We start from the raw sequence: 72,089 nt of genomic DNA, 5'->3' as shown, positions 1-72,089 counted from the left end.
CATCTCCTTGCTCTTATCTCAGGGAGTGCATTTTATCACACTGAGAAGGGCCTTCCACCCTGTTAAGACTGTCATAATGCCTCAAATTATCACAGGGTAAAGACACTGGAGTCCCCCAGCTTAAAACCAAACATTACCCTCTAATCCTCAGAAGGATGACATGAGCTCCAAACTGGATAGAATTTCATTATTAAGATGAAAGAGTTACAGTCTAGGAGATGTGTCAGAACCTTGGAGAACACTTCATTTTTGAGAGCACTGTCCACATGAAATTATATGGACCTTGGAATGAGGCAGAACTGAGCCAAGTTCTGACAGTCTCACTTCCTGTGTGATCCTGAGCTGGCTATTTAACCCCTCTAAGCCTGTTTTCTCATTTGGGTAATAGAAATACAGATATGCAACCATGCAACCCAAAGAGACATTTTTAAAGATAAAATTAAGTAATATAATAGATGTAACATGCCCAGAAAAATAAATATATATTTTACATAGTACCTCTTTTTCCTTTTTTTTTAATTTTTTTTTTTTGAGATGGAGTCTCACTCTGTCTCCCAGGATGGAGTGCAGTGGTGCTATCTTGGCTCATTGCAACCTCCGCCTCCCGGGTCCAAGCAATTCTCCTGCCTCAGCTGGGACTACAGGTGCACACCATCACACCTAGCTGATTTTTGTATTTTTAGTGGAGACAGGGTTTCACCATGTCGGCCAGGCTGTCTCGAACTCCCGGCCTCAGGTTATCCACCTGCCTTAGCCTCCCAAAGTGCTGGGATTACAGGCATGAGCCACCATGCCCAGCCCCAGTCTCTCTTATTTTTAGATTATCTTCTGCTCTTCGGAAGGCTCTGAAGAAATCAGATTTACGGTTCATGTTTGCTTAGAAGAAAAGGAGAGCCACACACTGGGACAGGGACTACTAAGAAGAACACTTAGGCAAGGCAGGGATTGGCTATTGTACAAAAGCGGTGGTGAATGAAAGGCAAATAGAGAAGATAATGCACAACCTGAATATTACAAAGAAAATTGATTTGAACACTTGGGTTTGAATCTTGGTGTGGCTGCTTTTTACTTGGGTGGCCTAGGGCAAGTTATCTTAGTCCTAGAAAACTGACCTCATTTATTCATTCACAAAAGGGAAATAAAAAGAATACTTGCCTCATAGGGTGCTTAAATAACTTTATCCTTCAAACAAGGACACTTCTAAGAGTAAAAAGGGGTACTATTGATGATATGCTGGAACAATAAGAGGAAATCAAGACTCTCTTGGGCAAACTCAAATACCCTATTAGTGGGGTGAATACATTAAGCGACCTAATACTTGCAATGTACTCTGATGGATGTCTGCTATGTTCTAAGTACTCAGTAAACATTGCCATTACTTTCACTAGTGACTGACTACCTTGGACAAGTGACTAACTCTGTCTCAGTCAGTTTCCTCATTGTAAAATGGAGGTAATAATAGTATCTACTACATGGAATTGTTGTAAGAATAAAAAGAAATAATGCTTAGATGCATTTGCCATGGTGTCTGGCACATAGTAGATGCTCAGTTAAGTTAAATATTATTACTGGGTCCATGGTTAGGAGTGATATGAGAAGAACAGGAGAATTTTTAAACTTCTGAAATTTATTTCTGGGTCAGTGTTGACATGATAATTCACACATTTTTGAAGTATTTGTCCTAGCCATTAAAAAAAAAATGTGAAGGCAAATTTAGGTAAGTAAGCTTTTACTTTTATTACTAGTGGTGAGTATAATGTAATAATGAAAGGAGCAATGATTTTGAAGTCAAAACTCTTTATCATAGCCACAGAGTCATATTTACTAGCTGCATGACTCCGAGGAGGTCTTTTTATCCTTATAAGCCACAGTTTTCTTATCTGAAAAGTAAGGACTGCCAGTCTCTCAGAATTGCCATGTGGATCATGAGAAGGTTTGGCTGTAGGTAAACTATAAAATGTATGAGAATTCAAGAGACAACATTTGATAATGATATCTCCTACTCTAGCCCTACCCTGGCTAATGAAGCACTCCCCCGTCTTTGCTGTTGTGCCTTAGGGGAAAAAATGAGGAATAAAGTAACATATTATTAATACCTTCGCCATCCACAGTCCCTGAAGGATGCTTCCTACTTTCCATTCTCTTCTCTTGATACTCTTGGCGAGTTAATATATTCCTAACAGATCAGGCAGCACTCTAGGCCACAGAAAACCATCCCACTGTCATGTACAGTTATTCAAAATGCTTCCTGTTCTCTTCATCCCTATTTCGTTCAGCCTATGCTTCTGAACTGCCACTCTCATGTTCTAGATTATTTCTATCAACAGAAGGCCAATTAAGCTACTTCCTCTCAACACAAATATTAGCATACCTGAAATTCACATTTTGATTATGATTAATACTGGGTTAAGCTTACTGTATGTACTGTAAAGACTGTTTCCCAGTTTATACCATTAATCAGGCCATTTCTCATATACTTCCAAGCATGTAAATCTTGGACACACACAGACACACACACACACATATTCAGAGGCCTTGGCCAGCAAAAATGGCCAGATGGTTTCTATACATAGCTTTCTATAGAAGGGTTTCTATACATAGCTTTTATTATTAATAGAGTTTTTGGTTAAGAGAAGGCTCTAAGCGTGCTCTGAACCATATATTGACCCCTATTCTACCTTACTCTCTTTCCTTATGTTATCTCCTTTCTTTATTTCCATAAGTCAGTGTCAGGACAACAAGAAAAAGCCCATTGATGGGATCCCAGACTTTCTTCTGTGCTCTCTATGGAAGGTTAGAACATTCCTGACACTCTCTCTGATGAAGAGGTGGAGCTTGATCTTCATAAATAAACTGAACTTGGTTTGGGGGTTACAATTCTTAGTAGCTCAACCAGATGGGACTGGAGGTAAACTATTGCACAAGCATGATTTGAAGGAATTTACGTCTTTCTTGAAAATGTGTCAGTTGCCTTTTACTTTATTCTATTAGAATTTAAGAGCTTAGATTTAGTGACTTGGGTACCAAGGTATCCAGCAAGAGAACCATGAAGTTTTTTAAAAGCTCAGCAAGTCTGGGTCTTAACTCTCACATATCAAATTAGCTCATCTATCACCTGGATAGCAGGAAATGCAATGGACTTTCTACAGCACAGGTAGAAGTGTAGAGTCACAACTGTGTAACTGGCAATAGAACAACCTGCCCCAGCAGGCCACCTTCCAAAGTGCACATTGGTACAGAAAACATCCAAAGACAGAGAATTAGCCTGTCAACTCTTTCAGCACCACTGACAGCTCATCTGTGAGGGTGGAAAATCCAGCCCTTTAAACCCAAGTCTGTATAATACCTTTCTGATGAGAAACCTCTGCAAAACTAACAGGGACAGGCATAAACCAACATCTGTAGAGTTCACAGAAAACAGGAATTCGAAAGGTCCATAGGGTTTGCTTTGTCACTTAGTAAAATCGCAAAGGATTCAAAATCAGTCTGGGAGGAAAACTAGCAGCCAAACTTAGGCAGAGCCTCAGTTAGAAGACGATAGCTTTCTATTATAAGAATATAGAGAGTATGAATATATGATTAAAAGCTTTTATTCATGAATAAAAAGGTATTTTAAATGTTTTCATAATAATTTACTGAGAAAATTCCTAGTTGGGGAATAAATTATATATATATTATCTTCATCTCTCTCAGACACATATATACACACATGTGCATACACAAACACATAAACTCACACAGGCATGAGGTCACACACTCACTTCAAAAGTCATTTCCTAGTGTCTTTTGCAGAGATCCTTCCTATTCTTCTCTTTGTGCTCTCTCTCCCATCCCTCTTTGGTCCTAGTTTAGTATGCTAACTCAAAGAATATCTACATTGTACAGGCAAAATCATGAAGTCAGCTTATAGCACATCAACTTTCAGAACAACTTCAAGGCAACATATTGATGTGGGATGACCGAGAGGTCATCTGTGGTGGTTAATATGGCAGAAGTACAGTGAACTAATACTAAAAATACTTATTCAAACAACTGAACGTTGACTCTGTGTCAGGCCTAGTTCCCTAGAACTAGGGAACTATCAGTGGCCAAGACACAGAAGAATCCTGCCACCACGGAGCTTTCATTCTTATGGAAGAGACAGATAACAAACAAGTCAGCAAAAATATGGTACATTCCAGGAACTGATAGATTCCATTAAAAATATTGCTGGGGCCAGGTATAGTGGCTCAGTTCTGTAATCTCAGGTCTGTAGCCCTTTGGAAGGCTGAGGCAGGTGGATCACTTGAGGTCAGAAGTTTGAGACCAGCCTGTCCATAATGGTGAAACCCCATTTCTACTAAAAATGCACAAGTAGCTGATGTGGTGGCACATGCCTGTAATCCCAGCTACACAGGAGGCTGAGTAAGGAGAATTTCTTGAACCCTGGATATTTAAAATATTATCCACTGATATGGTTTGGCTGTGTCCCCACCCTTGAATTCCCATGTGCTGTGGGAGGGACCTGGTGGGAGATAATTGAATCATGGGGGCAGGTCTTTCTCATGTTATTCTCATAATAGTAAATCACTTTTAGGAGATCTAATGGTTTTTTAACAAAAGGGAGTTTCCTTGCACAAGCTCTCTGCTTGCTGCCATCCATGTAATATGTGACTTGCTCCTCCTTGCCTTCCACCATGATTATGAGGCGTCCCAAGCCATGTGGTACTGTAAGTCCATTAAACCTCTTTTTTCTTCCCATTCTTGGATATGTCTTTATCAGCAGCATGAAAATGGACTAATACATCCACTAAAATTATTAATGGGATAAAGTTACCTGGAGTGGAAGCTGCAGTATACTTTGAATAGAGAGGCCAAGAAGGCCTTTGTAAGGAGCTAACATTTGAACTGAGACAGATAGCTTCACCCCAATAATAACCATTAGTAATTGAAGGCAGATGTATATTATCCATAGTTCTGAGAACTACTGTCATCTGGTCACCATCTAGGCAAGGAAAGAAATTATTTCATCATGCAAATGAGCACAAATATTCTCTATGTCTAAGGGGATAGCAAGTATGTTTCTTAAGGTAAAACTGACTAGTGTAATAGACAAATCCCATTATTTCAGTGACTTAATAAAAATTTATTTATTGTTCACTAAAAGTGCAATCCAAAGCCAGCAGCAACCAGGGGTGGGGTGGTCTATGGTTATTCGAGGCACCGTCATTCATCTCTAAGGAAAGGGGAAAGAGGAAGCATGGAAAATTTAATGAAAGGTATTTTGGAGGCCAAGCATTTATCACATCCCAATAACTGGAATTCAATCACACAGCCACCCCTAACAGCAAGGCAAGCTGGGAGATTTGGAGAATAAATGGGTTTCATGAACATGTGCCTAGTCTCTGCCATGATGAAGCAGAAGGAAAACTCATCTTACACTTTGAAAAGAGCATCTAGATTGCTGGAGGACCGAATAGTCCAGAAGCCACTAAAAATGTGGTTTGTATCATTCACTCTAAGGGATGAAAAGCAACAAAATTTCATTGCAGCAGCCCTGTGTACAATAGCAAAGACCTGGAACCAACCCAAATGCCCATCAATGATAGACTGTACAAAGAAAATGTGGTACATATACACCATGAAATAGTACACAGCCATAAAAAACGATGAGTTTGTGTCCTTTGTAGGGACTTGGATGAATCTGGAAGCCATCATTCTCAGCAAACTGACACAAGAACAGAAAACCAAACGCTGCATGTTCTCACTCATAGGTGGGTGTTGAACAATGAGAACACGTAGACTCAGGGAGAGGAGCATTACACACCAGGGGCAGTTGGGGGGTTAGGGGAGGGATAACATGGGGAGAAATGCTGGATATAGTATACACCTAAAGTAAAATAAATTTTTTTTAAAAAATTGTAGCAATAACATAATAAAGCTTCAGTGAACATTAACTCATTTGACCTTCATGTATCCTATGATTATCACATAAGCAGAACAAAGGTATTACTCCCATTTTAGGAAAAAAAATGAACTAAGAATCTTTTAGCACTGGAAGAATCTAGCACAGGTTAACTACATTCATCATTTCATAGTTGGGAAAATAATCCTCTAAGCAGTGATGCAGTTTGCCCCATGTGTATAGAGGTAGCCAATGGCCAAACTGGGACTTCTCTTTGTTTATTTTCCCTTTAGGAGGGCAGGTTTCAATGTTTAGGATAAATATGAATCACTGGGTTGGAAGAGGGTAAGAATAAGGACTTGAAAAAGATGCAGACTCCGTGGCTCCATCCCCAGAAACTTTGATCTCACAGTCTGGAGTCAGACCCATGGATGTGCACATAGACAGAGGGGAGCCTCTTCGGGAAACACTACTTCAGACATTGTTCCTCATAGTCCATCCCTGGAGCCCCTGACTCTGCTGCTGGAGACTGAATGTGTACAATACAGACAAAAATACAGTTAGAATAAAATATAAAACTATTAGAAATTAAATTATTAAAACCCAGAAAAATTGGGATATTATCTGATTTCCAGATAGAAAATAACTTCCTAAACTTAAAGATATGGAATATATTACCAAGTAAAATATGGCTGTGACAATTATGCAAATTATGTAATTATAAAAAATAAAATTATGCAACAATATTATCAGCAAATTTTAAGTTCTTTTTTATTTTATGACTATTACTGGTTGAAATAATTGCTGGCACTTTGTTTAGAAAATAAAAATTATAAGGATGCAGAAAGAAAACTAAAAACCTCCTGCAATACACATAGCTTGGGATAATATTAATATTTAACATACTGTTTTCTGGTGTTTTGAATACATATATATAAATATATATGTGAATACATAAATGTACATATACATATGTATCACAAAATTGGGTCTGTTAATATAACTGTTACACTGATTGAAACTATCAAAGATAATTTCAACAGCATTTATAAAATGCCAAAATACAGATTTAACAATAATACAGGAATAAAATATCAAAGTATAATTTAAAAATAGGGAAACTGAAAATAGAAAAAGGAAGAAAAACATGCTAATTTCTAAAGCAGGAGTCAAAAGACACAGTTACACTTTTCACGCTCACAACTAGTGAGAGAAAACTAAATATGTTGGTTTCTTTTACCTTATAGATTACCATTTGAAAAATGTTTTTTAACTGCAAGATGTGACCAGTCAGTGACTGAAAAAATTAATTTAGTAGATTATACATCAGCATTTTTATCAGAATAGAATAGCAAATATCAGAGTGCATCATATATAATATAGTAAGGGTGAATTTTATTTCATGGAACTTTTTTATTACATGCCTCTAGAAACACACACACACACACACACACACACAGACACACACACTCATGTGTCCTGGGTCACAATCTGAAAGCTGATCACCAGCAGTAGTAACAGGAAACACAGACACAAGTTCACTGCAGGTAATAAAGAAACAGAAAAGAGCATGGCTCCGTTACTGCCTGCCAGTCTTCCACTCAGTGTATAAGGCTCACATTCCTCCAAGTTCATCCTGAGACTTCTCTGTTTTTCTCACTCCATGATTTCTTCTTCACCATCTCATGGTTTCAACTGTCATTTAGTCAGGTTTGGTGGCAACACCCAAAGCTCTCTCCCAGCTGCAGACCTGAAGGTATCCAGCTGCTTCCTGGATATTACATCTGCTTCTCCAGTAAACAAAACTGAGCTTCTCTGCTCCCACAGACCTCATCCTCTTCTAAGCCTCCTCTACTCAGTCCTCAGCATCTCCAGCTACCCACTTTCCCAAAGGGAAAGCCAGAACTCATACTGCCTTTTCACTGCTTTCTTACCCAATCCTGTCTGAAGTTGAGCTCCCTAAAAGTGGAACCTGAGATGAGGGATCTTCTGCAGGTGGGTGATTAAGAAAATGCTCTCAGGAGAAAGGGATTAAGGGAAGAAGGATGGAGCAGGTGAGGAGATGAACAAGGAGGTGGCCTCAGCTGGAGACCAGCATCACCTTGAGGCCAGGGTGCCACCTTTTTGTACTCCTATGTCAATCAGCCATTGGCTATGAACTCCAGTGAGGGAGGGTTGCACCATCTCAAAGATGAGTCCAGTCTATTCAGAGAGAGTCTGTGTCCCAGAAAAGGGGTTACTGTGAGGACTTAGCAATCACCACTCACAGCAGCTGGGGATGGATGCACCTGCCAGAAGAGGATCTGGTTGAGGTGCCAACAGCAAACACAATGCCTTTCTTATCCAATTAATCTTCAAGGACTATCAATTAATCTCCTAAATATGAGATAAATATGAGAAATATGAGTTTTTTATATCCCCTTCACTCCATCTCCAATGTCCTTCTCCTTACCCAGACACTCACTGCCTTTCTTTCTTTTTTTTTTTTTTGAGACAGAATTTTGCTCTTGTCATCCATACTGGAGTGCAATGGCGTGATCTCGGCTCACCACAACCTCTGCCTCTTCAGTTCAGGCAATTCTCCAGCCTCACCTCCTGAGTAGCTGGGATTACAGGCAGCCACCACCATGCCCAGCTAATTTTTGTATTTTTAGTAGAGACAGAATTTCACAATGTTGACCAGGCTGGTCTTGAACTCCTGACCTCAGGTGTTCCACCTGCCTTAGCCTCCCAAAGTGCTGGGATTACAGTTATGAGCCACTGTGCCCAGCCCTCACTCACTGCCTTTCATCTTCTCTCACCTAGATAACCCCAACTCTTTTAATCCTAGACAGACTTCTGTATGTTTCATTTATGATTTGCAGCCTTGTGTCTAGCCAGTACCTTCCACCCTCCCCTGAATCCTGTCTACCCAAAGCTCTTCCTGTTTCCTAATCCTACCAAGTGCTTCCACACCCCTGCTCTTTTGCTGGGTTGGGTTCCTCTGCTAGGAATGCTTTATTCCACCCATGAATGCTTATATATCTTTCAAGTCCAGGTCCAAATGTCAACTTCTCCCTGTAGTTTCTGCTGACTTGTCTCTCCTTCTCCCCAGAAATGGTCACTCATTTGTGTTCCCATTGTACTTAACATATTCACCAATTATAGAACTTGGACTCAGGTAACTATAGCACAATGAATGATTTCCCCTTTAGATAGTGATACAGCAGTCTCCTTAGATCAGGGAGTCTGACTTATTCATTTTCGTGTCTGTGATGCAAAACACAGTGCCTGGCATGCAGTAGGTACTCCATAAATGACTGAATAGACCTTTACTATATATGTAATAAGAAGTGGGCAGTGAAGCTGTATTTGACTGATTTATCAGTGGAAATCCTAAATTGGGTAGAGAAGAAATCTAGGCATGGATATATTCCTCTTCCCACACTCTCCTCAAATATTATCCATCTGTTAAATGCAAGCTCAGCTGGTCTGCCCTCTAGTCCAACCCTCACTGATCTATCCCTTTTGCTTTATAGTAAGTTCTAATTATTTCATGGTGACTCCTTGCAAGCTAGGGCCTTGTCTTGTAATTCCATGTATTGCACAGGGTGCAGTGACAATACTAAGTGGGAGCTCAAGAAATTCTTTCTGAATTGATGATGGCAGGAGTTCTGGGTATGGAGTCTTTGGCATTTGGAGAGAGAAAAAAAAAACATTCAAACCAGATGAGTGTACACAAAAGGTAGTTCATCAGTATCAACTATGCACCCCTGCCCTGTGACATGACTGCATTCCATCTGGTTAACTATGAGCTCCCTAAGCTATCCGGTCTAGGAAAGGAGTCACACCTGACATCCTTGTTGAATATCTTAGCTACCTACCCCAGGAAGTGCTGCTATAGCCACATGGCCCTTGTTCAGAGTTAGGACACAGGTTAGTTATTCTACAGTTTAAAGGAAAGAGAGAAAGAAAGAGACAATCCAGTAAACCTGGAAACAGCTCTGCACTCCAGGATCCAAATTGATTTCTTCTTTCTCTCATCTGAGGCTGCATGCTGTAGGCCCAGAATGCAGGCTGGGATCAATAAGACATGAGTCCTCTATTAAAGACAACATAAAACATAGTTTTGAGGCAGGGTGGGTAACTGGAAGTCTGACACTCATAGTACTGAGAGATTGATGAAGTATGTAGCAGGAAGACAGGTCCTTTTCTGGTGTCTCATTCAACCCTTCCTCCATGCCTATTGCTCACGGAAATGCAGTATCTGCCTAATGGTCCAAGGGCTAAACCCGAACTGGCCTATTGATTAAGAAAAGGGTATGTTCAGGTTTGCTTTTTCCAGCACCCACATCCCTGCTTAGTTCTGGTTCCCTCATTTATAAAATGGGGATAACAATACCAAATTCCAGAACACACATGCAGAGTTAAGACACATGAGCATAGTCGGTGTTTAATAAACGTTAACATCTCTTTTCCTTTCTCCTGTTGCCATGGAAAATCCCAGCTCTTGTTTGAGTGGATTAGCATAGGACTCTGCTTTCTTCATCCTGAGTTCAGCCTAGATTTGAATTGTTTCAGCCTGTGAGTTTTGCCTTCACTGGAATCACTAGCATCTGGAGTTACAAGCGCCACTCAGCATGGATGGTGGATCTCGGTTTGTTTTTGTTTGTTTTTTTCACTCTTGTTGCTTCATGGATGCAACTTTGGCCTACTGGGGTAAATTCCAGGAATACCCTCCACTGGCAGATATGGAGAACTAGGAAACAAAAGTTCCATCAAAAAACGGACCAGGCCCATTCAGTAATGCCAGCCCTGAGGGGTGTGCCCAAGAATTATTTGTTGAATGTGTGAATGAATAGCAAAGTAATTCAGTTCTATTTCTAGATTTGAGAGACACTAGAAGGGATATAGTTTAAGTAACAGAATTTAGGATCATTCAATAGCTTTTGTGGAACCAAATATCGGTAATGAGTTTTGTTGCATAAAACCCAATTTTATAGCTATGATAACGAGTATGGTTCTGGGCATCTTGGAAATCTTAAAGCTCCCTGTACATGTAAAGTAACATTGCTATTTCTAATTATTCAGGTATTCAGTCATTATGAATTGAACTTAATCTGATTTTGCTGTAAACAACCATAACTACAACAAAGTATACACTCAACTGGGGAGTCTCCAGGTTTGAGACCCATCTTGGCTCCTCCCTAGCCCTGTGACTGTGACTGTGTCCATGGATGTGGACATGTGTGCATCCAGTAGGCCTCTCAGATATATTTCCTTATCTGTAAAATACTGATATCTCATATTTACTCCAGTTTGGGGGCTAAATTCAATTTGACAACACAGCTCAGACTGCAACTTTCCATTCTTTTCCTTCTCCTTTCCACCTTTCTCATTTTTAATTATTGTTATACACAATAAAAATATTATATTTTTATATGCAAGAGTGATGGCTTAATTGCCATGAGAATTTTGTCACCAGATCAGGATGTAAGATCAGGATGTAAAGCATGGCACACTAACATTAAGTAGGACTCAAAGCACTGAATTTGCAACAAGTCTGACCAGCTACATTCTACTGTGGATATTGGTCTCAAATCTCTACACATTTAGTTTCCACATCACAAAAAGTTAGAGAGCTCCTGGGAACCATAGAGGTTTCGAGTGCAACCCCTTTGTTTTATAGACAGGACACAGCAGGCCAGAGATGAAAAATGACTTGGCTGCTGTTACAGCGGTCATCGTAAAATCAGGACTGGGGCCCATCTCCTTACTCCCAAGTCAGTGGTCTTTCCATAATGTCACTCCATTTTCTCATATAAATGCAATTGTTTACCTAAATATATACTACAAAAAGTCTCTGCTTACTATGAGCCTATACAGATTTATCACCACGCTGACCAAAAAGTACATGAATACTGTGTTTTTCCTTTGTGTTTGTGGGTTGATTTTCAATTTAAAGTAGTCATCCTCATTTAAAAGCTTTAGGAAAAAGAAACCATAAAAATAGAAAGGAGAAAAAATATAGAAATGATTTCATTATACAACTATCTAAACCCAATCATCATCAACAAGGTGGCTTGGTTCCTTCCTATTTTTTTGTAATATGCATATTTGTAAGTAATTGTATGCATAATAGATATGTAATTGTGTATTTTGCTTTTGTCATGTAAATTATGAGACGTGGTTTTCATGTTTTTATGTTGTAGTTTTCCATTTTGAATATGATTTTGATTGCTATAGAACATTCTGTCAAATGGATTTATCAATTTATATAAACATCCTGTACTTGAACATTTAAGCTGTTTACAGTTTATATATATATATATATATATAATATGCATATGTCTATGCACGTATATGAAACAATGTGGTGAACATCGTCGTTATATATATTTTTGATGTTTAGATTGTTTCTTTAGCACAGATGCTAAGGAGTGAAATTGTTAAAGGGTACTGATGAACATTTAAAGGCTCTTGACACAGTCAGTTACACTGATTTCCAAGAGGTTTCATGTCAGTTTTCACTGCCACCTACAACCTATTAGAAAGATACTCTTTACCTTCAAAAAAATTACTTATATCCAACATAGGACAAAGAAATTTCTGTATATAATGAAAAACATCTACAAGACCTTTTCTATTAAGGAGAGTGTAAAATGCTCAAACCCAGGAAACAATTGCTGACACATTCCTGAGACCCCAAAGTGGAATGGATAAGCAACAAAGCAGAGAAGATATATTACAAGCACAATTTGAAAGGCTTTTCATATATTGCTTTCTCTACAGATGAAAATTTATGAAGTTATTGAACTTTTCTAAAGTTTTTTTTTTCTTTTCAGTCACAAAGCAAATGGATTGAAGAGGCACTTAAATAAAACATCAGTGGGAATAAACAGTCACAATTTGTCAGGCAGTATGCAATTTGGGGGGGATGGATGTGAAGAAACCCTGTATTTCCAATCATATGTGATGACCACTAAGGAGAAGATGCCTATTTTATGTTAGGAACACTCTGCAGGAAACAGTGGGAAACATCAGTAACCCTTCCCTGGACTCCCCTCCCCACCAACATCTGTGCTATTCATTCAGCTTCCCTGCAGCTCTGCACTCTTCTCAACCTTCCTGACTTCCACTGCCCACGTTTTCCTGGTGCTCATTAACAGCACCGAGTCCTGCGAAATGAGGCTCTGGAGAACCAGCCCAATCTGCTCACACATGGGGCATGGACAGCCCATGTACATCTTTAATTGGGGCTCAGCCCAACTTTCCTTTTTCTTTTTTCTTTTTTTTGAAACAGATTCTCACTCTGTCCCCCAGGCAGGAGTGCAGTGGCATGATCTTGGCTGACTGCGGCCTCTACCTCCTGGGTTCAAGTGATTCTCCTGCTTCAGCCTCCCAAGTCATTGGGATTACAGGCACACACCACCATGCCCGGCTAATTCTTGTATTTTTAGTAGAGACGTGGTTTCGCCATATTGGTTGGGCTGGTCTCAAATTCCTGACCTCAGGTGATCCGCCTACCTCAGTCTCCCAAAGTGCTGAGATTACAGGTGTAAGCCACTTTGACTGGCCCCAATTTTTCACACATGGTAGTAGCAGAGGAAGAGAAGGAAGAGGGGTGCTTTTACTTCTTTGCATATGGATTGATAATAGAGGAGTATAGATTTTTACCCAAACAGTATCATGGACAGACACATTCCTAATTTAGTACCTCTACTATATAATTTATGTAGACATAACACACTGATACAGCTTACTCATAGCATGTATACTTATTTCTTGATCTGTATTATGAGACATTTTTACACACAGGTTGGTGAGAGGCACTGGTACTTCCAAAGGATAAGGAAAAAGAAACTGCAGAATAATATATTTTATCTGGTATGCATAAGTCAAAAAAATAAAGCTGTCACCTCAAGATCAAGGTCAGAATCTATGCAGCAGAGTTGTGCCAGACCCTAAAGGCTAAAGGAATCCCATAGAGAGCCCAGCTCTTCAGAAAACCTGCTTTGAAAGGAGTGCAAAATGCTGACCCTCGGTCATGTAGAATCCTCCTATGTCTATCATGTGTGGGAGGGAATGATATGCAGGCTCCCAAAGAAGCAGAAGCCCTTTTCTCTCTGTGTTTTACTCTAAGATGCCAGAGCTGACCCTGCAGCCAACTGAAAATACCCAGCAAGCTCTAATATGCACTGCCACTTCTAGCACACATTGGAGGCAGAAGGACAATGCTGCCTAAGGGCTGAAACAAGACAGGGGACCTTGGCATTGTTACCTGGGGTCACCAGGTGCTGGTGACAGCTTCTGACTTCTTCCAAGAGGCCATTTCACCTCAGTCCACATCACTAAGAAGTTTCCTGAGCAGCCCTCTCTTCCATCAGCTTGTAGATCTCCAGCTTGCAGGAGATTCCCCAGGTCTCCACACAGAATTTGGTCTTCAGGTCAGCCTGCGTTCTAATAGGCCCTGGCTTTTACTTGCTTCTGTGTTTTCTGCTAGCCACAGAGCTGCATTCAAAAGGAAGTGGAAATCTTCCTGATCTTTGGAAACATTAAAGGAAAGAGGAAATCAAAGGGCTCACATCTGAGCTACTGCTCAGGGCCAGATTCTCTACTGATCTGTGCAACTGAAGAGGGGAAGGAACACAGTGTTGCTGAAGAAAGAAGTCTCTGGGGAGAGGCTCCATAGACCCCAGAGCTGAAATGTGCCCTCAAAAGGAGAAAGAGATTAAGGGAAAAACTAAGGACAACAACTTGCAGGTAGAGAGATTGTCTAAAGTTCAACGTATCAGAAGACGACTTTAGATAACAAAGTACTTCCTTATCCATTTGTTCATTCCTTAATGAAACATGTAAAGTGTTTTGCTTTCTCCATCCTATTAGATTAGTAAACTGAGGCTTGGAGAGAGATTGTCTGAGGTCTTAAGGCTCCTTGATCTTACTGGCTCCAACGCTTATGTTCTTTCCCTGGATGTACTTGAGCAAGGCACAACTTCCGGTGAAGTGGACTTGATGGGAGGCCGTATCACCAGTGGCAAGATCACCTCTAGGTTTAAAGCCTTCCCTCCTTGGCCAAAGCTTATGCAGAAAAAGTACTACTAACATTGCTCTTGCCAATTACCATTCTCCACTCCAGTAACTGATATTGCCCCTAACCACTTCCAAAGTCTTATGTCAGGAGAGATTTTAGAAGCCCCTAGGACTGCAATTTAGCACACGCTATCTTCATGTCTAATCCAGGCAAGACTTTATCACAGGCTTCAGCCTAGAAAATGCACCAGGTATCCTTTTCTTAACATCTCTCACCCCCATGTTTTCTCATAGTTTTTTTTCTTGCTTGTGATGGTCTGCAAATAATTCAAACTCTCCCAGAATGAGAGTGCTACCTTGCTTCCCTCCTATTCCCAAAGACCACAACTCTTTCCTTGAAACCTAGCACTGTAGCTAGTGGCCCTGGTCCTTGCTCTCAGGACTCCCAAAGGCTAACTTGTCTGTGTGGTCCAAAGTGTGTCTTCTTACCTTATGCTTCTACGTATCCCCTATCAGATCAAACATTCCCCTATAGGAGTCATTCGTACTTAGAGCTCCAGCCAAGCTCCCATTTCCCATCCTCTCACTCATCTCTGGGTCTAGACATGTTGTCACAGGATAATAAAATATAAAATGAGTCTCTCTAGTTACATCTTCTATCTCACTGGCTCAGGCTGAAGGGAAAGGTCAGCATTCTCCATTGCTATCATGTCCCACTACCCTTCCGTCCTACAGACTGGAGGTGTCACCACGGAAAGAACATGAAACGGGTGAGCGCCAACACATACACACACATGCATGGCTTAACAAAGGGTTGGTGGTGGACCACTGAAGCCCAGAACACCAAACTTAGCCTGTCTCTGACATGGATGAGGGTCATCCAAAGTCAGCAAGTCAGAATTAATCTTCTGTGGTCCTGTGAGAGAAATGCAACACTAGCTGGCAGAGGTCCACACAGCAGGCTCCTATTGAAACTGGGTCCCAGACACAAGGTCTGAGGACAATTGCAAATGTTCCTTAGTACATCTGGTCAACCTACACATATATATCCCTAGGGGGTGTGTGTGTGTGTGTATGTGTGTGTGGTGTGTGCAGTGTGTGTGGGGGTGGTGTTTATGGAGGTGTGTGGTGTGTATGTGTCGTGTGTGGTGTACGTGGTGTATATGGAGGTGTGTATGTGTGATGTGAGTGGTTGTATGTAGGAAGAGTATGTGGTGTGTATGTGGTGTGTGTGTGTTGTGTTTGGGGAGGTGTGTGAGGAGGTGTTGTGGTATCTGTGTTGTGTATGGTATATGTATATGTTGTGTGGTATGGGGAGGTTTGGGTGTGTGTGTTTTGTGTTGTGTATGTGGTGTGTGTGCTATGTCTGTGTGTGGTGTATATGTGTTGTGTGTGTTTGTGTGTGTGGTGGTGTGTGTGTAGTGTGTATGGAGGTGTGTGGTGTGTGTGTGCATGGTGTATGTGGGTTTATGTGGGGAGAGTGTGTTTTGTCTGTATGGTGTGAATGTGGTGTGTGTGGCTTGTATGTGTTGTGTGTATGGTGTGTGTGGGGAGGTGTTTGGTGTGTGTGGTGTGTGTGTGTGGCATGTGGTGTGGGGGGTATGAGTGTGCGGTGTATGTGTGTGGTGTCTGGTGTGTGTGGTGTCTGTGTGGTGTGTGTGCATGGTGTGTGTGGGGGGTGTGTGTTGTGTGTTGTGTATGTGGTATGTGGTGTGTATGTGGTGTGTGTGGTATGCTTGGGGAGCCGTGTAGCATGTATGCGGGGGTGTGTTGTGTGTGGTGTAGGGGGGTATGGGTGTGTGTTGTATGTGTGGTGTGTGTGTGTGAGATGTGTCTGCCTCAGTTGTCATGTGCCCTTCTTCGCTATATCTCCTCTATGTCTGTGTCTAAACCTCCCTCTGTTTTCTCCATAAAGACACCAGTCATTGAATTTATGATCCACACTAATATGGTATGACTGCATCTTAATTTACCACATCTGCAAAGACTCTTTCCAGTTAAGGTCATATTCTTAGGTTCCAGGTGTGTGTCGTGTATGTGGGGTGTGTGTGGTGTGTGTTGTATGTGTGTGTTGTATGAGGGACGCAGAGGGTTAGTGATGCAGAAGGTAGAAATGGGAACCAGGGTGGTGGGGAGCCCTTGTCTGAGTTCTGGGTTCTCTTCCTGAGGTGCACTGACAGACCCAGTTTGTCCAAGGCATCAGAGGGAGTTTAGTCAATAATAAACTCCAAAGCATGGGGTTCCCTTAGTGTAGGTCTGAGGCCAGGGCCAGGGTCTAAGGGCAGTGTTGTCTGAACAAGACTTTCTACATGGAACTTTTGACTCCTCAAACTGTGTCTTATGCATAACATGCTAAGCCTGTTGCTGGCCCCAGAGTACTGAATATATCTATTTCAAATTGGATAGAATCCTGAGTGTTAAGAAATATTGTAAAAAGCAAAAAAAATCCAAATCTTGCTCCCATAACCACAGCAGGCCCTGATCAAGATCTCATTAATACTCTTCCTACTAATCCTTGAGAATTAGCAAATACAACTTTATCCTGCTATGAAATACTCCCTACCTCCAGGGCTCAAGGAAAGACTCAGAAAGAAGGGTCGAAGAAGCCTAGTTAAATGTAGCTTTGAATCTAAGCATTGGGTAGCATCCCTAATAAGCCCTCTCAGGCTTAATGGGGCTTTCCAACAATTCCCTGTTTCAAACTCCTATATGCCTTACCATTTACTGCTTATAATTCTGTCTAGTAGATAATCAGGGTATCACATTCAAAGTCACTTAAGTTTGAATAGGCTTTCTCAGTGCCCTTTGAGTGCTTAAATGTTTTATGTCTGCAGTGCCCAGGCCTTTCTGGGAGCTCACTGCTCCAGCATTGGTTAGCAGGGACTCAAATGTAAAAAAGCTCATAATCTCTTTAGAACAAATCTTCCAAGGAAAATCAAATGCCTCCAGGGAGCATTCAACTACCCACCTATTATCAACATGGTGACCCAACTTCCCCCCAACACAGCTCTCTCTCCCTCCATATTATCATAAACCTAGAACTCCTGAGTAAATTTTTGAGTGGCTTACTTCACCTGAGGCAAACTGTAAATGCACACCCCATGGTTTTTCTTTGCAGTAGAAAAAATTAAGTGTAACTCATCACTATCCGTATTCACCCTCCTCAGAGGACTTGAACTAATCCCAACGCAAGGAAAGTTCTAGTCTACTAACTTGCTTTTAGCCATGTTTGTCTTCAAGATTCAGATCCTCTGAAGATATCTGACTTCAAGGGTTGCTAGAAAGATAGACTTTTAAAATATTTTTAAAATAGAGGCAGCGTTTTGCCACATTGCCCAGACTGGTCTGGAATTTCCGAACTCAAGTGATCCTCCTGCCTTGGCCTCCCAAAGTGCTGAGATTACAGGCATGAGCCACCATACCCGGCCAAGACTTTGTACAGCAGGAGGATCCATATGAAAATCAGTTGATGCACATGTGCAATTGGCCCGAGAGTACAACTGCCCTTAAAATGGGCTACTGCACTCACAGGCAGGCAAGGGCTTCACAAATGGCTGCTTCATTGCTAAAGAATGCTGTGGGAGAAACTGCATCTATGCCCCTCCGGCATCTGTGACACACCTGCATCTGCTGGGAGCCCGCACCCAACAAACCATCATCTACATTAGGTATTTCTCCTAATGCTACCCCTCCCTTAGTCCCCCACCCCACAAAATGTCCCTGTGTGTGATGTTCCCCTTCCTGTGTCCATGTGTTCTCATTGTTCAACTCCCACTTATGAGTGAGAACATGCGGTGTTTGGTTTTCTGTTCTTGTGTTAGTTTGCTGAGAATAATGGTTTCCAGCTTCATCCATGTCCCTGCAAAGACATGAACTCATCCTTTTTTATGGCTGCAAAGTATTCTGTGGTGTGTTTGTGCCTCATTTTCTTTACCCAGTCTATCACTGATGGACATATGGGTTGGTTCCAAGTCTTTGCTATTGTGAACAGTGCTGCAATAAACATGCATGTGCATGTGTCTTTATAGAATTATTTATAATGAATGGCAACCAGTTCTAACCTCACCATAGATATTCATAAAATATGAAGCCATTAAAGGTTATTCTCAGAATTCCTGTACGTAAAGGTCCAAGACTCCATTCTACCCCAGGGTTCCCAGATTCTTCAGCTACGCTCAGAAGACGGCCCATCCCACTTCTGACATCCTGGTCTTCCCTTGCTGAAATTTTTCAGAGGATCCAAAAAAGGATCTAAAGTCATTCAACATACACTTTATACTAAACCATTCATAGATAGCAATGGAATTTCTATTTTAGTAGAGACTTTTGATGGTCTAATATAATAGAGCAAGCAAGCTAGGAATTTGGGGCATGGCAGAGAATTGTAGAAACTGATTTGGGCCCTAAAGAGCCCCTTGCATCCCTTCCTGCCTCAGAACCCTGCTGGGCTCTGTGCAAGGTCAGTTCCATGGCCCACATACTCTCATCTTCCTCCTTTCTCCCAGCTCCCCTGCCCGCTCCTCTGCATCTCCAAATTATCTGCTTCTAGTTCTCTCTCCTTACAGTTACCTTACCATAACTTTCCCACCTTTTCTTCCATTCCTCCCTAGTCCTGAAACAAAATTCCTTTCATCTGATTTGCCAGGTCTGAAAAAGTCCTATGGGTTTTTTCATCTGTCATCCCTTGGGAAAACTCTTTATAATTTTAATCATCAGGAGCAAGATTACACTTTCAGTATGTCTGACTTTTAACGTCACTGTATAGCGAAAGCTCCTGTTTTTTTCTCCTCCCACAAAGACTTAATGATGTGCGGCTCAAGTTTTTGTTCCTTGTTCCTCTTAGTCAATTCACTTACAGGAGCCAGTGATAAGCACCTTGGAGAATTAATTTTCTAGTAGCCACCGTCAGAAAAATCAGTATTCCTGTGCAGGAGGACCCTCTGAAATGCATCCCTATGGCATTTCACCCAGTAGGACCTTCCTTGTTCTGTTTCCTGGCCCTGTTCCCCGGGGCTTTGTCCTAGACAGATGGGCAAGCCATAGAGTTAGCCCGTAAGTAGGAGAGGCAGGCCTAGGACTGTCACCCTACAACCAAACAGCAGCTGCCAGGTCAAGTGGAACATAAGCTCTCTGCTCTGGTGAAATAGTGGAGTCATTATTCCTGGCCACATCCTGCAGCCCTTCACAGTCCAGGTCCAGCATAGCCACACTACTGACATCCCAGGTAAGCTGTATACATGCTCATAGTGAAAAGGGTCAGTGGCTTCAGAGAAGCACATCTATGTCTATTATTCTGCCAATGACAGGTGACCAAGGGAAGGCTTTTTCATCACCAGATTGGTCTGGTTGATCTAGTACTCTAAATAGATCTATACACAACCAAGTTCCAGAATACGTAATTATTAGTTGGCTGAGTCTTCAATCACATTACCTGGAGCTGGTTGTTTGAAAAAGAGAGGTGGAAGCTGTTGCCTTTTCTCTGCTTTAAGAACAGTCAGGCCCATCATATTGCCCATGTGTATTACCTGACATTTAATTTGTAATTCTACAGTCTAAAACATTAGGCCCTCTCAAGTTCAATACCAGGGAACACATTTTTTTCATTCAGAGAGGCCAATAGGTACAAGGATCACATGATTTACCCTTCAAACTAGGACACTTTGAGAGTCAAAGAGAGAACCACTGATTATTACAAAAGAACAATGAGCATAAACCATAACTGTCCCAGGCAAACCAGGATGTTAGCCATTCAATCCATTGGGATATACAAGGGCAAAAGACCCAAATCAGTTAAAATAGAATGTAAGGAGGAAAAACGATGATTTGGACTGGTACCAAGGTCCCAGACCATCTTACCTTTGAGGTTGCATGCCCTGGAATTATGGGTAAGACTTCTGGTTTGGGAGCCCTTAAACAGCTGATTCAACTGAAAGCACTCGGCACTGCACAGCTTTAACAAGAAAATCGTGTGTACCCGGTGACAGCTGGAATCAGGGCTGTGGAAAGGCTTATAATGGAATATGAGTTGGAAAAAACAGTAAGAGGAGGCTTCAGACTTAATCTGAGCTTGAGGAAGCAGAAACAGCAAGATGTAATATCAAGGAAAAAAGTCAAGTGTGGTGTCGCAGTCCCAGCAACTAGGGGGCTGAGACAGGGGATCACTTAAGGTTAGAAGTTAAAGACTACAGTAGGCAATAATCGCACCTGTGAATTGCCACTGCACCCCAACCTGGCAGCACAGCAAGACACTGTCTCGAACATAAAAACAAAACACTTAAAATTTTTAAAAAGAAGAAAATAAAGCATCTCAAACAAGAAGGAGTACTCCATGATTTAGAAAGAATACTGAAGCAAAAGTACAGTCCTATACGGGAGGGAAATTACAGAAGTCAGAGAAGCGAGCCTGTTTGTGGAATCTGTTTAGAGATGAAGTCCAGCATAGCACTTAAAGTGTGAAGAGTGGTTGGGCATGGAACCTCACACCTGTAATCCCAGCACTGTGGGAGGCTGAGGTGGGAAGATCACTTGCAATCAGAAGTTTGAGACCAGCCTAGCGAACATGGTGAAACACCATATCCACTAAAAATACCAAATTAGCCAGGCGTGGTGGTGAGTGCCTATAATCCCAGTTACTCAGGAGGCTGAGGCAGGAAAATCACTTGAACCCAGGAGGCAGAGGCTGCAGTGAAGCAAGACTATGCCACTGCACTCCAACCTGGGTGACAGAGCAAGACTCCACCTCAAAAAAAAAAAAAAGAGTGTGAAGAGTATGTTCTGCATCAGACTGACATTGAACACTCACTCTACACTTTCTAGGGGTGTGACAGGTGTCTATGTCTCACTTTTCTCATCTGTATAAGAATAGTGAAGGTATCTTTTCATAAAGCATTGGGGTGCTGGGTAATGGGAATTCTAAGAAGGGAAGTGGAAGAAAACACTCAAGATAATCAGCATTGTAAGTTTCACATGAATAAGGAGTGTGTGGAGTGGGAGGAAAGGAAATAGCCAGGAGACTTGTTATTTTTCCAGACCCTGTGTGGGCTGCCCTAGTTATGGCCTACACTGGTTCTTGACATTAAAGTAGAATGAGAGAGCTAGGCTTGGTATTGGCAAGAAGAAGGAACTCTAAGGCATTAGACAGACTTGGTGCCAAGGCCATAGAACTTGAAGCTAAAAGTAACCCTTCAAAATAGACTAGACTTTGGCCTTCCACAACATTGTATTAAAACTACTGTAAGGTTAAGAGCCTGGGAAGGAGGCTGAGTGCAGTAGTTTATGCCTGTAATTCCAGGCTTTGGGAAGCCAAGGTGGGAGGATCACTTTGAGACAACCCTGAGCAACATGACACCCCATCTCTGTAAAATCTACAAAAATTAGCTGTTGATGGTGGGTGATTCATGCCTGTATTTCTAGCTATTCGGGAGGCTGAGGCAAGAGGATCTCTTGAGCTCAGGAGTTCCAAGCTGCAGTGAGCTATGATCAGACCACTGCACTCCAGCCTGGGTGACAGAGTAAAACCCTGTCTCTTAAAAAATAAAATATAAAACTAAAAGCCTGGGTAGAAGATGATGATGGGTGCTATGGTCCTCAGTTATCTTTCTAAAATTCATAGGTTGAAATCCTAACCCCTTAAGGGGATGGTGTTAGAAGGCAGGGCCTTTGGGAGATGGTTAGGTCATGAACCCTCATGAAAGGGATTAGTGCCCTTATAAACAAGGAGCTGGAGAGCTGCCTTGCCCCTTCCACCCTGTGGAGACACAGCAAGAAGTTGCCGCCTACAAGGTCCTGAGCAAGCCCTCACCAGACACGAATCTACGGGTGTCTTGATCTCAGACTTCCAACCACTAGCACAGCGAGAAATGAACTTCCATTGATTCTAAGTCTATGAAACTTTGTTACAGCAGCCCAAGTGGACCAGGACACTGGGTTATGAAAGATGAGTATAAATTTTGATGTAAAACAAAGAACTGAGGAAGATGTTTAACTCTAGGTGGAACCAAGATGCCACCTATCCTGGATGGTTTAGAAAGTTGCCAGACTGATCCAGGGGCTGATCCTTTTGAGATTCCTTCTATAATAGTAATGATGTGATTTTTTTTTCACTCCAACAAATATGATTTTATATGTTTTAAACATAAAGAAAGAAGAGTGATGAGAACAAGATACGGCTGGGGCAAAATGTAGTTCTACCACTGCATTTTTCTCACCCTTCCCACCCCATTCATTGTGAAGATATTGTAGTTTCCCAACAGAATCAAACCTTTAAACAGGAGACACTCAGCTGGGTATGGTGGCTCATTCCTGTAATCCCAGCACTTTGGGAGGCTGAGGCAGGTGGATCACCCGAGGTCAGGAGTTTGAGACCAGCCTGGCCACCATGGCAAAACCCCATCTCTACTAAAAATACAAAAAAATTAGCCAGACATGGTGGCAGGCACCTGCAACTCCGAGGAGGCTGACGCAGGAGAATCACTTGAACTTGGGAGGTGGAGGCTGCAGTGAGCTGAGATTTCACCACTGCACTCCAGCCTGGACAACAGAGCAAGACTCCGTTTCAAAAAAAAAGAAAGAAAGAAAGAAACAGGACACTCTCTGCCTGGCATGTCTTCTTCCTCTTCCCCTTCCATCTTTATCTAGAAAACTCTTCTCTATACTCCACCATTAATTAAGGAACCACCTTTTTCAGGAAGCCTTCCATGATAGGCTATTCTCCATCTGCCCTCACCCCAAATCTACAGTCTGGAACTTCTTCCCTGCTCTGTGCCCAGATGGCTAAGCCCTTCAGAGTGCCTTACTTAGGTCCTTTTGACAGCTGACTTTCATTTGGGTTTTACTGCTGGGAAACAGCCACAGGAGTTGAGAAGATAGAATTAAAAAGTGGTTGGAGAATATTTTTTTTTTGCCTGCTCCTTTATATCTGGCGAAAGCTGCATCTCTCTGAGGCCATGCTTCTAGCTGCCAGCCCCTCGTTTGTAGCTCTAGCTCTTACTGGGCTCTGGTAAAACCATTTTCTTTCCTTGACCTTTCAGCCTTAAAGTGTTAAGAGCATCCCATGATTGCTGGACTCTGGGTGCCTCAACCTGTCTTTTTGACTTATTTAATTCGGTCCATACCCCTGTAAAAAGTCCCTTTAAGGAAGTTCACTCAGTTGAACCATGTAAGGTGAAACTGACATCCTGCCAGGACCCTGGCCCCAGAGTCTCCCTTTTGAGAATCTTTTCTGTACCCTTCATTTTTACTCCTGTAGCATCCTCTGCTTACAACTGCAATAGTAATTACAGGATATTGCAATATTGGTTTGCCTGCCCATCTCGCTTTCTGGGTGGTTAGTTTAGAGGCATGGTTTTGATTATTATGCCTGGCACATGGCATTCAGTAAATACCCAGACCCACTCATTCTGACTTAACAATTTCTGAATTAATACTTTAATGCCTGTCTCAAAAACAGCTAAAGGCAAACACTTGATGTAACAAAAACTCAGTAAGTAATATGAACATAACATTGGATAATGTGTCCACTGTGCAAAGTATTCTTATGTCTATTGGCTTAATTGTGATTTTTTTTCCATGAAAAAGCACATTCAGCTAAATTCTAGAATCCAATAGTTGAGAAGTCTGTGAGTAGAACCTACTGCTTGGTCAAGAGCTGAGCCCAAGTACCAATCAGCCTGCACTCAAATGCTGGTTCTTCTCTCCAGTTCTGTAACTCATATATGGTTTGGCTGTGTCCCCACCCAACTCTCACCTTGAATTATAATAATCCCTGCATGTCAAAGGTGGGGCCAGTTGGAGATAATTAAATCATAGGGGTAGTTTCTCTCATACTGTTCTGGTGGTGGTGAATAGATCTCCTGAGATCTGATGGTTTTATAAAGAGAAGTTCCCCTGCACAAGCTTGCTTGCCTGCTGCCATGTAAAGATGTCTCTTTGCTTTTCCTTCATTTTCCACCATGATTGTGAGGGCTCCCCAGTCATGTGGAACTGTGAGTCTGTTAAAACTCCTTCGTTTGTAAATTACCCCATCTTGGGTATGTCTTGATTAGCAGTGTGAGAATGGACTAATACAATAACCTTGGACACAACCTAAACTCTCTGTGCCTTAAGTTCTTATCTATGAACAGAACAAAATAATATGCATCACCTCATGGTGACCACTGAATAAATTGATAGGTATAAAGTTTTAGAATTGAATCAGACATCTAGTAAATGCCCCATATTCTCTTATTCTTTATAAAACAATAATCTCATGAAGATGTCCAAGAAAATACTTCTCAGCTGCACAACATGAACAGCTTTTTCTCTTGAAAAATGCCTACTATAACATCTCAGAAAGAAAAACAGAGAATATTCCCTGGCCACCCAGCTTTCGCTAGATCTCAGCAACTCACCAGAGCCCCAGAGTTCATATTTTATGTTTTCTTCACACAGACACTGATTAAGCATCTTCAGTATGGCTGGCTTCCTAAGATGTGCTCTGCCTCCTCCAAGAGATGAGGAGGTAAAATGAGAGTTGGAGGCAGACAGCCCCAAGTCCAAATCCTGGTTCTGCCCCTTGTAAGGCATGTAAGGCTTCTAACCTTTTCTTTTTCTGAAAAACTATAAGGGTAATACCGACTCATTGAGTGTAGGTGCAGACTGATTTAGACAACAGGTGCTACATAGTAGCAATCATTGAGTTCCTCTTCCCTCCAATGGAGAGGACCAAATAAGGAAAGAGGTCGAGAGCCATAAAAGGGGGGCCTCTTGCTGGCTCTGCCTGGGCCCAACAATACTTGTGCCTCAGAACATTCCTGCAATGAACAGGGCCTCAACTTCCTCATCACCACTCCCCACCCCCTCAAGAGAGGGAGAGCATAAAAAGTCAATAGACCCAGATAAACTTGTATTATCTCAGCCTTGGGATTGCAGTTTGATTTTCCTTCATCTTTTCAAGCACTGTACTCCTAAAGTAGAACCAAGCAAGGTGAAGGGAGCAGCCCAGTGGGAGGTTTGCGGGTTTGAACTGGTTAAGAAAGATGAAAGTCCACACATGGAAGTGAGCCAGTGTGGGTCTCAGAGCCCAGGCAGAATGGGAAGGGAGTACCTGCTAAGGGCGGGCCTGCATGGTCTGTGTTGGGACAATCAAATGCAAGGTCTTGAATCTAAGTAGGCTGAAGAGGCATCAGCATAGGGTGTGACCCAGGACGAGATACTGGAGCCTAAATAGTGAGAAATGGGCATTTTCCAGGTTGGGAGAGGAGACAGCAGCATTGTTGGGAGATTGGTTATATACAGGATGAATGAAAAAATAAGCAAATATATTAAGGATAATAGAAGCCACATTCCTCACTGGAAAAAGAAGGGAGTTATGGCCGGGCACAGTGGCTCACACCTGTAATCCCAGTGCTTTGGGAGGCCGAGGTGGGCAGATCACAAGATCAAGAGCTCAAGACCATGCTGGCCAATATGGTGAAACCCCGTCTCTACTAAATATACAAAAAAATTAGCCAGTCATGGTGGCGCATGCCTATAATCCAGCTATTTTGGGAGACTGAGGCAGGAGAAATGTTTGAACCTGGGAGGCAGAGCTTGCAGTGGGCTGAGATTGTGCCACTGCACTCCAGCCTGGGCAACAGAGCAACATACCATCCCAAATAAAAAAAGAAGAAGAAAGGAGTTACAACATGGAAAGGAGAAGAAAATAGAATAAACCCTGTAGTATTGATGTGAAATTAGAGACATCATTGTGAATTCTCCATTTTTAATATTTGTAGATATAAACATGAATATAGATGTAGTGGGTGTGCATGTGTGTGTGTGTGTATCCCTACACACTCCATCCACTGAGAGGTCCTGGAGTCAGTGACACCCCTAAAGCAGTGAGCATGTCTAGTGGCCCTTCCTTGACTTCTGTATACTATTTTTCACTAAAAAGAACCATGGTTCCTTGGTGAAATGGCTGACTCCAGGGCTAAGGTGAAAAAAATATATAAGACAAATCTGGAATAACTGGTTGTATCATAAACCAAGGAGCTAATAAAAGGATGGTGACATAGCATGAGAACACACAAGACACCTTATATCAACATGCAACTGTCTTTTCTATTTTACTCAAAGACTTATAACCTGTGGTTTTCATCATTTCTTTTAATGCTCAACTGGTCCTAGTTTTGAGAGCATCAGAATAAATGAATAAATGGAATGTTTGATGAAAAACAGTATATTTTCATATTATTTAAGTAACTCCTCATCAAATATTTATTAATTACAAATGAGAAATGTGTAACTTTATAGTAAAGATGCCTAGAAGTATCATCTTAATCAAATGATTATCAAAAATTAGAAAAATCAAAACCATGTGTCACAGGATAAGATGCAATAAGAAGATGGCAGTTTCATTTCCAGGACACTTCTGAATCTAATCTTGAGAAAACATCACACAAACCCAAAATGAAGGACATTCTATAATTAAAAAGTCAAAAAGCAATAGATGTTAGTGTGGATGTGGTAAAAAGGGGAACACTCTTACACTGCTAGTGGGAATATAAACTAGTACAACCACTATAAAAAACAGTGTGGAGAGTCCTTAAAGAACTAAAAGTATAACTACCATTCAATCCAGCAATCCCACTACTGGTTATCTACCAAAAAAAAACAAAGAAGAAGTCATTACATGAAAAAGACACATGCACATGCATGTTTACAGCAGCCCAATTCACAATTGCAAAAATATGAAACCAACCTAATTGCCCATCAACCAATGAGTGTGTGAAGAAAATATGGTATACATACCATGGAATACTACTCAGCCAAAAAACACAAAATACTGACCTTTGCAGCAATCTGAATGGAGCTGGAGGGCCATTATTCTAAGTGAAGTGACTCAGGAATGGAAAATCAAATAGCACATGTTCTCACTTATAAGTGGGAGCTAAGCTATGAGGATGCAAAGGTTTAAGAATAACATAATGGTCTGGGGACTTGGGGGAAGGGTGCGTGGGGGTGAAGAATAAAAGACTACACATTGGGTACAGTGTACACTGCTTAGGTTATGGATGCACCAAAATCTCAGAAATCACTGCTAGAGAACTTATCTATGTAACCAAAAACCACCTGTGCCCCCCAAAAAACTATTGAAATTTTTAAAAAATGAACAAACAAAATTAGCATTAGAAGGACATTAGCATGATAGCTGGACTATCTTCAAAAGAGTGAAGGTCATGAAAGTCCAACAAAGACAGAGGAACCCTTCTAGATAGAAGCACACATGTATAAATGCAAGGCGTGATTCTGGACTGGACCCTCCTGCTGAAAGACATAACTGAGCAAATGCAGAAATGTGAGTGGCATCTAAGGATTAAGTGGTAAGCAGGGACCAATGTCCCCTTCCTGTTTTGATAGTTGTTTTGTGGTTGTTTAGAATAATGTCCTTGCATGTAGGAAATATGACTAAAGAATTCAGGGGTGATGGGTCATGAAGTCAGCAACTTCTCTTACATGGTTCAATTAAAACAAGTTATTTTTACTGTATTTGCAAATTTTCTGTATGCTTAAGGGTATTTCAACATTTACACATTTATGTATTTTTTAAAAATCTGCAACTAGAACTGCAAATTTTGTTCAAGGGAAAGAGTGGCAGGCCCTGCCTTTCACAATTACATTATATCTTCAAGAGTTTTTTTCCCCCTTTTTATTCTGTTGTGCTAGTTTCGCTGATGCTGTGTGTTTAATTTTATACCCTGTGCTGAGAATGTTTTAAATCAGAGAAGAAGGCCAAGAAGGCAGAGTAGGAGTGAAATAATACACTCCAGTGATCTTTATGGATTCCCAGGGCCCTGAAAATGCAAACACTTATTATGCTGACCTCCCCAACTTTGCCCATAACTGAAGGTATCATGACTACTTAAGAATCTGGCTCCGTAATTGCTGCCATAAACTATGCACCACAGACCTTGCTACAACACACTTGGCTCCGGCCACCAGTAGAATTCATGCAACCCCCTCCCAAGGTTCCATCAGTGGGGCGGTCTGAAGACAAATTCCCCTTGGTAGGACAAAAACCTGAATCCAACTTCTTATTTCATCTGGAAAACAACTGCCATGCTATTGCCTCTGAACCCAAAACCATTCATGAACAGGGAGGCTGCCAGGGAATCTATGGCACAAGCAGAAAAGACTAGGTTTAAGTTTGGATGGAAACCCCAAGCACCACAATTTTAGTCTGTTCAGGTTGATACAACAAATGCCACAGGGTGGCTCATAAACAACAGAAATTTATTTCTTATAGTTCTGGAGGCTAGGAGTCCAAGATCAAGGTGCTGTAGATTCAGTGACTGATGAAGACCTGCTTCCACTTAGTTGGTTCCCTTTTGCTGTGTGCTCATGTGGTGGACAGCGTGAGGGGTTTCTGTGGGACATATTTTATAAGGGCACTAATCCTATTCACAAGGGCTCTGCCCCCATTCCCTAAGCACCTCTAAAGGTCTCAAATCCTAATAGCATCATCTTGGATAACAGCATTTCAACATATAAATTTAGGAGGACACAGACATTCAGACCACAGTACCCCACAATGTCTTTCATTTAATCTATGCTCTGGGACTCAGAATTCAGGGGAGATGCTCCTCCACTATCTGATGGCTATGCCAGAGTAGGGCTGAGGAGGAGGGAAAGGTGAACTTTGTGGTTTTGAGCCTCTTAACTTCTAAATAAGCTGATTTCATTATTTAGAAGATAACCCAGAAACGACAGAAATGGAACATTTTGAATGAAACAACTTTATACTAAGTTCCTCAAAAATAAGTCTAATGCCTCTTTTAATATGAATCAAACAAAAAACAAAAACATTCATCTAGAGCTCCTGCTTTGAACAAGGCCCAGTTGAAAGCCACCTGGAATTTAGACATAGGAATAGAGTCTATAGAGTAGATTAGAAAAAAAACACTGTGGAATCAGACAGACGTGGGGCCCAGTCCCAGCTCAGCCAATTACTAATTACATTAAATAATTACTGTAACGTTCCTGAGTATAAACTTCTCCAACTATGAAATGAGAATTTGACTAATACTATGTGGTATACAGAGCTGTTGGAAGTGTTTTAAGATATTAAATATGTAAAACACAAAATAGACCACTTGACTCCTACAAGACACTCAGCAAATATGAGCTGTAGCTATTAGTATAATTGTTGTTGTATCATTTTATCAGTGAGAATAGAATAAGCCATTCTGTAGTAACAAATAAATCCCCAAACTCTCAGTGCATTAACAAAATAAAGGCTTATTCCTCACTCATGCCAAGCTTGATGTGAATCAAATCACCCTCCTCTGGCATGTAGTTTATGCTACCTGGGACACATTACCTTCCAAAGCTGCAGTGGCAGGCAGAGGAATAGAGGAGGGCTTGTAAGTGCTGACCTGAAAGAGACATGCATCACTTCTGCTCATATCCCTTTGACAAGGCCTCAATCTCGTTGTTCTACCTGCACAGCATCGAGCCTTCCCATGTGCTAGGAGGAAAAAGGCACATGGACACATAGTGGTACCCCTTGCACAATAAGTAGTAAGTAAGGGTCTTAAGAAAATAAGATCAAAAAGCAAAAGTAAACTGACTTAAGGATCTTGAGCATCACAAGAGAGACTTAGGTATAAAAAGAGCCATGGCAGGCTGGGCACAGTGGCTCACACCTGTAATCCCAGCACACTGGGAGGCTGAGGCAGGCCTATCACCTGCAGTCAGGAGTTCATGACCAGCCTGGTCAACATAGTGAAACCCTGTCTCTACTAACAATACAAAAATTAGCTGAGCATGGTGGCATATGCCTGTAATCCCAGTTACTTAGGAGGCTGAGGCAGAAGAATCGCTTGAACCCAGGAAGCAGTGGTTGCAGTGAGCCAAGATTGCATCACTACACACTCCAGCCTGGGTAACAGAGTGAGGCTCCGTCTCAAAAAAGAAAAAAGAAAAAAAAGCCATGGAAAAGGCAAAATATAATCAGAATCATAAAAATATAGACATGTAGATATATTGACCTGAGAGCATAGAAGAGAGACCTCTCTTCTGAGTGGGAGAAAAAAAAAAAAAAAACAGATTTCATGGCAGAAGCAGCACCTGAGTTGGAACCTGAATAATATGTATGACTAAACCCATGTATGACTAAACCCAGAGCTGGAAACGTGGAGGTGCTCAAAAATGCATAATTTTATGTGGACACTCTCACAGTCAATTGCACAACTCGTAATTATAAGCATGTTTCTAAACAGAACCTAATTTTCTGTGAGAATTCAGAATGTCCACACAATTTCCTTCAGCAAAAGGTGAGGAAAGCTAAAATAATACTAAAGAATCTAACATAGAGTTAAGCAGAATGTGAACCTTCCTAAACCCAGGTGTTATTCAGGTGTTGATAGCTGTTCTCAGTGGGCTCAGGGGAAAACTGAATTATTTTCTGGGTCATCTACTGCTACGTAACAAATTACCCCAAAGCAGGAGTTCATGTTGTATTTATCTGGGTGAGTTTTCTGTCTCATGTACCACAAATGAAAGCTAAATATTGGTGGATGGTCTGATCTGGGGGTCCCAAGGTGGCTTTACTCATATGCCTAGCACCTTGGCAGGGATGGCTCAGAAACTGGGCTAAGCTGGGACTGCTACCCTGAGTGGAGTGCTGATCTTGGCCTCTCTAGCATGGCAACCTCAAAGTAATCAGACTTCTTACATGGTGGCTCAACACTCCAAGAGCAAGTGTTCCAACAAGCAAAGTGGAAACTATGACCTTCTCTGACTTTGTCTCGGAAGATCCGCAGTGTCAATTCCACCATGTTCTACTGGTTATGGCAAACCATTGCGTCTAGCCCAGATTCAAGAGAATAGTAATTAGATCCCATTTCTTGAAGGAAGAAGGTGTTAAACATTTGCAGTCATTTTTAATTGTCCACCCTGAGGTTTGGAACAATTTAATATAGAGAAATACTTTAAAAGCTAAATAATCAAGTGATTCTTGATTGAGCCTTTTCTGTTTATAGAGAATAGTGCTAGGAAATGAATATGAAGCCATGATGGTGCCAGTGGATAGCAGACATTGAACCAGTAACATGAGGTCTCATTTCTGGTTCCAAAGAGCAGCGTGTACCCAGTCAAGTGATTCCACCTCCCATGTATCAGTGTCCATGTCTGTCACATGGGCATGGCCATACTTATCCTGCCACAGCTGAATTCATGGAAGGCAGGAAAAGGCTTTGAAAAATGTGGAATGCTCTAGTGTCAAGCAATACATTATTGCCAGTCATGGAAAATACCTTCAGGGAACTAAGTGTCTGGCTGGGAAAGTAAAACCTGGCTGACATGAAAAATAAAGTGCAAAGAATACAAGACAGCGAGCGATCAAGAACAGGACTGTGAGGCTCTAACTATAAACAAAGGATGAAGGAAGAAAAAAGAGGAATTGGTATAAGCTGTTGAGGAAAGACTCCCAACATATCAGACTTCTTTTCCACTGAAGAGAGATGACGGATTTGCAACTCTGTGGGAACTCAGGGAATTCACATTCTAAACATGCCTGCACACACTGTTGTTTTGGCTCACGATGACGCTTTATGTGTACCTAGTTCAAATCGTATCTAGCCAGCCATATACCCTTAACCTTAGCCATCCGTGACCATCAAGGTACACAGAAACTACACAGGAGGCATGCTGTGGCCCAGGGCTCTTGGCAAAGCACAAGCGTGTAAAGATTTTGGGTCTCCATGCTGCCCCTGACTTCACTGAACTTGCGGGAGGATGAATCTAACAAGCCCTGAAGCCTTTCCTTGGGTCTCCTCTTTGACCTCTGATACCAGCTTCTGAGTGACAGCTTTTGGAGGTTGTGTCACCTTTGTCCAGAACAGGAAGAGCTCAGCTCTTGGGGACCAGCTGCTGTGAGAGTACTGCTGCTGCTGGTAGTTGGCCGAGCTGCCAAGAGGGCTCTGGGCTGGGCAAGAGGCCATTTGGCTCTAGTCGGTGGGGGTAGCAGACTTGTTAGGTCCTATCAGACTCTGCATAGGACAAAGTTCTTTCAACACAGGAAGCAGAGACTAGACATGCCCAGGAGGGCATCTCTGAGCCTAAGCTCCACTCTTTGCTGACTCAGGGTCTTCTACTTTGTGGTTCTTCTCATACAGGGGTATGTCAGCACATCCTGGCTGGAGGTGCTCACAGCCAGTTTCTAAAAGGTAACTGATGTGAATGAACCGGGCAGACACTCTGCACATGCCATCAAAGATGAAATAGCAAAGGCTGAGAGGCCAGGAGACTCTAAAACCACAGATCTGATAAGGAGAGGAAACTAAACTCCTAGCCCTCATGCAGCAACCCTGCCCAGCATGCTTCCAGCTGATAGCCGATGAGTTTTGTGCTTTCTCTGCTTTGCCACCTGCAAAATGACTAAACGGAGTGAAGAGATGCCTTCACTCAAACTCCCTGTTTTCAGTACCACATTCTTTGTTAGTCCTGTATTTTTGAGGGCCTGTGGTGGCTGAGGGTTTTTTCTCCATATTTTTCCTAGTCTCAAATAATTTAAATTTGCTTTCTCCATCCATGCTATCTGTCCTTGGCAAGATTGTGCTGCAGTTTCCCTGTTGTCTAAGACTTCCTTTCGTCCATGTTCAAATGGAGATACTGGCTTTGGCTGTGTGTATGTGTGTGTGTGTGTGTTTGCAGATGTGCATGTTATAAACTATTCCATGTTTTATTAAAAGTTCTAAACATTTTTTGGATGGAATATCACTCTGTTGCCCAGGCTGGAGTGCTGTGGTGCAATCTCAGTTCACTGCATCCTCTGCCTCCCAGGTTCAAGTGATTCTCCTGCCTCAGCTTCCTGAGTAGCTGGGATTAAAACCTGCACCACCTTGCCCATCTAATTTTTGTATTAGTAGGGAAAGGGTTTCACCATGTTAGCCAGGCTTGTCTCAAACCCCTGGCCTCAAGTGATCCACCCACCTCAGCCTCCCAAAGTACTGGAATTACAGGTGTGAGCCACCACAAAAACATTTTTTAATGATTTCTTTTTCACATCCTTTCCTGTGGGTTTCCTGGGTCTTTTCACACAGTTGACTAATGGGCCAGGCATTGGCATGGGCCATATGAAGACTGGCAAATTCCTTAAAGTTCTCTCCTTTCTCTTTCACTACATTGATTTTTTCCTTCCTGTATACATGTTGGTGGGGGCTTATGGATCCTGTCAGCCAGGGGTTGTAAACGGGGACACAAGTTCCTCTGTAGAGCCCATTTCACTTCTGGAGCAGAGGATCTCCTGGGGAGGCGAACATGCTCAGACTTCCTCTAGCCACTGTACATAAGCTATGCATTGTAGCTAATGGAAGCCACAGAAATACCCATAGTCCACCCCATTTTCTTAGGGCACTATCTACTTTTAAGTCTTCCAAAACAAACCCTCTGCCACCCTGAACTTCCCCATGGTGCCTCACAGTGGGCTGTCTACCACCGGCCAGACAGGTTCACATGCAGGTGGGGGAAGTTCTGTGGCATTTGCCCTCAGGTCTGAAGATTTCATAGCTGGCTGACTGGACCATGTGGCCACTGCTTCCGGGCCTTGTGGAAGTTGGCTTCAGAATTATGCCATTTCAACCGTGAGCTATGTCTGCCCAGTGAATTAACTGCTATCCAATCCATCAATAAAAGTTGGGGTCAGAGTTACCATTGTTGTTGTTATTGACAGGGTAAGGGTCTACAGTAAACAAAGACAACAGCAAGGAGTGGGGCACAAGCGGAGCGAGAGCTGAGTGCATCCTGACTCAGACGTTTGCAATAACGCCTTGGACAAGTCATTCACGCCTCTGAATTCCAGTTCTTCAGCTCTAAAGTTTTTAAGTTATAAGTTTAGCTACATTAGTACCTGAATCACATGATTTTATAAGAAATAAAGGTAACAATAGATACAAACTGCCTAGTAGAATAGACATTCACTGTAAGTAAACTCCCATTCCTTCCCCAACTGAGTGGGATCTCAGCATCTCAGACTCATGAGATGAGTCTGGTAGATACTGAAGGGCTGGTAGATATTTGGAAGCATGAGGACCCCTGGACCCCTGTATGAGCTAGACTCAGCACATGGGCAACTTCAACTTTGCAAATTGACCTAGGGGAAACTGCCCTCCTTTGCAAGACCCTGGACTTTCTCCTCCATAAGCCCTACTCAGCTTCTTTCCTGGTTTATCCACTGGGACTCGGTGAGGAGGGCATCAGCATCCTCATTTTTCAGGAGCCAGAAGAGTCATCCCAGGTGAGCACATGAACACAGACCTACCTGACTTCATGCTGCAGAAGGAAGACAGATAAACCAGAAAACATCCACCCCGAGTGAAAAATCCCTCCCCAAAGATAGATTCACTTCTGCTGGATCCTTTCATCAATAAATTAGCAGAGACATACTCTAGGGACTGAAAAGGCGAGCCCTACCACAGAGTAGTTAGGTGCTCACCCAGCCTCAGTAGATAATTTGGTTGCGTTTATCCTTCTAGCAAAACAGGGATCTCCTCCAGGGCCAGAATCCTGCCCCTACAGCACCCAGCACAGCACAGATACTCGATAAATATTTTCTGAAATGAACTGACAGATATTGTCCATGCTGCCACTGCTGATTCTCAGAGACTGATGATGGCTGAGGCTGCCAGATCTCACTTCTTCTCCAGGAAACATCTGGCTTCAGCAAAGCTTCATCTTCCGAGATTCCTTATGCACAGGGAAGTGAGAGCTTCCCCCTTCCTTCATACTTATTAACGTCAATGCATCTAATTACTCTATTTACAGGTGGGTAAGTTTGAATCACCTGACCTCCCTGTGTCAGTCAGGGTTGTAAATGATTGACAGCTCCAATTAGCTGTAATTAGCAAGGATTAAAACCATCCATCAGACAAGTTTTATGGCTAGACCCCCATGCTGCTTCTATCTTCATTTGAGATGGGGGTGAGGGCCAGGGACAACCTCATACTAGTCTCTCTGTCTCTAAACCAGATGCAAGAGACCCAGGCAATGTTAAGTGGCTGAGCAATGGCATCTTGCTCAACAGAGGGCCAGTCCTGTCTTAGTTTGCATTGTGTTGTGTTTGGTAGCTGATAATGGAAAGAGAGGTGAACCTTAACCAGAATGAGGAGGGAGGGCATGGAAAAAGAAAAATAAAGGATGACTTTAAAAAAAATCACCGAGGCTGTAATCCCTATTGCAAAGGCTCACTAGGAGAGCCCCGTGTAATCACTTGGCTCCGTGGCAGTTATCTGGCTTTTGTTTACCTAATGTTTTGACAATGCATATTTATGCAAATCGGCAATGGAGCTGTGTGGGCTGTTCATTAATTAGCATCTGATTCCTTGTGTGGTAGCCAGGCTTTGAGAATTCAGCTAATTTGATAAACAGGATTTTCCCTTCAGAGGTCTTTCACGTGGCAGCCTAGCTTGGATTGAACCTGAGTGGCAGGTGGGAATCACCTGCAGGTGGGAGATGAGGACATCTAGGAGAAAAAAGGAGATGAGGACATCTAGGAGAAAAAAGGTATCAAGCAGAAGGCTTAGAAACAGAGGCCGGGGAGATCCTAAGAATCTAAGAGCTGAAAGGTGCCCTAGAGGTTATGGAGTCCAACCCTCTCAATCTAAAGTAAGCATTTGCCTCACCTTTACTATTTTGGAAGAGTCCATGTGCATTAGCCTCAATTAACCCTCACAAAAGTCTAATTTTAAAAAATTATGGAGCTGCACTCAGTAGTGCAAGCCTATAGTCCCAGCTACTCAGGAGGCCAAGGTGAGACCATCACTTGAGCCCAAGGGTTTCAGGCTGCAGTGAGTTATGATCACACCACTGCACTCCAGCCTGGGTAACATAGCAAGACTGCCGTTCCAAAATTTTTTTAAAATTAGCTGGGCATGATGGTGACATGCCTATAGTCTCAGAGCTTTGAGAGGCCAAAGCAGGACGATTGCTAGAGCCCAGGGGTTGAGATCAGCCTAGGTAACACAGTAACGCTCCACTTTTATTGTTTTCACGCTGCTACAAAGAACCACCTCAGACTGGGTAACTAATAAAGAAAAGAGGTTAATCAACTCACAGTTCCACAGGTTATCCAGGAGGCATGGCTGGAGAGGCCTCAGGAAACTTGCAATCATGGCAGAAGGTGAAGGGAAAGCAGGCAGAGTCTTCACCCAGCCAGAGCAGGAAAGAGTGTGCAAAGTGGGAGGTGCTACGCACTTTCCAACAACAAGATCTCGGGAGAACTCTATCACGAGAACAGAAAAAGGGAAGTCCGCCCCCCATGATTCAATCACCTCCCAGCAGGTTCCTCCTTTAACACATGTGAATTATAATTCGATATGAAATTTAGGTGTGAACACAGAGCCAAACTGTATCACCATCTCTACAAAAAATTTTTAACAATTAACTGGGTGTGGTGGTGCACACCTGTAGTCCCAGCTACTCTGGAGACCAAGTGGGGAGGATCACTTGAACACAGGAGTTCAAGGTTACAGTAAGCAATAACACCACTGCATTCCAGCCCGGGTGAACAAGACCCTGTCTCTAAAATAAAAATTTAAATTTAAAAATTATGGAACATTATCTCCGATTTCATCCTCACAATAGCTATACTGGTAACATCATCTTGTTTTACAGATTTAGGAACCATAGTTCACGAAGGCTGGCTGAAAATGGCTAAGATTCAAACCCAAGCAGCTTTTCCCAACCTCACTCGTGGTCTAAGAGGCTGAGAACATGGGAGCTCAGAGAAACACACCAATGGGTAGAGGGGCTGAGAGGCTGACCTCACACTTCATCCAATCCAGAGAAACAAACCTGCCTGCCTCTGCTGGAAAGTAACAGCCTAAAAAGGCCGCAGAACCTGGCCTGGAGGAGAGCGAGGGCAGCTCAGGGCAGAGCTGTCAGCTCAACACAGAGTGATTGGTTCCTTGGGTTTTTATTCTGCGATGCTGGTGAGCAGACGCCGCAGGTCTAAGAAAACCATAATTCCCTACACAGCTGTGTCAGGGTCCTGCTGTTCTCACCTTGAAATACCCATTTGTTCCAGCCCCTGGGAAGCCTTAGGCTCTCTGGTATTGTTATCAGCATCGTGCTATATTCGAGGTCCTTTGTCTTACCTGTCTTGGACCACCACACACACACACACACACACACACACACTCTTTTCACTCACACTCTTGTGCCGACCTTCCTCCCACTCGACTATTCTGAGCACAGGAACCTGGCTCAGCCCCATAGCTGACCACACTTTTTGAGCCTACCCCACCCACTCTGGCCTCTTTCCAACCCAGGCTTTATTAATATATCCACCCAGTGTGCATCTCATAGGAGGAACACAGATGTTGCTGCTTTTAGCCACATTCAGGACGAGAAGCAAGGAAAGCACAGAAAACCTTTATCCCTGCAGAAACGGCAGGAGCACCTATGGCAGCCTAGGGCTCCCAGGGACAGGGGAAGGCCCTGGAGCTGGGAGGATTACCCTCTCCAAGAGGCCACTCTCCTGGCCCAATGCATTTCCAGCAAGATCTCAAACTTGGGGGCTTGCAGCCCCCATTCTGAATGGGAATTGTCTACAGGTGTGGACCACCACACCCAGTTAATTTTTAAAATTTTTTTTGTAGAGATGGTGATACGGTTTGGCTCTGTGTTCACACCTAAATTTCATATCGAATTATAATTCCCATGTGTTAAAGGAGAAGCCTGGTGGGAGGTGATTGAACGTAAATTGACAGCTTACGTTAAATGAAGTCACACTCTCCCACTCAGAGGCTCTGGAAAACGCCCCTGTGAGTCCCTTCAGCTGTCATCTCTTTTCCTCATTCATACTATAGACACTTTGTTTGCAGAAGAAAGCAGAGCATGATGCCCATCAATGATAGACTGGACAGGGAAAATGTGGCACATACACACCATGGAATACTATGCAGCCATAAAAAACGATGAGTTCATGTCCTTTGTAGGGACGTGGATGAACCTGGAAACCATCATTCTCAGCAAACTGACGCAAGAACAGAAAATCAAACACTGCATATTCTCACTCATAGGTGGGTGTTGAACATTGAGAACACATAGACACAGGGAAGGGAGCATCACACACTGGGGTCTGTCGGGGGGAAATAGTGGAGGGACAGTGGGGCATGGGGAGTTGGGGAGAGATAGCATGGGGAGAAGTGCCCCATATGGGTGATGGGGAGGAAGGCAGCACATCACACTGCCATGTGTGTACCTATGCAACAATCTTGCATGTTCTTCACATGTACCCCAAACCTAAAATGCAATAAAAAAAAGAAAAAGAAAACAGAGCATGAGTGACCGCATCCCCATGCCGTGGCAGGTTAAGTCCACTTGCGTGCCCTTAACTTCCCCAAAGCCAATTGTCTCGGCATTCCCACCCAAAAGTCCCTGGATGTAGAGAGACCTTGGAATGGAACTGGTCATTAACAAACCAGCTGTAGCTGCCTGCGACTTCCCTGTGTTCCTTTTGTCCGGACCAGGACCTGAGTCTAAGCCTTTGTTTCAGAGGGAATTAGGGATGAAGTTCTCCATGGCAAAGCCACAGGGGAGCCAGGCTGGGATTAACCCTTTGAGTCTCAAAGTGATAAATTGCCACACACACACACCCTCAACTGGCCTCTTGAGCAGCCCTGATGCTCAGCTATGCCAAAAAGTTTTCTCAAGACCCTACTATGTGCAGGGCACTGAGGCTGTTGTGCTCTGAAAGATTGAAGCTGGGAATTAAACCAAAGAATAAATGCCTATGATCACAGCTTTGCTCAGAATACATTTATAACTGCAATAAGATGATAAGCTTTGGCCACATGAAAGAAAACCTTGTTGGAATCCCAGGTCTGCCTCCAGTCACTTGGGAAAAGACCAAAGTTTGATGAGGCTCCACCAGCACTGACATTCTAGAATGAGAACCATTCCTATCTTATTATTAGCACCCCTGGCTGTTTAGCCTTCTTAGCTTGGTTTTAACATGTGTGTCAGGTAAGGAGGGCAGAAATGATAATTTCCAGTTGGTAGATGCAAATGGGAAGATCAGAAAGGCTGAGTGATTCCTCTATGTGTGACCAGCAAGTAAATTCTGGAGCTGGACTAGACACCGCCAAGCCCACGACCCCACAGCTGACCTGGAAACTGCCTTCAGGAGCAAGGCATCTCACAGCTGTCCTCAGCTCACAGAGGTTCCCCTGAATTGGTCTCAGACTGTGGCTTGTAATTGACTTTGGTGACTTTCTGCCACCTTGACATCGTCCCCACATCAACTCTGCTCTTCTCAAAATGTGGCCTTTTGCGCTGGCTGGGGTGCCACAGGCCTATTAGCTGAAAGTGGCTTCCCAGGTCACATCCCCTGCCCAATTCTCACAGACCAGCATCCGGTTCTTTTCTGCACTAGACTGTGGCTGCAGGGCACCCAAAGGTGCCAAAGACCCTTGGAGCAGGAACATCAATGGCACACTACTGAGGGTCTGGTCTTCTGAAGCCCAGAGACGGTGGGGAAACCTCCTGGGCTTTGAAAGATAATCTGAGAAGACCCCTCTCCCTTTCACCAAGAGAGAAAATGTTGTGCTTGGAAGAGGTTCCCAGCCCCTAACTACTGCTGCTTCTGAGCTAAAATATGGCCTGAGGCTATTTCCAAGGCTTTATTACTCACAAATAAGAGTTATTTGTTTAACTGCAATCCACCCAGAGCCTGGTTTTGCTGGAGCCCCACAGCTGAATAACTGCTGTGCACCCCCAGGGTCGCTGAACCTCGCCTCCAGCTATTCTTTCACTATCGCCCCAGGGCAAAAGTGCTGGGGCTCAGGCGCTCACTGCTTTCCCAATTTAACTCATTCATGCCTTGGTACTTGCTTTTTACACATTTTGGCTTTAAAAAAAAATCCAGACTACTGATCATTACAACTCCTGCCTTCAACATAACCCTCTGGGATCCTCCCATCATTCCCTGGCCCCTGCCTGGAACACCGTCAGGAAGCTGGGTCTTCTGAAACGAGTCCTGGAATGAAGGACCCGGGAGGGTGTGCCTCTACCCCTTCTCCTTGGGAAACATCCCTGGCTGTGTCTGAGCCAGGAGGAAATAACTCTGCCAAGGTTTCTCAAACCCAACCAGACAAGCCTCTCTGTTTCAAAAGGCTTTTATAGATCCATGGACCATGCTTGTGGCTGCTTTACAGTAGCAAAGTGCTCTCAGATGTGTGGTGTCCAAAAACCAGAGAGATAAATAAGACAAGAGGACCAAGAGCACATGAATTACCAGGAAACACTGTCCAATCTGTCTTGGGGACCACTGTAGGGCCAGGAACAAAATCCTGGGAGCAAGAGACGGACTGTCTCCTTCATGGGTATCCCTGATTCATCACTGTGGGTTAAATACAAATGTTTTCCGTCCTCAGTCCTTTATGAGTAGGCCATACCTATGTGTATTGGTAGGGCAGGTAGTTACAGTCACAGCTAGCATGGGAGAACAGGAGAGAATTATCTGTTTATCCAGTCTAACCCCAGGCCTCAAACTTGAGGGGAAGAGGAAGGAGAAGGGAATGGCTTTGGGATATCACCAAACTGGGATTTCTTGAGACCCAATTCACCTGAATACTCAGTAAACATAAATGATTTCTGCTTTCTGACTCCATTTCTACAATGCTGAGTGACCGTGTACCTTATAAGCAGGATGCTTTCAGAGGTAAAAGGGGCACCATTAATACTTTCACTGTAATGTACCCCAGACTATGGTCCTATATTCCCACATATATAAAAGAAATATCACATATAAAGGCTATGGGATATTTCATATATATGTGTACGTGTGTGTGTGTGTGTGTGTGTGTATATATATATATACATATATACATACGTGTGTAGTGTATGTGTGTATAGTATGTATGCATATATACATATGTGTGTATAGTATGTGTATATATGTGTGTATATATATACACATCACACACTACACACACACACACACACACACACACACACACCCTCTGCAGGCTTTTAGGAGGAATATTCACATGCCACTGTGAAATGCTGCCCTCCAGAGCCAATCACAGCTCAGGAAACAAGAATACTATCCCAGCATCTGGCAGAGGTTAGGACAACCTGACTGTTCACCCTATCCCCCACTCCCTACTATGATCCTCACTCCTAGCCTGAAACCTGGATTCCTACTTTGCTGGGACTATCTAAACCATCCATCCTCAACTTCTCCCCCGAAATCAACAACTGCATCTCCATCGAGTCCCATACCCTCCTGCCATCCAGGAGTGTCCTGAACCCCATGCCTTGTTTTCAACAGCCTTAAATAACGTCATCAATTACCACCTCTCTCCTGCACCATTAACCTCCTCACCCTCTTAGATCCATCCTATCACCATGTGAGCATGCTCTAATCTTTCCATTAATGAAAGTAGTGCTTTGGTCAAGGATAGGCCAAGATAGGATGCTTACATGCCGCCTGACTCAGTGAGTGTAGAGTGCAGGTGTATAACTCCACTTGTCATCACAGCCACGTGGCCATAACATGAGAACGACGACGGTTCATGTAGGGCCATCCCTTGGCCCTATTGCCTATAAAAAGTATAATTGCCCTACTGACACCGTACATGCGCTTGCACCCAGAGAAAGAGAGTGAGTTGGAGTTGTCTGTCTTTGCAGGTGGGCCAGTGGTGGGTGGGGAGGGGAGGGTGCGCAGGACGCAGCCTGGCTCACTCATGCCCAGAGAGAGAAAGAATTAAGCTACTGACCCTGCAGCCAAGGGAGAGCCAGCTGCTGAGAGGAGCTGCAGGGCTGATTCAAGCAGTCGAGACAGGGAGGACAGTGTGAGAAAGCTGCTGATGAAAGAATAGTGTAAAAGGGCTAGTGTAAGTAAGCTGCTAATGAGAGAGCTGCCAAATAAAGCCATAATTCACCTGCCTAGGGCCCGCCCCCATCCCCTGGAGTGTTCTTTCAGCTATCTGCTCATCCACCCACTCTCTTCAGACCTCAGCATGGGCTGGAACCTGACCTGGAACCTGACCTTGAACCTGACAGTTTCTCTGGGTACCCCTTCCCTCCTGGCTTTCTCAAGACCACACCGATCATGCAGCAGAGAATGCGCCCACTGCAGAGTAGCTTCGCCTTAAATGTTAGCTCTCATCCCTAGCAGCAGCAGCAACTTCAGCCTTTATGGTGCAAAGACTTGGGAGTGACTGAGCACAGTGATTCTCAAACTTGAGTGTTCCGCAGGCTCATCTCGATGGCATGTGACACCACAGCATGCTAAGCCCCATCCAGAGTCTGTGAATGAGTAGGTCCCTGGCTGGGCCCTGGTCATGGACATTTCCAGGTGATGTTGATGCTGCTGGTCTGGTAGGGTGACCCGCCCCATAGGTTTCCCTGGGACTGAGAGAGATTCCAGAACCTGGGGATTTGCAATGTGAAAACCAGAAAAACCCCAGGAAAATCGAGATGAATTGGTTACCTTATGCAGTCCAGAGACTACACTTGGAGAACGACAGGGTAAGGAGATAAAATCAAATAGGCTTGATGAGAATTTAGATTTGAAGGGTTAGAAAAGGAGGAATCAAAGGCAACCCTCAAGTTTCTAGCCGGAGAGAGTTGGTCCATGGTTATGTAGCGGATCTCAAATTTCACTGCCCATTGGAATTACGTGGAATCTTTAGAAATACTGATGCCAGGAACTTACCACCAGATAGTATGACTTCATTGGTATGGAATATGACCCAGGATGCAAGATTTTAAAAACAAAAAAGCCTGGTGATTTGAATGTGCAGCAGAGTTTGGAAGACACCTGGTTATTCCTTTCTTTTAGAATGGAATCCAGGAAGAATACAGGTATGGGAGAAAATTAATGAGTTTAAGTGTTCATAAGCCATCAGTGGTTCTCAACCTAGCTACATATCAGAATCCTCTAGGGAGCCTTTAAACACATTGACACCTGGGTGCCACCCCCCAAGATTCTGACTTCATTGGGCCTGAGCATTCATGGGTGGTTTAAAAATATCCTCAGGTACATACATGGCATATTATTTAACTTTAAAAAGGAAGGAAATTCTGACACACCCTGAAACATGGATAAACCTTTAGGACATTATGCCAAGTGAAACAGGCTGGTAACAAAAAGATAAACATTATTTGATGCTGCGTAGATGAGATACTTAGACAACTCCACAGAGACAGAAAATAGGACGGTGGTTGCCAGGGCACTGGGGGAGACATGAAGACTTCTTGTTTGAGGGATAAAAAGTTTAAGTTTTATAAAATGAAAAATGTTCTGGAGATTGGCTGCACACAATGTAAATGTAATTAACACTGCTGAACTGTATGCTTAAAAATGGTTAAGAATGGTGAATCTTATATCTATTTCTACCACAATTAAATAAATACTTTAAAAAGGAAAAGCAAAGCAATGTCATGATAATAGGAAATGTTTCAACCATACTTACTATATGCCAGGCACTTTTCTAAGCACTTTATTTCTATTCCATGATTAGTCCTCAGAGCAATGCTATTTGGAGTTTCTACTGTTAACATCTCCATCTCTTAGATTGGAGAATGGAGGCAAAGGGCCTGAGGAAGTTTCCCCAAGGTCTCTCTCTCTTCTCTCTTCTCTCTCTCTCCCCCCCCCCCCCCCCCCCCACACACACACACAGCAGAGAGCTGCACACCAAGCTAGCTCCTGGGTCTGAATTCTACCAACCTCACTACCCTGTCTCTGTAGGAACTGAGGAAGATGCCCCTGAAAGAGAGAAAAAAAAAAACTTTCTTCAAATATATGAAGCGCTGGCATGAGGATGCAGAAAGCTGTTTGCTCTGTGTTGACCCAGGGGATAGAATTTGAACCAATGACTGATTGAATATAGGAAAACAAATTTTAGCTCAACATAATGGGGAAAACTTATGATAGCTAAATCCATCCAAAAATAGAATGCACTGCCTCAGGAGGCGGTACTTAAGTAACAGCTAGAAATCAACTGGACACTATAAAAGAGAAGCATATACTAGGTGGGCAAGTTGATGAGAACATTTGATGTCTGTTGCAACCCTGACAATCTGTACAATTTATCTCCCATACTTTATACATTTCCATAAGTTTGGCTGGACTATGAAATGCTTTTAGCACCATAACCATGAATCCCAATTATCAATTAAAAAATCATTAATTGACTATTAATAAAGAAGGTTACTTAAAGTCTTTTAAAATGAGACAGGAACTGAAAATTTTTAAATATTTAATTAAGCACTAGGAGAGGTAAGTGGGCTCATTTTAGGGCAATTTGCAACAAGATACAGGTTTCCTGGCTAACACATACCTAATCAGAAATTCAATTAATCAAGACCAACATTACCCAAGCATTCCCGTTAATCCAGGATCTCACATAGAGCCTTTTTCCCCCTCCACGTCTTCCCACCACTTTGTCTGAGGGTGGTTAAATTCTGTATCAATTTACATGTTTGTTTACAAAATATATTGCAGACTGGGAAAAAAAAATCTAGATGGTATAGCCTGTTGTTCCTCTGCTTTTAAAGTAATCTCAGGGGTGGGGAACAGGGGAGAGGGGAAAGAAAAAGAAATAAAAAGAGAGAAAAAAAATGAAGGGGCTGGTAGGAGAAGCCTAAACACTGCAATTTTCCAACCATTTTCAACCAAATTGTCTGCAATTTCCCGGTGGCCCAGGCTCCAAATTGCGATTGAATGCTGTGGTAGTAATCCCGGCTGGAGCCCAAGTGCTGTCTCAGTAATAACAGCCAGACCCAAAACAGAACATGCAGACGTATAGACTGCCAAGGCAGAGTTCATGTTTAAAGCAAGGGAAGGCTAAGGAAATGATGCCTACTTCCCTACTCTCACTCTTTTGCTTATGGAAACAAGTAATTTGAGGTCTCCAGTAATCTGAGCTGGAGATATTACAAACTCTCTACCTTCTAATTCCCGTTTCAGATATTACAAAGTCTCTACCTCCATTCCCTCTCTTCCTGTCACTTTAAAGATAAGAAAGCTGGCTGGGCACGGTGGCTTATGCCTGGAATCCCTGCACTTTGGGAGGCTGAGGCCAGCGGATCACTTGAGGCAAGGAGTTCCAGACCAGACTTGCCAACATGGTGAAACCCCGTCTCTACTAAAAACATAAAAATTAGGCGGGCATGGTGGCACATGCCTGTAATCCCAGCTACTCAGGAGGCTAAGGCAGGAGAATCACTTGAACCCAGCAGGCCAAGGTTGCAGTGTTGCAGTGAGCTGAGATGCGCCATTGTACTCCAGCCTGGGCAACAGAGCAAGACCCCATATCAAAAAAAAAAAAAAAAAAAAAGGAAAAGAAAAAGAAAAAAAACAAAGCTAACACTCAGAGAGATGAAGTGACTTCCTGGAGGTCACACAGTGAGTTACTGTAGCAATGAGCCCGGGACATGGGATTGCTGGTTACCACTTCCTCCACTTCCTTCTCTCTGACAAAACATCTTAAGGAAAGATACTCATCTCTTTGCCAAAGCAACTTCTCTATTTGGGAACAAGAGGAGGAGAAACAGGAATAGACTCTAGAAAATTTAGTGTTCTTTACCTAGGAAAGTCAACTCTACGACCTGAGTGAATAAAATCCATCTATAAGTGAGAAGGAAGTCACATATCTAATGGTATATGAACATTTTAAACCACTAAAAGTTCATTGAAATTCATAATGAAGCTGATAATTAAATACATAAATATATGCTGTGGCAGGCATTAAATCTAATTATTGCACCTCTGAAAATCAATTTGTGTGCATGTGGTTATTAATTTGTAGTTGTCATTAATTACAAATGACACAATCAATACACAGCTCATTCTTGGCTGCCACTGCAATGGGCCCATACGAAAATTCTGTTGATGTTGGGTTTCCTGGAGAAACCAGTCAGGAGCTTTATCAATCATTTATTCCAGAGGAAGAGTTCTGAGCTGTGGTCAGTACAGCTAGCTTCTCTACCATTGGGGTGTGAGTACCTGCCCTAAATGATCTCTATGATTTCCTGTTTCTGTGTGTGACACATGGGGACAATCTAAGTGTCAACTGCTCTGCTTCACCACTTCTGACTCAGGAGTAAGTTAGATGCAGATTCCAATCTCCATTCTGCTACCACCTCTTACCATGGGATATTGGGGGCTATTTAATCCCTCTGAATCTCTATTTCCTTATGCAAACAAGAGAGGATTAATGAGGGTATCAAAAACACAGCATCCTAGGCTGAGCATGGTAGCTCATGCCTGTAATCCCAGCACTTTGGGAGGCCGAAGCAAGCAGATCACCTGAAGTCAAGAGCTCGAGACCAGCCTGGCCAACATGGTAAAACCCTGTCTCTACTAAAAATACAAAAATTAGTCAGGCATGGTGGTGCATGCCGGTAGTCCCAGCTACTAGGGAGGATGCAGCAGGAAAATCGCTTGAACCCAGGAGGTGGACATTGCAGTGAGCCAAGATCATACCACCACCCTCCAGCCTGGGTGACAGAGGCTACATCTCAAAAACAAAACAAAACAACAAAAACACAGCATCCAAAACAGGGCCAAGCACATGGCAATCATTATTATTTACCACATTTATATCGGCCTGTTTCTAGGGGAAGGTAAATATTTATTTTATAGTAATCATAAACACTAATATATATATATATATATATATATATATGTAATGGAAGTTATTATTTTCCTTGTTCTGCTGATCTCTCAAGGTTTCTATTGGGTAGGGGATCAATGAAAAAGAATAGATAAGTGTTTTGGCAGCTGAAATGCACTCTAGCAACTTAAGATCAACCTTCTTCCTTATATTGAGGAGAGAAAGTAAATCTCAGGGGCCCAACCGCAGAGAGGCTTCTCTTTCTCCACCAGGTACCTCCCATGGGAAATAATAGCTGCTCCTCCAATCCTGTGCAATCCCTCCTGGGAGGGCAACTTTGAGTCCACCATATTGAAATATTAGAGCCAGCCTGATCCCTGGATGTGGTAGGCTGTTGCATATTTGAATGGCTTTAGAGGACAGGAAGAGCCACTTTAGACCTTTAAAATGCCTTCACTAGGTATTTTTTGAAAGAACTTATTTCCAGTGACAAATATTGTTAACTTGCCTAAACTTGAATCAGGTTTCTGAATCTTTTCCTAAGCCCTCTGTGTACTTACTTATAAAATACAGTTTAGCAAAGAAACTTGCTAAGTCAGTTTAGCAAGGACCCTCCACCCTCAATATCTGATTATCCTCAATATCTGTTTAGGTTCCTCATCCACCACCATCTCCCAGGTGATTTTTGATCACCCTGGCCTGTCTTGAACAAGAATCCTGTTAGGTTTGTTCAGTCAAAATACCTCTTACCCTGCTGTTTCCTCTTAGCAATTTCCCAACCCCTGGCCACCAGACTGCCCCCTGGCTAAAAATTCCCACTTGCCTAATTAGGAGCTGAACCTAATTCCTCTCCCCGACTCCAAGACTTTGTTTCAGTGGTCCCTATGTCTATCCTGATGGTCCCGAATAAAGCCTTTCTTACTGTGCTTTAACAAGCAGCATTGAATTTTTTTTTTTCTTTAACCATTATGATGCCATGACTAAGATCAGATTCATCAATGGACTCCTAGGCCTGTCATTTAGGATCCTAGGTGTGCACCTTTGAAGTTTATGTTTTCACTTCTGACCAATCCAGGATTCATTTGTGAGTCAGACTCCTAAACGATTGCTCTGGACAAATACCTGTCAATCTGGGAAAGACAGATTTTAATTCTGAATATATGAGTAGACTGTATGAAGCTGGGTGAGAGTCTCAGGCCTCTTTTGAAAGGCCCCTCCTCAGCTGGAAGGTCTTCTTCCTGGCTCCTCCTTCTGAGTGGGGACTCTTCCCCAACTTCATGGGCTGGAAGTCTTTCTTTCTGGTTCTCTGTGTGGTCTATTTTCTGTTTTCTCTATTGGATTCTACTTCTCCCATGGGAACTTCTCTGTCACCTGAAACCCTCTTTTCAAGTTCTTGCTGACTGTGTGCTCTGCCAACCCTGTCTATCCCTGCCAGATCCTGTCCCTTCCAACCCCAGCCCCTCGCTCACTTGCACTTTAGGCTCCCTACTCTCTACTGGGGAGCTCTCAGGGGACCCAGCAGCCACTCGAAAGCAAGTACCTGAGACAAAAAGAGAAAAAAAAAATACAAACTATTTGGAAATTGGGCAAATAAAAACCCTAAAAGATCTTCTTCAAAAATATTGGTAAACAGCTATAGCCCTTGTTGAATAAGTACCCTCAACTTGTCTCATTTTTATTGGAAACACGATTTGAATAAATATATAGAGATACACCTACAAGTTTTTATTGTTCCGTTTTACTGACTCTGAACTAAAATTTTAAAAATGAAAAGTCAGAAGATCTGGTTGCATCTGTATGTATGGTTATGTACATATGTATGCTATATGTATGGGTTTTTCTACCTCTGAATAATGTTGCCAAAATACATAAAACAGCTTGATTTAATCAGCTTAAAAAATAAGTGCTTATTTAACCCTTTTCTTATTTGTCCTGAGAATACTCACTGGCAGTGCTTGCTGTGGCGGTACTTACCCCAGGATAACTTTGTCACAAAATATCTGGCTTGTATTATTATTTGCATTGCTCTGGTATATTGACTTTAGAAACAAAAGACATCATTCTATTTACAGCATTCTGTTTTTGGTAATGGTATTTCCATTTACAAAATTTAGTAATTCTCAACCACTGAAATGTCAAATCCTAGAAAAATGTAGCATTTCTACACATAATGTTAACATGGTTTTTGAACAGGTGCAGGCTGAAGATTCATTTGATGAATTCAATTTTTTTGAAATAGATGATTCTGATGATTCACATGATTTTCTAATATTTGTTCTGTTTAAAAATAATTTCAAGAACAGTTTTTATATTTTATTTTCACATTGACAATCAGTCAGATTTGCCTCTGCATGTTTACATAAAATTAATGAGTGCTTGCAGCAAGCTGCACTCTTTTTTCTAAACAGGAAAGGGGTTAAAGTATTATCTCAGAAAAGGAGAAACTAACCCAATTGTCTTCTAGTTCATGTAGGTTGGGTAAATAAGTCCATTGTAAAATTGTTGGTAAAATAAAAACAGGGCTGTCTTCAAATTTGTCAGCAATAAATACAATATAGACATTTATTTTTGCCTGGGTTTTCTGACCAGACATGTTTGTGTTGTCTCTGATAGATGTTTAAGGGCATAAAACTATAAATTCAGCCTAAGGGCAAAAGTTCACAGAAAAACTAAACTGCTTAATTGTTTGATGCATGTCAGTCATGGGGTGGAGAGAGAGAAAGGGAGAGAAGAACCACTTATAACTTTTTAGTTTATTTGCTTTTGTGATGTTTTTGATTTTTGTCTGATTTGTCAACAATAACAGCTAAAACAAACTTTAAAATAGAGGTAACTTTATTTAATGTCTCATAAATTTTTCATGAGTAATTCAAACATAATTGTTGAGCATGAATGAATTAGGTAACTATAAGTAGAATAAAGCTTATAAGTAAACTTTTCAAAAATAATTATGCTTTAAATTATGTCTACTTCCCAGCGAAAGATATGCAGAAACCGAGTGGTCTCCACAATTCCAAACAAGGTACCAGGTTCATTTTGTGGGTCTGGTTGGACAGTGGGTATAAACCAAATAGGGCAAGTTGAGGCAAGGCAGGGCACTGCCCCACCCAGGAGGTGTGTGCAACTGACTGGAAGAACAGGGGATCTCCCACTCTGGGACTTCAGTTCGGATACAGCGCTCCACCCAAGCCCTCTACAACCCACAAAACAGGAGATCTTTGCCAGGCTGAAAAGGCTCAGTGAGCTGCCTGAACAGGGCAGAACAGCAACTTTGCCTCACAGCGGCTGTCAGCATAGATCTAGGCAGAAGCACTGGCTGATGCAAAAGCCAGAAAACCAACTAGACCGATTGACCCTCCCCCTAGAGGGAAGGGGAACTAAAAACAGGGAAACAGCCCATATGGCAGGACAGGTCCCCCCACGACTAGAAAAAGCCCAGCAGACTGAAAAAACAACTCTCATGCCAGAGTTTCACACCTAGTGAGTGACCAGGAACAGTCCAGCTCAGCAGGGGGAGGGATAGCCGCCATTGCAGAAGCCGGCCTAACTTTCCTGAGTAAATAAAAGATGCAGCAACTCCACTGAACCTGGGGCAGCCCAGCAGCACCTCTGCAGGGAGACAAAGCAAAGGCCGTGTCCCCAAGCAGCTACCTCAGATCAAAACTATATAAATCCAACAAGATGGGAAGAAACCAGTGCAAAAAGAGTGAAACCATCAAAAACCAGAACGCCTCTCCCCCACCAAGAGATCACAACTTCTCACCAGCAAGGGAACAAAGCTGGACGGAGGATGAATTTGACAAATTGACAGAAGCAGGCTTCAGAAGGTGGGTAATAACAAACTTCTCTGAGTTAAAGGAACATGTTCTAACCCAATACAAAGAAACTAAAAACACTGAAAAAAGGCTGGATGAAATGCTAACTAAAATAACCAGCTTAGAGAAGAACATAAATGACTTGATAGAGCTGAAAAACACAGCACAAGAACTTTATGAATCATATAGAAGCTTCAATAGCTAAACAGATCAAGCAGAAGAAAAGATATCAGAGATTGAAGATCAACTCAATGAAACAAAATGAGAAAGCAAGAAAAGACAACAAAGAGTGAAAATAAATGAACAAGGCCTTCAAGAAATAGGGGATTATGTGAAAAGGCCTAATCTACGCTTGATGGGTGTACTGGAAGATGATGGGGAGAATGAATCCAAACTGGAAAACACTCTTTCAGGATATTATCCAGGAGAATTTCCCCAACATAGCAAGGCAGGCTAACATTCAAATACAGGAAATACAGAGACCACTACAATGATATTCCTCTAGAAGAGTAGCCCCAAGGCACATAATCGTCAAATTCACCAGGGTTGAAATGAAGGAAAAAATACTAAAGGCAGCCAGAGAGAAAGGTCAGGTCACTCACAAAGGGAAGCACATCAGACTCACAGTGGATCTCTTGGCAGAAACCCTACAAGCCAGAAGAGAGTGGGGGCCAATATTCAACATCCTTAAAGAAAAGAACTTTCAACCCAGAATTTCACATCCAGCCAAACTAAGCTTCATAAGTGATGGAGATAAAATCCTTTATGGACAAGCAATTGCTGAGAGATTTTGTCACTACCAGACCTGCCCTACAAGAGCTCCTGAGGCAAGCACTAAACACAGAAAGGAAAAATCAGTACCAGCCACTGCAAAAAAGAACCAAATGGTAAAGACCAAAGATGCAATGATGATATTACACCAACCAAAGGGCAAAACAACCAACCAATAATAAAATGGCAGGATCAAATTTACACATAACAATATTAACATTAAATGTAAATGGACTAAATGCCCCAGTCAAAAGACACAGACTGGCAAATTGGATAAAAAGCCAAGAATCATCAGTGTGCTGTATTCAGGAGACTCATCTCACATGCAAAGACACACATAGACTCAAAATTAAGGGATGGAAAAAGATTTACCAAGAAAAGGGAGAGAAAAAAAAAAAAAAAAAAAAAGCAGGGGTGGCAATCCTAGTCTCTGATAAAATGGACTTTAAACCAAAAAGATCAAAAGAGATGAAAAGCATTATGTAATGGTAAAAGGATCACTACAACAAGAAGTACTAACTATCCTAAATATATAAGCACCCAATACAGGAGCACCCAGATACATAAAGCAAGTCCTTAAGGACATACAAAGAGACTTAGACTCCCACACAATAATAGTGGGAGACTTTAACACTCCACTGTCAACATTGGACAGATCAACGAGACAGAAAATCAACAAGGAAATCCAGGACTTGAACACAGATCTGGACCAAGTGAACTTAATAGACATTTACAGAACTCTCAACCCCAAATCCACAGAATATACATTCTTCTCAGTACCACATCACACTTATTCTAAAATCAACCACATAATTGGAAGTAAATCACTCCTCAGCAAATGCAAAACAATGGAAATCATAACAAACAGTCTCTCAGACCACAATGAAATCAAATTACATCTCAGGATTAAGAAACAAACTCAAAACCACAAAATTTCATGGAAAATGAACAACTGGCTCCTGAACATTGACTGGATAAACAAAGAAATGAAGGCAGAAATAAAGATGTTCTTCGAAACCAATGAGAATGAAGAATACCAGATATAGGTGATGTGGGAAGGAAGGCAGCAAACCACCTTGCCATGTATGTACCTATGCAATAATCCTTCATGATCTGCACATGTACCCCAGAACCTAAAGTACAATAAAAAAAATTATGTCTACTGAAAAGTGGTTTAAAACACTTTTAAAATATAACTTGCAACCTTAAATTTCTGCTAAGTTAATGTGAATAGTACATACTCATTAAAATCTAGACCCAATCATGGAAAAGGAAACTTATTTTGTGTGGTCAAATTAGCTTAAGATTAAATGATCTTATTTATAAGGTTCAATTAAAAATTAGTTGTAGTAGTATACTGATGCTAAACTAGAATTTAATCTTCTCTTAAAAAAATGACAAAGTTTTCTTGGGGGTACTGATTTGACAATGTAAAAGGTTTCTTTTTAATAATTGGCTTAGAAAACAAAGATTCCGTTTTGTCAAGATAATTTTTCATGCTTCATATTGTCTTTTATCAAGTCTTTTATTATTTAAGAAAACCAAGTCTTCTCAATATTAAAAGAGCTAAGTGTTTTATCACAAGTATGTAATCTTCTGTATTTCCCTTTAAAATACCTTATTGTCAATTTCACTACATAGATAACCAAGACCATATGTAATTAAGCATTTTAAGCCTGTTGACATTTTTTACAAACTTCCCAAAATTAAATTCAAATTAATTCTTTGTGACCTTAAATTAACCCTGAGATTTTACAGTTGGGCCGCTGGAAAGTGCAAAGGCTGTCTTTCTCCTTTAAAAAGATATACACTGAACTAATTAGGCTTGTTTTAGATGTTAAATAACATAAGAAACATTGTCAAATAAATGATGCTGAACATTCTTCAAGTTATACTTATGGGTATGTTATTGATACAACCGTTCCAATAATTATATGAGAAGTCTAGAAATCAAACATATAAGTAAAAATCTTGGTTATGTTTAAACGTTGTATGTCACAGAAATAGCCAAATTTTCTTGTCAATTTCTGGTTATAATGGACTTATCATATTTTTAACCATGGCCATTTGAAGTTTTTGTCCTATACAGTAATTGTTTTCATTTTTCTATGAAAACATCCAAAATTAGCTACAATCCGAAATTGCTTCTCCTTCAAGGAGATTTATGAAAAAAAAAAGAAAGAAAGAAAAGAAAAAAACTAACACATACTTTTGAACACAGGTTTCTGACAACATTAAGATCATACCATTAAACTAAGAATTTCTAGAACTCTTAATGAAGAAGTTGATGGCTTCATGAAACTACTAATCCAACATCAAGCAGAAACAGAATTATGTGGAACTAAACGAACTGATGAAGATAACATTAATCACGTTTTGTTTGAAACATTGCTGGTTTTTCAAATGTTTTGTTTTGCAGATTTAACAAACCTTTTCCCTTAAAGCTATCTATAGCTTTTATCAATTTGGTAAAGTATGCCTTTGTGAACCAAAACTGAAACAATTATTTTTTCCCTTCCTGATCCCTCCAGAATTCAGAAACTATTCAAAAGTATTATTATTTTTATGGCAATATAGTTATTTGTATAAATGCAATAAGAATCTGTTCTCCTTGTAACGATACACAATTGGAAACAGTGGTTATGTTATCATGGCTTAGAATGGAATATCGTATTTTCAGATATGACTAGGCAACTTGAAGGAACTAAGGTTGATTTTATGAAGCCAACAAAGCAGCACTTTTACAAAATTAGCCTGAGGGTTTCCAGCCTTATAGGTAAGTAAGTAATGCCATTTTCTAGCAGGCCCAGAAATCTCATGATATTTTAGAGACTGTAAGAAGAGAGAAACTTACTTACATCTATAGGTGTCACAGATGCAGCCTGATGGTATGTCCTTGGTTTGGCTTCCTAACCTTGAGAGGCCTTTACAAGTCCAGTCCGAGATTTTTTTTGTCAAAAATTCAAGTAAAGCAAACTTTAAAATAACCTACATGGCCTATCACTATTTTTGTTGCACTATGTAAATAATCTAGTCATACTTAATAAGGCTAAACTCATTTTGCAAACAAATCAGTCTTATTTAGATTATCTTTGGAAGAAGTTGAGGTGACAGTATAGAGAAAAACTATGTTTCAGAGGAAAATTTCAGTAAACCCAATATTAGACTTTAGCCCTGTTTGCTTTGAGGTTTTATTATTTTCCTGCAATCTGGACTAGATCCTGAATTCTTCTGATTTCCTCCAATATCTGACTGTGACTCTTGACAATATTTCCAATATTCTTCCACATTTATGGCTTGTAATCACTAAAATTAAAACTGCTCTTTTCCTGAAGCCCTGTAAGTTGAAGCTGGACAATTTGATATAAACTTCAGAGAAATCACCACAACAGTTTATGTATGAATAATTTTTGTGACATTCAAATTGCAAACCATTTGGAATGGTTTGCTAGAGAGTCTGTTAGATTGCCAATGCCTGTCCTCACTCCAATTGAAGATGCTTCAAGCTCAGCATCTAGAAATCTTCTTGACTGGCTGCCCCTGGACTCAGAAACTGACTTTATAGTTTATTCCAACTATTAATCTTTGGTTTTTCTGTTATTTTCATAGAATTTAAAGTCCCCGCATTAAAGATCTGATGGCTTGCATTATCCAGGAGATCCGCCACTACTAAGTCCCAACAGATGATTCAGCTGGTCCTTAATGAACAAAAGGCAAATAAACAAGAAAACTGGCATATTACTCCCAGGAAAAAAGAATGTCTTTTCTTTCTTTGAACAAGAAGGAGGAATGGAAAATTCTTTATTTGACTAAACTTAAGTCAAGATTCTGAACCTTCTCCTAGGCCCTTCTGTGAATTTCCTTGTAAAATTCCATTTTAGCACAGAACCCTGCTATGTCTTTTAGCCAGAACTCTCCATCCTCAAGATCTAATTATGCTCAATAACTAATCAGGTTTTCATCCTCCACCATTCCTTAGGTGATGTATGATCACCCAGTCTGTCTTTAACAAGAATCGTGTTAGATTGGGTAAGCCAGAATTGCCTTTACCCCTTGTCTTAGTTTGCTTTCTCCTGCTGTAACAGAATACTACAGACTGGGTAATTTTTAAGCAATAGGAATTTATTTAGCTCAGCTTTCAGGACGCTGAGAAGTGAAGAAAATGGTGCCAGCATTTGGCGAAGGTCATCTCATGGCAGAAGGTAGAACTGAGAGCATAACAGAGAGAGAAAATCAAGTCCAAACTTATCCTTTTGTCAGGTGTTCACTCTCATAGTAATGACATTAATCCACTCATGAAGGTGGAGCCCTTATTACCTGATCACTTCTTCAAGTCCTGTCTCTTAATAGTGTCACAATGGCAATTAAACTTCAGCACAAGCTTTGGAGAGGATATTCAAATGATAGCACCCCCTGTTGCGTCGTCTTAGTAATTTTCCATCCACTGATCCCCGGATCTGTTCCTTGGCTGCACATTTCTACATGTCCATGCTGCATTCAGAGTTGAGCCCAGTCTCTCTCCCCTAGCTGCAAAACCCCATTGCAGTGGTTCTATAGCTATTGTGATTGTCCTGAATAAAAATTTCCCTACTGTATTAGTTCATTTCCACACTGCTAAATTGAACTGCCCAAGACTGGGTACTTTATAAAGGAAAGAGGTTTAATTGACTCGGTTCTTCATGGCTGGGGAGGCCTCAAGAAGCTTACAATTATGGTGGAAGGCTAAGAGAAACAATGACCTTCTTCACAAGGCAGCAGGAAGGAAAAGTGAACACAGGAGGAACTACCACACACTTATAAAACCATCAGGTCTCTTGAGAACTCACTCACTATCATGAGAACAGAATGGGGAAAACCACCCATCATGATTCAATTACCTTCAGCTGGTCTCTCCTTTGACACAATGGAGATTGTAGTGATTATAATTAAAGATGAGATTTTGGGTAGGGACACAGCCAAACCATATAACTTACCATGCTTTAACAAGTACAGTATCACTGAATAATTTTTCTTCTTTAATGCCAGGAGTAAGAGAGAAACAGATGTCCTGGTGCCAAAAGGCACTGACACTAACGTGTAAATGACTGCTCCCAATGTCTCAGAAAATAAAGGACAGGATCACTTAAAGAGATGACAAGACTTCAAAGGATCAACTGGAGGACTCAAAAATAACCCTGCCAGCATCCCAGTTTTGCCTGGGTGACTCTGTTAACAGGTATCTACCTAATCCACACAAGGCTCGGCGACAGGAATAATTTGGATAGGTCAGCAACCACATCCCTCCCTCTCCCAACCCCTCTTCTCACATCCAGCCCTGGCACATGGCCTAGTCCTCCCAGCATGGAGTTTCTGGAGGGCACATATCCAAGCTAACAAGCAACAATACACTCAGAGTGCTTGATATTGCACGATGATCAAATTGGCTTTCCTGGGGAACCCATAGATTAATGAAGCCTCCCACTACCTCCCTGTCACCCCCTGCCTGAGAAAAGGCTTGCATGATTGTTCACTTCAGGGGAGGAAAATGAGAGAGATGTAACATCACACCGAGCTAAAACACTCATCGTAAATCATTTACCCCTGACATGACTCACTTGGGCTGTACATGGTTTCTTCAACTGAGAGGACAAGAAGAGCCAGCTGAAATATTTCAGCACACAGGAAAAGCCTGCTCACTGGACTGCTCCCAAGTCTCTGGCTTGCCGATTTTCAAGTGCAGCCTTTTCCCTCAGGAGTAACGTTATCACCTAGCATGCTGGATCTGTTTTTGTTTTTCCTCCCAAAGAGTGTAAGACAATCTCTGCAAAGTGCTATGCTCTGTTAGCAGTGCCAGAACCTCTAGATTTTTCTTTGTACCTGTTCACAATTGTTACAGTTTATGCATTGAAAAGCATTTCCCTTTTAATTACTACCAACGGGCAGCTCGCTCCTTTAAAGTGATTCAGGATTGGCACTGCTCATTAAAGGATGGAATAGAAGGTGGAGCTGAAATATAGCTAATTATGTCAGGTTCTAGAAAGAGCAGGTGAAAGCTTTTCATCTGGGACCTTTGCAGATCGCTAAGATCGCTAAAGAGTCTTGAGCTGATAAATAGGTTGGAGTCAGGCAATGGAGCATACTGTGATGCCAACGCCCACGCTGCTAGGGAGGTTTCTAATGTCATCCATGAGCTCTGTGAGGTGCTGAGGATGGAGCATGGGAGAGAGGGAGACGTGGGAGAAGTAACCGTCCCTCACCCTCCCTGCCTACTTCTCTAGTCTCAGACTGTAAAGTCCTGGCAACATAGGTGAACCTGGAGGGCACTATGCTAAGTAAAATAAGCCAGTCATAGAAGGACAAATACTGTAGGATTTCACTTATACGAGGTCTCTAAAACAGTCAAACTCATAGGAACAGAAAGTAGAATGTGAGCTGCCAGAGGCTGCAAGGAGAGGAAATGGGGCATGGCTATTCAATGTTATAAAGCTTCAATAATGCAAGCTGAGTAAGTTCTAGAGATCTGCTGTACAACACCATGGCTTGAGTTAATGAGACTGGGCTGTACACCTCACAATTTGCTAAAAGGGTAGATTTAATGTTAAATATTCTTGCTGCATGAAATTTAAAATACCCTGGCAAGACAAAACAAAGGGTCAGAAAAGTATGGCCCACAAGTCAGGCCTACTGCCTGCTTTTACTTTTGTTTTTTGTAGTTAAGAGTTAAAAAAAGAAGAAATAATGTTTTACAACGTGTGAACATTATCTTAAATTTACATTTTAATGCTTTAAGTAAAGTTTTATTGGAACATGTATTAATTACACATTAGCTGCTTTTGTGCCACAGCAGCAGACTGGGGTGGCTGCAACGGAGACTGTGTGGTCTGCAAAGCCTAAAATATTTACGGTCTGGCCTGCAGAAAAAATGTTTGCTGACCCTATTTGCTGACCCCATTTGGTCAGAGTTGAACTATAGCTGTGAGGTACAGAAACTGCTTTGAACTAGGGGTGAAGAGATCTAGATTTGACGCCTATCCCCAACTTTGGGAAAAAATTATATACCTCTCTGATCACAGGTATCTCCATTTGTAAGGGATGTTGTTTTGAAATTTAAATAAGATGAGCTATATGGGAGGAAAAAACTTGGCATGATGCTTGGTATAAAGTAGATGTTCAATAAATATTAACAGAATGAATAAAAGAATACATTCACATATAACCTTTACCCTGTGCATTTTAAAGCTCCCACTTTGGTTCTTTCTCTTCAAGAAAGTTTCCTATCTTCCCAGCTAAACTTGTCCAAAATGCCCTCCTCCTCCTTTAAATGTCTGCAGTGTTTTCCTAACTTCTCTCTCTTTTCTACCTCGAGAAGACCTCTTGTTATTAGTTTCTATGGGTGTCTAGTTCATCTTCCTTTCTGGATTGTCAGGTCAGGTGACACCATCACTGTTGTGCAGAATCTAGTCAAGAAGATGTGTATATGCCACCTGTAAATGAGGAATGTCAAATACAGAGCTCAGACAACAAGTTACAGCATTTCATAGAGGACTGAGGTGCTCAGTGAAGGCTTCACAGCAGAGGTGGGCCTGGAGCCGAGCTTGAAAGTCCACAGTTTCGCCTCTGCAGAATCTTCCCTAGAAAGACAGAAGTGGCACAAGCTGGGACAGTAATACATGAGCCAAGTATGGAGACTTGTTTCAGGAGTGCAGCAACTAGATTGGGGTGAAACATGAAGAGTGGTGTCAAATGGGTCAAGATACTTGGGGCTGCAAATGGCAGAACGCCATGTTCAAACTTGATAAAAACCTAGGAAAAATGTATTCTCTCACTTGACTAGAAGTTGAGAAAATAGAACTCTAGGCACAGGATAACTTAGGTTCAGTTTCTCTACAATGCTCTTGACTCTGTCCATCTCTCAGTAAAGCTTGTTCTGAGACCTTGTTTCCCACACGGCATCAAGATGGCAGCCTGCAGCTCCTGCAGCCAATGTGCTCCCTTCCTCACACCCAGAAAGGAAGGGAGAGAGAAGACAGTCTCTCTCCTACCCGTGGAAGGAAGGCCCTTTTTTTTCCTCTCTGACTGACCCAGCTAGAGTCACGTGATCACTTCTGGGAAATATCAGCCTGACTTCCTGAACTGGTCTCCAGCAAGAGCCTGTAGTGGAGTCACCATGACTGGCTTAGACTAACCAATACCCGTCCCAGGGAGAGCTTCCCCCAATCACATAGGCTGCAGGGAGAAGGGATGGATTCCTGAATAAAGTTGGGGTACTTGTAGGAAAAAGGAAGGAGAGCAAGATGCTGAGCAAGCAACTCTCTGTCCTCTATGGCTAATAAATCACTATGAATGGCATATTGAAGTTAGGTTGTGAAATAACAGGGAATATCAAAATCAGAACTGCAGGTTGTATCCTGAAGAAGAAAATGGGTTTCTGATTGCTCCCTGCCACAAGCAACTCATGCATGGGTTTGTAATAGCCTGAACAAACCTGGCAAAAGCTAGGCCAAAACATTTAGGAGAGGAGGAGAGAGAAATAAGTTGTTATAACCCAGATTTCACTTTGACTTTCCGTGAAGCACAGACAAAAAAAAAAATGCACATATATGTGTCTATAGGGTTTCACTCCACAATCTTGTTATTGGCCCAAACAATAGCTTCAGTCTTTTAATTACTAATGCCCAGGAAAATAATTCCTCTCCTTGGCTTCCTCTCTACTGCAGCTTACCCAGAATAGCACATGCTATATATTGTTTTTAGAAATGACAGAAATATTTCTGGTGCTTGGGTTAAGTAATTAAGATTTGCTGTGGGAACACCGAGGAACCCCATTAAAATGTCTGTGTAGCTTGGCAAATGAATTACTTACTGTTTAATTACTAAAAATTACTATCAATTACTAAATGTTACTGCAAATTACTTGCAGAATAGACACATTTGTTTGTGGCTATTAATGATTTCAATTACTCCTCATAGTTAATTGGTTTCTGCGTGCACACAGGTATCAACTGTCGAATAGGAGCTCAGCAACAAAGGTTGTTCCTCTTCTTTTAGCTCAGGGCTGAGAAATTAAACACTGGACCCCCTCATTCCTCTAGGTTTCCGTGTTTCTTAGCATTGCTTGCCTGAGACTCCTGGGACTGGAAAGGACCTCAGAGACCTCTTCCAGGGAGCAGAGGAGGAGGCAGGACCCAGAGGTAAGTGGTTCCTCAGAATCATACAGCCAACCCTACAATATGGATCAACATCAAACACTTTCTGCACAGGGAAAGATCCAGTCACAAAAGATCAAAATTGCCTGATCCCATTTATATAAAATGTCCAAAATTGGCAAATCTATCGAAATAGAAAGTAAACTAGCTGCTACCTGAATCTGGAAAGCAGGGGATAGAGCTGGGGAGTGGGAAGGGACAATTAGGGGAGTGAGGAGTGACTGTTAATGGGCATGAGATTTATTTGGGGACTAACAAAGATGTTCTAAAATTAGATTGTGGAGATGTGGAGATGATTGTATAACTCTGTAAATACTAAAAACCATTGAATTATATACTTTAATTGGGTAATTATTATGGCATATAAGTTATATCTCAATACAGCTGTTAAAACAAGTATTTTTAATTATACAGTTAGAAGATGATAGGGCTGGATCGAGGAGCTGATGCTCCTGACTCCCACTTTATCGCTCTTTCCACTGGACCATCCTGCTTCAACAGATGCCAAGCTTGCTGGAATTTGTAACTCACTGAAGAAGATGGCCATTAAGACTCATTGTTGAAATCGTGGTCCTATTTATGAAGGGTTCACTTCCAGCTATTTGTAGATTATTAAGAGGGCATAAACTATGTTCATTAAAGCAGGATAAAATGCAACCATAAAATGCATGTAATAACTGAAAACCAAATAAAATGATGTCTTAGCTAAGAATGTATTCATCATGCATAAAATAACATAAAACTTGTGACAAGGGTTTGCCAGCTGGTAGTTTATTTGGTGTGCCAATCCTGTGGAATGGGATGGAGGGAACAGGAAGGTAAAAAGGTAAAGGAGAAAAAGCCAATCCCAGGGTCTATTACTGATTTGATCAATGGTCACAAATAACTGAGACTCAATCCCTCTAGGCCCTTGAAGAGTTGTGTACCCTGTGCTTCAGAATTGTTCACAATAAGGAGAGGGAAATATTCAGGCACTGGCTCCTTACCCACCGGTAAAGAATTTTCCCAGGTGTTGTCTAACTCCCTAGCTCTTCCAGATAAGTATTTGAACCAGCACAACTGAGAAAGATCCCATAGCATCTCCAAGGTAGAGACAGAGAAGCCCAAGAGCAGAAAGGAAGAGATAAGCCACAAGACTCCGGCCACTCTGAGCAGGTTACCTGTGCATGTAACCTGTTGTTGCAGCAATTGCCAAAGCCACAGGTAAGTAAGTCAGGAAAGTGTGAGGTGGAGGATCCAAGATGTCCCACAGAAGATATATTATAAGAAAAACAGAAGCTCACCCACAGCTCCCACAAGAATCAAATTAAGAAAAATTGAGTTGGTAACATGGGTGAAGAATCTCCAGTCTAGAATAGAGTTCACCTATGTCTGGAAGGTTGGAGAGTTTTGACAGAATTCCAGCCTTTCAGTGCTTTGGAGGAATATTATATGGGCCAAAAGTCCTGCCTATACTTTCTCAAATAACCACACTCAAAAATAAATACTTCTGGCCAGGCACAGTGCCTCATGCCTGTAATCCCAACACTTAGGGAGGCTGAGGAGGGAGCGTTGCTTGAATACATGAGTTCAAAACCAGTCTGGGCAACATGACAAAACCTCACCTCTACAAAAAATACAATACAAAACAAAACAAAAATGAGCTGGGCATGGCGGTGCACACCTGTAGTTCCAGCTACTCAGGAGGCTTAGGTGAGAGGATCACCTGAACCCAGGTTGAGGCTGCAGTGAGCCATGATCACATCACTGAACTCCAGCCTAGGTGACAGAGTGTGAACTTGTCTCAAAAAAAATAAGAAGAATACTTCTACACCCTTCCTACTCCCCAGCATCCTTCAGTGTTCTTAGCTAGTATCTGCCCAATCTTATTCCCTGGAAATTTTTCTTTAGATGGGTCAACCCAATACCAGTTTGTATGTCAGGATTCTCCAGAGAGACAGAACTAATAGGATACAGATACACACACCACACACACACACACACACACACACACACACACAGAGAGAGAGAGAGAGAGAGAGAGAGAGAGAGAGAGAGAGAGAGACGTTTATAACTTACACGATCACAAGATCCCACAATAGGCTGCCTGCAAGCTGAGGTGTAAGGAGAGCCAGTCCAAGTCCCAAAACTGAAAACCCAGTGTTTGAGGCAGGAAGCATCCAGCATGGGAGAAAGATACAGGCTAGGAGGCTAGGCCAGTCTCTTTTTCTCACATTTTTCTGCCTGCTTTATATTCACTGGCAGCTGATTAGATTGTACCCACCAGACAAAGGGTGGATCTGCCCTCCCCAGCCAACTGACTCAAATGTTCATCTCTTTTGGCAACATCCTCACAAACACACCCAGGATCTATGCTTTGTATCCTTCAATCCAATCAAGGTGACACTCAGTATTAACCATCACACAGTTCAATATTTTCACTCAACTCTGCACACATCTTCCACACATTGGAGAAAGGACATCCCTTCAATAAATGGTGATGGGAAAAGTAGATATACACCTGCAAAAGAATAAAACTAGACCCCTGGCCTGGTGCAGTAGCTCACACCTGTAATCACAGCACTTTGGGAGGCCATGGCAGGTGGATCACTTGAGATCAGGAGTTCAAGACCAGTCTGGCCAACATGGTGAAACTCTGTCTCTACTAAAACTATAAAAAAAAAAATAGGCTGGCATGGTGGCACACTCCTGCAGTCCCAGCTACTCCAGAGGCTGAAGCAGGAGAATCACTTCAACCCTGGAGGTGGAGGCTGCAGTGAATCGATGTCACACCACTGCATACCAGCCTGGGTGACAGAGCGAGACTCTGTTTCCAAGAAATTAATAAATAAAACTAGACCCTTATCTCTCACTGTATATAAAAATCAACTCTAAATAGATTGAAGACTTAAATGTAAGACCTGAAACTATAAAAGTACTACAAGAAAACATTGGAGAACGCTGCATAAAATTGGACTGAGCAAGGATTATTTGAATAAGACCTCAAAACCACAGGCAACGAAAGCAAAAATAGTCAAATAGGGTTACATCAAACTAAAAAGCTTCTGCACAGCAAAGGAAACAATCAATAGAGTGAAGAAACAACCTACAGGATGCGAGAAAAACTATGTATCTAACAAGTAGTTAATATCTATACTATATAAGGAACTCAAACAACTCAACAGCAAATAACAATAATCATCAGATTAAAAAGGAGGGAAAGCCTGAATAGATATTTCTCAAAAGAAGACATACAAATTGCCAACAGATACATGAAAAAGTCCTCAACATCAATTATCAGGGAAATGCAAATCAAAAGCACAATGAGATATCATCCTGCCCCAGTTAGGATGGCTATTCAAAAAAAAAAGCATGGCAAGAGCTGCTGCGGTTGTGGAGAAAGGGTAACTATTTGGCACTATTGGTAGAAATGTAAAAAAAAAAAATAGCCTTTATGGTACAGTATGGAAGTACCTCAAAAAATTAAAATGTAAGCTATCATATGATTCAGCAATTCCATTACTAGGTATATATGCAAAAGAAGTGAAATCAGTATATTGAAGAGGTATCTGCACTCCTATGTTTATTGCAGTGCTATTTACAATAGCCAAGATATGAAATCAACCTAAATGCCCATCTACAGATGAATAAATACAGAAAATGTTATCTATATCTATATACGCAACAGAACACCATTCAGCCATAAAACAGAATGAAATCCTGTCATTTGTGACAGGATGAATGAACCTGGAGGACATTATGTTAAGTGAAATACACCAGGCACAGAAAGACAAACCCTGTATGTATAGCTCATATGTGGAATCTTAAAAAGTTGATTTCATAGAAGTGGAGAGTAGAATAGTGATTACCAGAGGCTGGGAGGCAGAGAGGGGAGTAATGCAAGAGGTTTATGAATAGTTATAAAGTTACAGTTAGACTGAAAGAACAAGTTCTTGTGTTCTATAGTAGGGTGATTATAGCAAATAATAATGTAGTGTATATTTCAAGAGCAGTAGAAGAGTTTGAATGCTATCATTGCAAATGATAAATGTTGAAAGTGATGGATTTAACTTTAAATTTTTAAAGTTAAAAATCTGCTAATTACTCTGATTTGATCATTAGACAATGTATACATGTATTGAAACATCACAATGTGCCCCATAAATATGTATGATTATTATGTATCAATTACAGATTCAAAAATTAACTTTTAAAAAGAAACTTAAAATGTTAAGCGGTGTATGAACTCAGAAAGCCTGACTGCAGAACCTACGCTCTTCCACTTGTACCGCACTGCCTCATAGATGTCAGAAGGAGAACAACTGAATGAGCAAAGTGTAATGCAGGGGCTGTTTTACAAAGTGATGAGCAGTGTTAAGAGAAAGAGTGAAATATGTCAAGGCAACAACAGCAGTTCCCATCCCTTGGCTCTCAAGGCAAGGGAGGGAATAGCCACTAGAAAGGCACTAGAAAGCTAGAGGTGAGAGCAGCCCCGTGGAAGCTGTGACCTTGCCCAGAGAGATCAATCTCTGCCAATCTTCAGGACAGAAGGAAAGAACCAAAAGAATAAACATTTCAACCTCTCTCTCTGATTTCCTGTTGATGCCTTCCATCGACTGAACCCAAGCAGAAACCAGAGGGCAAAAGGGCAAATTGAGACAGTCCTCAAAGGTCAATGTCCCTAGACTGAGATCAAAGAGAGGGGTAGAGAAGGATATGGAAAGCAAACAGAAGAGATGCAGCATGAAGTCTGAGCTAAGATCTAAGCACTGTTCTGATTTTAACTCTCCAGGGTTTTTCCTCGAGGGGCTCAGAGTTGCTTTATACTTGGGGAAAGGGGACAGCTGCTCCAATCCTGTATCTAACTAACAGGAGCCATACCTAAAACAAGAGCAGGTGCAGTATCTTTCAAGGCCATCCCTAAATGACATCATCAAATGTTATCATCTTCAGCACAGTCAACCCAGCATGGAAAGAAGGTCCCAGCTGCTTCTCCTAACACAGATATGCCTTTCAAGATCTGCCTCATTCCAATAATTGTAAATGACTCTGTTGAACAATCCCTTTTGAAAATGAGGCTGACCAAAAAAACACCTGTGTTGGGTATATATAACAGTTCTCAAATTTCACTCTAACCAGCACAAAGGAGGTTTCAGGTCTTGACTATATATACTAATTTAAACAGTTTTAGTACAGGTATTGGAATACACATCTTTAGGTCTTGACTATGCAGCTCTAATTTAAATAGTTCCAATCCAAAAAGACTTGTAAGAAATTATTCTAAAATCATCTTATAATTATATACATTTTTCCTATTCTAACTTAAATGAATCAAAATGTACAAGAAGTAAAAGAGCGACCTGACCATCATGGTTTTATCTGAGCCCCAAAAACACTGAACAGATCCCTAGCAAGCAATGGCCACTCACGTGTGTCCATTCCGTTTTGGCTGAGTTTGCACTCTAAACCAGGCACTATGCTAAACACTTAACCAGCAGTAACTGCTATAGCCCTCACAGCAATCCTAAGAATAAAGTACTATTTTGAATCCCATTTCACGAACAAGGAAATGGAGGCATGTGGTGATTAAGTCAGAAGTGATCCAGTGATCTTGTTTGCTGGACTAAGATCACAAGAGTACACAAATGAAAAATAAGACGACAATGAATTTTAGCTGGGAAGAGACGATACTGACGAAACAATCTGTGGAAAGTGAATGGCAATAGGAATCAAGGCTCCAATGGTTCAGAAAGTAAGTGATCAGGGTGGGTGAGGGCACTTGGGGAGTTTTGTCCATGGCAGTGGAAACTAGGCTGAGGACCAGGAGAAAGATCAAGGAGGGCAGTGAGTGGGGAGGGCAGTGAAGGTGGAGTCAGAGAGGGGGCAGATCTAGTGGACTTGGCCAGGACAATGAGGAGCTGGGATCCTGTCAGTGGTGAGGGGGCAGGTCAGAGAGGGGGTCTTGACTGCCCTTTCCATCCTTCCCCAATTGCCTGCTCCCTGCTGTGTGTCTGTCTCACTGCCTCACACAGCAATGAGCCAACCCTGATGCTCCCTTCCCTGCCTCTCCGAGCCCTGTCCAGTCTTACACTGCACACTTCCCACTCCCTGCAGGCTCTATCGGACGGGCTGTAAATAGCCTGTTTGAAAGTAATTGCACGTTTGGTGCTGGTGCTTGCCATTTGTAATTGCTCATTCTTTCCCCAGCCACTTCCTCTCTTCCTATTTCCCAGGTTTGATTCCTAGGATAGAAGCCTTCCAGGCAAGTGACTGGAGGAGATAACGAGGGCCTCTGGGCCTCACAATTCAACCAGACTTTGCTGCCCAGGGAGCCACTCTGCACTGACTACCTGCCCTAAGCCACGGGACAGAAAAGGGAGAATGGACTCACTCCTTTCTAAATGATTCTCTGAGCAGCAATGGACTGGTACAAAGCAGTCTCCCCAGATCTAGGGAACACGGGCTCTCCTGCCCTGGCACTTGGGCAGCAAAGGCCAGCCTCTAATGGTGTTAGTCTACTTGTCAGCTATACTTCTGGTAGCCTTTGCTTTGCTTAAGTCCCTCAGATCTCAAGTAATCAGGATTAATTTACTGAATATCTACTATATATAAAGCTGTCCTGAGAGCTCATTTTGACATATTTCCCCTCAAAGTTAGGCACACAGTGACATAGCCCCACATCCTACAGCTTACACTGCTGCCTCCATTGGCCTGGTCCTGCACAGAGATAGCTGAGCAGTAGTGAAGCAAGTCCCATGGGTGCCCAGCCATTTCCCATATGCCCCAGGTCACACTCTAGCCATTGACACCCTCAAACAATGACTGACAGGAGTTGATAAATATCCTTTCTCTCTTACCTCTCAGACGAGATAATCTTGAAGTGTGTATTCGACACTGGCTTCTAGATTGCTGTATTAGTCCATTCTCACATTGCTATAAAGAAATAGCTGAGACTGGGCAATTTATAAAGAGACGAGTTCAATTGGCTCACCGTTCTAGAGGTTGTATAGGAAGTATAGCAGCTTTTGCTTCTGGGGAGGCCTCAACAATCTTCCAATCATAGTGGAGGGTAAAGAGGGAGCAGGCATGTCTTCCATGGCCAGAGCAGAAGCACCAGGGTGGGGAGGAGTGGGGAGGTGCCACACGCTTTTAAATAACTCATTCACTATCACAAGAATAGCACCAAGGGAGAACTATGCCCCCATGATCCAATCACCTCTGGCCAGGCCCCACCTCCAACACTGGGGATTACAATTTGACATGAGATTTGGGCAGGGAAACAGACTGCCCAGGAAAAATTATATTCCAGATGCTTGCAGTGCAAATTTGCTTGAAAACACAGTTTTGTTTACTTCTCTCCATTCACTCTCTACTTAGCATTGTTGGTATCTCCTTCAAATAAAATATTGGTACTTGTATCCTTGTCTCACGGTCTTCTTGGAAAATCAACATTAAGTCCGTTGGTACCAGAAGTAGTATTAAGAAGGAGATTCTCAGAATGGAATTCTAAAATTAGGTCACTTGCTGGCCACATGACAAGGATCCCACTACTGGTAATAAACAAAGTGAAATAAGACACATTATGGTTGTATAAAATTCATAATCCTACTGAAGTGCTTAAAGAAGGCCTTATCTTCTGCAGATGAAGAGAGGACTGCTGAAAATCAGGCCAATAACCTGATTTCCAAATGTCAGGATTATAAATATGGCTGAATTCACAGCTCTGGTAATTTTCCTACACTTGCATCAGAAAAGGGATGCCTGGAATAGGAACATCTGGGTGGCTGCACTTAAACCGCATTAATTGGATTTAATGAGTGAAAAATATCAAGATATCTGGATACCTTGTAAAGACACATGTGCACCAGTTACTGGGAGGTAAACCTGCAAAGATCAAGGAGCCAACTCCATCACTGAAGACTTTAGTGGTCCAGTGGGGTGCAGTACGTCAAGCCATTCTCTCCAAGGATAAATTATTGTATCTTGCATCTCTCACCACCTAGGAAAAGACTCAGCACTTCGTAGGTGTCTTTGCATTTTTGATGACCACACATATCACTCTTAGGAATACTGCTGTGACTCATTGTGACTTAGAATTGTCAGTTTTGAGCGGTGACCAGGGTCAAACAGAGTTTTGCAATAGGCCGTGGTACAAGTGGCCCTAATGATTCCCCCATATGATTCATAAGCTTCCATGATTTTTAGACATATTCTTGTCTAAAACTTGTCAGATAAGAGTGCTCAGTGGCATTTCTAGAAAGCCTAAATTGCAGGGTTGAGGTACAGAACCCCAGGGCTCTGGAGCAAGACCATGCCACCTACAGCAGCACATTACTCACTATTTAAAAGGCAGCTCCCGGCATGCTATTAAGCCACCTGACTATGCAATTTCCATGACTATATTACTGTAGGTGCCAAAGAGGAGCTGGATATTTTCAGACACGTTAAGTTACAAGGTTGAAAGGGCCCAGCAGCAATCCATTCTACAATGAAGGGTGGTCTGGATCCCCATGCCAGAGGTTGTGTGCACTGAACCTCTTGTTCAGCTCATATTTCTGGCCCCCTCAGCTGACTAGAGTATACAACACCTAGGTTTGGTTCATGGTAGGTTCAGCTTGCTGTTTTTCTGTGAGTATAAAAGGGATGGCTGTCATAAAACAGCCCCCTCAGGAATAGTTCTGAAAGATAGTGGCGCATGGAAAACCCTCCAGTGGACAGAACTTTGAGCAGTAAACATTTGAATGGAGGGTGAAACAGCCCGAGTTAAAGATATCTGTCTACTTTTAGGCAGTGGTGACTGGATTGAACAGCTGCCTGTGGGCCTTGGAGGAGTCACTTTGAACAATCAGAAACAAAGAGGCCTGGGAATAAAGCTGGGTGGACTCACGGGAGTGGGCACAGAGTGTGTTGATGAGAGAGCATTCACCTGAGAAAATGCACTCAACCAGCAGGTGGACATGAGGATGCATCCCACAGCAGTGCTTTAGCCCCTGTCTCAGCCATTTCTTGCACAATGGACCTGTGCATGGAGTAGTCACAGAGCAGAGGTGGAGGCGATGCATGCATGGGCTGAGCAGCATGGGTTCCATGTCATTAAGCCTGATAGTTACCGCTCTTCTGAATGTCTGACCTCTCAGCAATAGGGATTATTGATACTGTGCCCCCGACACAGTGCCGTCTCTCTAACAGACCACACGGTCCCTTAGTGGTAAAATGTTCACACTGGATCCCTCTATCCTGGAGGAGACAGTGATTCCAGATGGATGTATTTCAGATGTATTTGGAGTGTTTTCTTGCCTTCCCTGCGCACAGTGCATTTGTCAGCTCCACCATGTGAGGCTTTGCAAAGCATCTCATGTTTCATAACAAACCTCTAAACATCCCCTCCGATGAAGGGGTCCATTTTGTGATAAAATTAAGTATGACAATGTGCACAAAACCCCTAAGCCTGCACAGGCAGATACAACATTTAGAATCTATCTACAGATAGTCTGATAAGTTAACATGCTCCCATGCTGAACCACAGACTCCACAGCTAGTATTGCCCATGCTATGGCCATTGGACAGTGGTCAGCCACAGCTGCACCTAGAATCCAGAGGTCTCCACAACCATTATCACTGTCAGAGGACTTCCCACCATTGTTGCTGCTTTACCTCACTAGCACCTGATTCCAATCTGGGGCAGGTATGTTTGACCACAGCTGGATTGGGTATGGTGACCTACCTGTGAAAGAGGCTGGAAAATGCCAAAATGCCCTTTCTGTGAAGGAGGCTGGGAAACAAATGCATTTTCAGATTCTGTAGGAGAAAGAGGGCTCCAACTCCCATAAAGACTCAATAAGATGTAAAATTCCTGAACATAGAAGGCGGGAACATAGACAGCCGAAATAAACAGCAATGTCCAACATATGCCTTCTTTTAAACTCAAAGCAGCTCCATGTATTTGCTGTGATAAACCCTTATCAGCCTCAGTTTCCTCCTCTATAAAGCTGGGGTGTATGACTGGCTCTCAGTCACCCAGGAAAGTGGTAGAGAAGGATTCAAACTCAGTGTTCCGGTTGCTACTCCTGTGTTCATCCCATGGCATTGTTTGCCCTTCTCTTGGGGTTATTTCCCCTCTATCCCTCTTGAAAGCACCGTGTCTGGCCCTGAGGGTACGTTCCCTATCTACTCTGCCCCCTATTTTTCCGAAATGAGTGACCCAGAGGAACTCCTCAGTGAAAACCAACCACAGAGTACTCATCTCTCCCCAGTCATCACAGGAGAGATTCTCTGGGTCTCTGAGGTGCTGAGCCCATAGACAGGCCCTTGGGCTTCTTTATGGGGTGCTCTGTTTTCCTGCTGCTTTGGGAGGCTGCGTCCTCACCACTCATTACAGTCTCTGCAGTATGCAAGTTCTGTAGCCAAGGTTCACATAACTGGGAGTGTATTTACGGCAGTCCATACACTTTCTTAGGAAAATATTGATTTTCTAACAACGGAATGACTGGAGAGCCATTAAATCAGACTAGTCTGTCATAAACTCCAGGATTAACCAAAGAATACTTTTACCTTTTCTTTCATTCTCTCATGAGCCATGGGAGGTAGATACCTCCACTTAAGCAGGTAGGATTGCAGCATTTATTACTTGATTTCAACAAACCACCTACTCCCTATAGGGAATTCCAACAAATTCCCTACCTTGGTTGCCAGATAAGTAATTAACCATTCTGGTTATTACTTTAAAGGTTGACTGACAGGAATAAGGAAGGCTGACTTTGTCTACAAAAACATCCAAAAGCTCACAATGGGAGTTGCATCCCATTATTGCAAGGTGCAAGAGGGGGGGCATGGATTATGATGGCATTGGGGGTCT

Source organism: Sapajus apella, unplaced genomic scaffold (genome assembly GCF_009761245.1).
Source record: "Sapajus apella isolate SASKATOON/1434 unplaced genomic scaffold, GSC_monkey_1.0 scaffold21, whole genome shotgun sequence".
Taxonomy (NCBI): domain Eukaryota; kingdom Metazoa; phylum Chordata; class Mammalia; order Primates; family Cebidae; genus Sapajus; species Sapajus apella.
Note: the sequence above shows the minus strand (reverse complement) of the source record.